The sequence below is a fragment of the Oryctolagus cuniculus genome, chromosome 11 (assembly GCF_051225735.1).
Source record: "Oryctolagus cuniculus isolate XC-2025 breed Fujian yellow rabbit chromosome 11, ASM5122573v1, whole genome shotgun sequence".
In the NCBI taxonomy this organism is placed as follows: Eukaryota; Metazoa; Chordata; class Mammalia; order Lagomorpha; family Leporidae; genus Oryctolagus; species Oryctolagus cuniculus.
Window position 1 is genome coordinate 74,298,707 of NC_142877.1, and position 72,089 is coordinate 74,370,795.

At 39.1% G+C, this 72,089-nt stretch overlaps 1 protein-coding gene and 1 pseudogene across 2 annotated transcripts; one reads left to right on the plus strand and one right to left on the minus strand.

Annotated features, from left to right (window-relative positions):
- The first annotated feature begins 944 nt into the window (after window positions 1-944).
- On the plus strand, window positions 945-39,311 carry RAB21 (RAB21, member RAS oncogene family). Of its 2 annotated transcripts, XM_002711335.6 has the most exons (7): window positions 945-1,360; window positions 16,023-16,082; window positions 17,401-17,508; window positions 21,453-21,516; window positions 28,987-29,041; window positions 29,532-29,620; window positions 35,420-39,311. In XM_002711335.6, the coding sequence occupies exons 1-7, from the start codon at window positions 1,214-1,216 to the stop codon at window positions 35,560-35,562; spliced, it is 666 nt and encodes a 221-aa protein (XP_002711381.1). In that variant the 5' UTR covers window positions 945-1,213; the 3' UTR covers window positions 35,563-39,311. The 2 variants fall into 2 exon arrangements, with proteins under 2 accessions (XP_002711381.1, XP_089164853.1); XM_089308727.1 differs by lacking the exons at window positions 21,453-21,516; window positions 28,987-29,041; window positions 29,532-29,620; window positions 35,420-39,311 and adding an exon at window positions 20,430-20,498.
- A 19,397-nt stretch (window positions 39,312-58,708) lies between these two features.
- On the minus strand, window positions 58,709-59,197 carry LOC127490922 (large ribosomal subunit protein mL42 pseudogene; annotated as a pseudogene).
- Between the last annotated feature and the right edge of the window lie 12,892 nt (window positions 59,198-72,089).

Sequence of the window (72,089 nt, forward strand, 5' to 3'; positions counted from 1 at the left end):
TTTATTTTTAACCTGTCTTGAACTGTGAACGTCTGATGAAAAAGAATGTTTGCCTGAGACCAGATTTCTAATTGCGAAATTTCAGAAATAGCAGATGGTTTCTTGTGGGGAAAGATGGTTTCTCTCCTGAAAGAAAGGAACGATAAATGAGGAGAAATAAGCAACCATCAAGCCCGTCGGGTTCACCAAAGTGGAGTCAATATGGATTGTCAGACGCTTCATATACAGGAAAAACTAGGAAGCCTGGGTCTAACTGCTTAAGATGTGTCATTCATTCCTTAATTTTAACAGAGTGCCTATTAATTTGCCTGTCAACTGAGCCTAGGAATTCAAAAATGGGCAAGTCTTAACGCTGTCCTTGCTGTTAACAAACCTACAACCTAATGAGAGACGAATACTTAGGAAAATCATTTTCATGGAGGCGGTAAGCTCTGATAAAGAAGGTATAGAACTTAGTGGGGTTGGGTGGGAGGGATCGAAGGATGGGGTGAAGCATTGGGTGGGCAAGAAAACCTATCCAGTTTACACGAGACTGTAAAGAGGTGTGAGAAACCTGACAGTCTGGGGGAACAGAGACAAGTTCAACAGCTGTGATGTGGGCTCCCACAGAGAAAGAGCTGGAAGGGCACCTTGGTAGACTTGGCCCACAATGAAGCCTGTGAGAGTCATCGGCCATTGGAACGTCGCCTGGGCAAGGCCGAGAACATTCTGCACTTCATTACACCTGGGCAGGCAGCTCTTGCTTCACGTTACTGGTACCACCTGCAGAACGGCGCCGGCCCGCACAACGCCGGGCTCTGCCCGGGACAGCTCACGGAGCTCCACTCACATCCGACCGCGCCCAGGGCGGCGGCCCCATAAGCCCCGCCCACGTCCACGCCGGTTCCGCGGGGCCCAGTCCCTAGGGCCGCCCCTGGCCTCGGCGGTCACGTGACGCGAAGTGTGACGTAGGAGGAAGGAGACGCCATTAGAGGGAGGAGGAGACCGAGTGCTCTTCGCCTTTCCTCCGGTTCCTGACGTGGTGGCTTGGGCCCTTCATTCTCGGACTTTCCTTGGGCTCCCCCAGGCCTTGCTGTGAGGAGGGAGCGGAGGGTGTGCCGGGGTTGGCGGCCCTGGGCAGAGGCGACTGCGCGGGCTGCGGCTGGGAAGGCGCTGTCGCGACTTTGGGGAGCTCTGCGCGGCTCTCGGGCTTGGGCGGCGGGCAAGCAGCGGGATGGCTGCGGCCGGCGGCGGGGCGGCGGCGGGCCGAGCCTACTCGTTCAAGGTGGTGCTGCTTGGGGAAGGCTGCGTGGGAAAGACGTCGCTGGTGCTGCGCTACTGCGAGAACAAGTTCAACGACAAGCACATCACCACTCTGCAGGTGCGGCCCCGGGGACGGGGGGTGGCGCCCGGGGCCCCCACCCTCTGCGGCTGAGGACTTGGCCGCCAGGCTCCCTGGGTCGGGGTCGGTGGAAATCAGGGGTGTCAAACCCGCCTTCGGAATTCGCCCCGGACTGCTGGAGAGAGGAGGGAGTGGAAGGGCCCTGAAAAGTCCCCAGCGTCCCCGGTGGTGGCTGCGCACGTCGCGGAGTTCCCGTCCTGGGCTAGTTTCCCCTCCCTAATGTGCTTCCGCCCGGGCCCTAGGTGTTCTCACCCTGCTGCCTCGGAGCCTGGGCCCTTTTCTTTCGGAATTGGGAATTTAACTGCCGGTTTCATTTTGCGGACTAGGCGATGATTTGTAACTTCACCCCTTACTGATGACTAAGTGTTTATGCAAGTTCCATTTTGTCCTATCTTCGAGTCACAGAAACGGCAAAGCAGCCCTGTGTGGAGGGTTTTTGAAATGACCGCTTGCCGGGGTGGGTTACGCAGTTTCATTGCAGCCTGCTTGAGTCTTGGCTTGTGGGTCACTCATTTTCTGCGAGGTCGGTCGGCCCACGTTGAAACGTCACGTGAATACTGGCCCGCAATTGGTCCCCAAAATACCAATTTAGCCGCTGGTACCATGCATTTCCTCCACCTGTAATCCGGTACAGTTACTTTGGGGAAGCGTTAAAATGTAATCATTGCTTGAGAGTGAAGCCAGCCTTTGAGGGACCTGTCTCTCCCGAAGAAATCAATTTGCATGTGTCAAAAGAAATCCTACTGATCTGACTTGATCAGTTTGGTCAGAGGCAGTGAGGGCTAGTGGACTCTGGAGCCTCACTGTCTCCTTTCATAACCCACCTCCGTTTAACTGTGTGCTCTTGGGTAAATTACTTAATCTGCCTGAGCTTAGGTTTTTTTCTGTTAAAGTGACTATAATGGTGTCTGGCTGTTAGGACCTGAGCCACTGCATGATCTGTATTATTACTGCCCCAACTTGCACAGTATATGTAAATTAGTAATTGTAGTAGTGTGCAATAACATGGATGCTATTTAATGGAATGCACAGGCTCCCCGTGGTTGTCATTTGATGTTTGGTGCTATTATTAAACTACTGAGTCTAGAATCTATAAAGATGCACTGCTTCTGATTCCATGTTCTATTTTTACTTCTCTGCTTTTACTCCTATGTAAGTCATAATATCTAAAGAAATGAATACTAGGAGATTGCACTTTTTTGCCTTAAATTCTTCAAGAGCACTTAACAAATTTTTAATAGTAAATTGTTGAGTATTGCTAGTGAGTACTTTGTGCTTTAGAGAAAGGAAATTTCATGGGGTAAATATGAATGATCATTTGAAAGTTTAGAAATTCACTTAGGTAAAGTGGTAACAATAACATTTAGTGAGTTTTTAGTGTGCTTATTTACTTTATGTCATTTAATTCTTTTAACAGATTATGGCATGGATAGGGTTGCATTTGTTTTGTTTTTTTAAGAGGCGGGGGAGAGAGCTCCCATAGACTGGTTCACTGCCCAAATGCTACTGAGGGCTGAAGCCAGGAACTCAGTCCAGGTCTCCCACATGAGACAGGAACCAGATTACTTGAGGCATCACTGGCACCTCCCAAGTCTGCATCAGTAGGAAACTGGAATCAGGAGTTAGAGCTGGGCGTATAACCCAAATACTCTGACGTGGGATGTGGGCATCTTGACTGCTAAGGCTAAACTCCTACCCTGATGTGCATCATGTTATTAGCCTGGTTTTACAGGTGAGGAAACAGGCTTTGTTGAGTAATTTGCTGGCAGTCATATTGTTGTCACAAGTATGGTCAAGTAGAGCCCAAGCTTAAATTTGAACCTCGGTCTGACTTGAGATTTTGAGAAGGCACAAACTACCCCATTCAGCACTTTGTTTTGTGCTAAGGTCTAAAAGAAAACTATTGTAGTTGAGATCTTAATTTTTTTTATCTTCAAACTTTTTTTTTAAATTTATTTGTTTGAAGGGCAGAGTTACAAAGAAGCAGAATGAGAGAGAGAGAGAGAGAGAGAGAGAGAGAGAGGTCTTCCATCTGCTGGTTCTCTCCCCAAATGGCTGCAACAGCCAGAGCTGGGCTGATCCGAAGCTAGGAGCTCCTTCCAGGTATCCCACCTGGGTGCAGGGCCCTAAGACCTGGGCCATCTGCTGCTGCTTTCCCAGGCCATAGCGGAGAGCTGGATTGGAAGTGGAGGAGCTAGGACTTGAACCGGTGCCCATATGGGATACCAGCACTGTAGGCAGCTGGTTTACCTGCAGCGCTGACTCCTCAAATTATTTTTTTTTAAACTGTAGTGGTATGCAGTTCCTATCAGTTTGTTTGACAAAGATTTAAAACAAAGTTTTCCAAAACATTGCATTTGCAGCGAAACTGATGCACACAGGCATTTCTTTTTTTGTTTTAAATTTCAGCTCCTACATTTAACAGAAAACATGTAGTATTTGTCTTTCTGTATCTGGCTTTTTTCATTTAACATGAGATCTTGATTTTTTTTTCTTCTTAAAGATTTATTTATTTATTGAAAGGCAGAGTTAGAGACAGACAGACAGACATTGATCTTCCATTTGCTGATTCATTCCCAGATGACGGCAATAGACACGGCTGGGCCAGGCAGAAGCCAGGAGCTTCTTCCAGGTCTCCCACGTGGGTACAGGGGCCCAAGCATCCGGGCCATCCTCCACTGCCCTCTCAGGCCATAGCAGAGAGCTCGATTGGAAGAGGAACAGCCAGGACACAAATCAGCACCCACAAAGGATGCCAGCACCACAGGCGGTTGCCACTGTGCCAGCCCAAAGAAAATATTCTGTAAGCTGTGGGCAGTTGTCGTATTACTGGATTTGCTGTCAAGTGAAAAACACCCTGGCTCTTAATTGCTTCAAAAAAGTTGTTTCATCCTTCAAATTCTTTTATTTGGTTTTGTAGTAAAAGTTTATTTTTCTTTTGGTTCCTAATATATTTGATCCGTTAAAGTTGGGTTTAATTTGTTCAGATGGTTAAAGCCTGTTACTGTCCTTTTGAATACTGATTCTGTAATTCATGGAATATTGGGCAGAAGCACCAGGAACTAGATTGGGTCCTGGGTGTGCAAAGAAGAGTAAGGGAGTAGAAGCTATGGTTTGGGTTACCTACTTTTTAACTTTGTCACCTGAAGATTTGATAATAATGCTTCCATGTTCTCATCAGGACATTAATAGAGACTTTGAAAGAAAAGAGAGAGAGAGAATGCCAAGTACAAAGCCATGTAGCGGGTCTTTACATAATTCAAGTAGTGCATGGCCAGAGGTAAGTTTTTCTTCAGCAGTGCAAACTCTTAGGATGGGGCTTTTTCAGACTGTGCATGGGCCACAGGCCTTCTCCTCTTTCTTCTTGAGTGAGAAACACAGGTATTAATGGAGTGGTAGGCATATTAATGATAAATGAAATGGAAAATAACTTAGGACTAACTACCTTGGGTTATTGCCTAGAGTGGACCCAAATCCTTTTATGAAATTTAGAGTTATCTAAGAACTACAATTCTGACTTTTTGCCCTGGCCACATCAGTCTTGCCCACAGGATTATCATGAGGTGCTTTGTCAAATGTATGCAGAAGACAGGACACACAGTGTTTTTGCAGTACCCAGATCTGTGAGAGGGCTATATGATGTGGTAGAAATAGAAAGGACTTTGAAGTTAAACTTGGGTTTGAATTCTGAATCCTACTTCATAACCATCATGATCTTGGTAGGTTATTCTAATGTCTGTAAGCTGTCTCCTTTTCTATAAAAATGCAAGTACCTGATTCAGATCTTTTAAGTGACTAAATAGTCATCACATTTAAAGCTACTAGCACAGTGTCTGGCACATGTTTGTTGAATAAACATTTGCTGTGGATTGAAGACATGATTATGTTTCTTTTTTCATTATAGTCAATAAAGGTAATAAGAGTAATTTGATATGAATGGTTTTGAGAACCCATGCTGTCTTTGAGGAATCACATATTTAAATTAACAGCATTATCCATCCTGAAGTTTTGACTGGGACATTTTATTTTTTTGAAAATTGTGAAGTTTACCATGCTTGGGTATTTTCATATTGGCTTTTTTCCACAGAGCTGCTTCTAAGCTACTGATAGTTACAAAGTAACCTTATAGGTATGCTTTTTGGCCTAGAAAACTTGAATATTTTGTAGGGTCTCCAAGTTCCCTTACGTGATTTCCCCACTGATTTAAGGTATTGATAAACCTGACAGAAAACAAAGACAATTAGAAGGAGAGAGTAATTGCTGCTTCTCTGAAATTTATTAAGGTGGTCTTGTTGACTCTCAGCAACTAAATTCAAGAAATGTTTATATCTGTTATGTATCAAACATTGTACTAACTGGGAAATGTAAAGATGATTAAGGAACTTTATTTTTTTTTTAAATTTATTATTTATTTGAAAGACACAGTGAAGAGAGAGATCTTCCATCTTCTGGTTCATTCCCCAAATGGCCATAAGGCAGGGCTGGTCCAGACTGAAACTAGGAGCCCAGAATTCTATCCAGGTCTCTCACATGGGTGGCAGGCATCCAAGTATTTGAGGCATCACCTGTTGCTCTCCCAGGTGCATTAGCAGGAAGTTGGATTGGCAGGGGAGCAGCCAGGACTCATACTAGCACCCCTATGTGGGATGCTAGTATTGTAGGCCATGGCCTATTCCATCAGTTAGTACTGTTAACAGATTGTGCTATTTTTGCTGTAATCATCTTTGGTCTTTAGGTGTGTCCTTTTTGTATCTGTGCTAGTGAGTGATCATTTCCATTTCTCTTACTGTGCTGCTTTGTTCATGCTACATGCAATTTCACTTTTGTCTTCTGAGGCAGTTAACTTTATTTTTTTTAATTTTATCTTTTTATTTAAGAGGTAGAATTACAGACAGTAAGAGGAGGAGACAGAGAGAAAGGTCTTCCTTCTGTTGGTTCACTCCCCAGATGGCTGCAATGGCTAGAGCTGCTCCGATCCAAAGCCAGGAGCTTCTTCCCTGTCTCCCACATGGGTGCAGGGGCCTAAGGGCTTGGGCCATTTTCTACTGCTTTCCCAGGCCATAGCAGAGAGCTGGATTGGAAGAGGAGCAGCTGAGACTAGAGTCGCACCCACATGGGATGCTGGCACCGCAGGCGGAGGATTAACCTACTGTGCCACGGCCCTGGCCCTGGCAGTTAACTTTAAAAAGTGAAAAGGTTGATTTAGCTCACAGTTTTGGGGTGTTCAAGTCCAAGATCAGGTGACTCCATTGGTCTGGTAGCTGAAGAGGGTAGCAGAACAAAGGAAGAAAGTATCACTTGGCAAGCCAGGAAGCAGAAAGAATGGCTGGGCCCAACTCAGGCTGTTAAAACCAACCGTCTCACAGGAACTATCTTCCTAGGGCATGTTCTCCATTGGACCCAAGGACCTCCCACTAGATCCACCACTTTAACACAGTGATTAGATTAAGTTTCTACCCTCATATGGGCTTTAAACATCTGCATGAGTTAAGGCATTAAATAATATTCAAATTATAGCCTTTTCTTTATTAAAAGTAACATTGTTTATAACCAGAATCAACAGTAACTTTACCTTTTTAGGGTTCTAACAGTGGAATTCTACCTATTTGCATTCTGAGTCTAGGGTAGGTGCCTGGCATTTGATTAGCAAAATAGTACTGTAAGGTTGGCTGGGCAGGCAGTATCCTGACATTTTGGCAAATGAGAACTAAGACTTGAATTATATTTCTGAGATTCCACAAATAAAAATGGCATACTGTTTTTTCTTAAGCCAAGTCTACTACAATTTTTTAATACACTTAAAACTCGTGAGCAAGACTTGGCATTCAGGTCCTAGCAGTTCTACATTTTGTGTCAAGTTTCTGATCTAGGAACCTTAGATTAATATTTTGAGTAGCTGAAATATCTTCTAAGTAACTGTGGAAGCCATATCACTATTGATTTAGCTAATTCATTATAGTTTGTTTATATAATAGTTGATGTCTTTTAAAGTCTCCTCAACTTCAATATTTTACTAGATAGATACATGTGAGCCATAGAGGCTAGTAGGGTTTTTTCTGTTTTGTTTTGTTTTTAATTTTAGAGAGATGGGGTTTGGGGAGGGAGAGTGAACATGCCTGCTCCCCCACTGACTAGTTCACTCTCTAGATCCCTAGAACTCAATCCAGATCTACATGAGAGGCAGGAACCAAACTACTTGAGCCATCAATGCTGTCTGCCAAGGTATGGGTTAATATGAAGCTGGAGTCAGAGAGCTAACCTAGGCACACCCCTATGTGAGATACAAGCATCCTAACTGATGTCTCACTATTGGCTCAAATGCCCACCCTCTCCCTTTCTTTTAAAATTTTTTTTTCTGAATTGTGGCTACAAATTCCTGAGATATAAGTATTTTATAGCTGACTGCCATTTTTCCCCTGTGCTTTAACCTGCTCATTAAAAGTGACCTTTTGGCTTCCTTTTTGAAAATTTACTTGAGGGGGCCGGTGCCGTGGCTCACTTGGTTAATCCTCCACTTGTGGCGCTGGCATCCCATATGGGTGCCGGGTTCTAGTCCCGACTGCTCCTCTTCCAGTCCAGCTCTCTGTTGTGGCCTGGGAAGGCAGTGGAGGATGGCCCAAGTGCTTGGGCCCCTGCACCCACATGGGAGACCAGGAGGAAGCACCTGGCTCCTGGTTTTGGATCGGCATAGCACTGGCCGTAGCGGCCATTTGGGGGGTGAACCAATGGAAGGAAGACCTTTTTCTATGTTTCTCTCTCACTAACTCTGTCAAATAAATAAATAAATAAATAATTTTTAAAAATCTTTACTTGGGATCTTAACTGATTATAAACCCTCTTTTTAGCAACTAAGAACAAGAAATGAAAAAAAATTCAGATACTCAGCTTAGTTTTTGATAACTAACTTGTATTGCCTTGATACAGAGGACAAATTTCCTAAGTTACCTGCCTGAATCCTGTTATGTGTTAAGTGTGGAAATAGTTATTGATACTTTAAAATTTTGTACCGGCAACAGTGTTGGTGACTAGCAAAAATAATGTAACTAGTTATGCTCCTATGCTCACACACTTATACGCACCTGTATTCATGAGAAAGTTTCTTGCCTAGTAGGTGTTAAAGACAGTAAAGTAGGCCGGTGCTGCGGCTCAATAGGCTAATCCTCAGCCTGCGGCGCCAGCACACCGGGTTCTAGTCCTGGTCGGGGCGCCGGATTCTGTCCCGGTTGTCCCTCTTCCAGGCCAGCTCTCTGCTGTGGCCCAGGAGTGCAGTGGAGGATGGCCCAAGTGCTTGGGCCCTGCACCCCATGGAAGACCAGGAGAAGCACCTGGCTCCTGCCTTCGGATCAGTGGATCATTGCGGTGCACTGGCCATTGGAGGGTGAACCAACGGCAAAGGAAGACCTTTCTCTCTCTCTCTCTCTCTCTCTCTCTCTCTGTCCACTCTGCCTATCAAAAAAAAAAAAAAAAAAAAAAGTATTTGTTCACAATTCAGTACTATTTTATTTTCAACAAATTCCTTATGGTTGTAAAATACACTGTTTGGTATTTTGTTAGTACTTAGCAAACTTAGCAAAATAGAACCACAAAATTGGTTAAATAAGTTAGGAGATTATCATTTGGCAGATATGTTTGTCCTGTTCTTTCTTTCCTATAATCCTTTTGGTTTTGCAAAAAAAATTTTTTTCTTTTCCACTATGATTGTGATTTTGGATAAGATGTTGAGTAAATAAGCCTTAGGTACAAATGACAGCATGAACTAAATACCCCTAAAATTTGGAAGATAAATGGAATTAAAAGATCTAGTGCTGGCACCGGTGCTGTGGTGCAGTGGGTTAGTCCTCTGCCTGCAGCACTGGCATCCCATATGGGCGCCGGTTCCAGTCCTGGCTGCCTCTCTTCCAATCCAGCTCTCTGCTATGGCCTGGGAAAGCAGTGGAAGGTGGTCCAAGTGTTTGGGCCCCTGCACCCGCATGGGATACCTTCTGGAAGGAGCTCCTGGCTCCTGGCTTCGGATCGGCGTAGTTCCGGCCATTGCGGCCATCTGGGGAGTGAACCAGCGGAGGGAAGACGTTTCTCTCTGTCTCTCCCTCTCACTGTCTATGAATCTACCTCTCAAATAAATATTACCCCAAAAATATTTTGGGAGGTAAATTCATGTGCAGGGGCACTTTGTAAATGTAAGTGTGCAAGATTAGGATATGTATATGTGTTCTAGAATAGCATCTTTGTGTATTGGCAAAAAGCATTATGGAGTCAGTCAGACTTCCACCCACTGTAGCATCCAGCTGAGTTGCCTGACCTTGGGTGAGTCACTGTATTTCTTTAAATCTCAGGATCACAACTGTAAAATAGGGCTAATTATCTGCTTCACAGGCTTTGTTAAAAACATTAAATGAGAAAGCTTAGGCACAGATCTTGGCACACACTGCATGTACTTTTTTCCCTTCCTATGGTCCAACAACATTTTGAGTTGCTATTGTTTTAATGTCACTTTGCTCCTTTCCTTACTATACTTGGGGTTCTTCACTGAGATGTTGCCAGGTATTTATAAATACCTTGGAACAATGTGGAAAGTGTTTTTGGTATGTGCTTATGAGCATTTTTCTTGGGAGTAAGAAGGTTCATGGCTTTCTTCAGATTCTTAAAAATGTCCATGATTACTTCTCCCCATCTTCACTACTATGTCACAGAATTAAGAATTGCTTTTCCAGATTGTATATTACTACCATAAATGGTATTTCAGTAGTATGGTCAAGTTAAGTGTTTCATAGATGTGGTTAAAAAGGAAAAGACAAATGTTAGCCTTTTGCTCATTTGTTAATATCTTCATGTTATATTAAATCTTTTAATTTGATTTCCAAATATATTTGTATTTTTCAAAAGTATTTTTTCCTTAAGAAAATAATTATAGAATATTACAAACTTTGGATGTTTATAAAATTAGATGACCTATATTACAAAAAGAATCTTTTTCATAGATTGATGATTAAGTTTTTCATTATGAAAGAAGAAAAATTTTGTAGGTATCCTATGCTAATATGCTCTGCTAGTGTATCATGTTGAGGTTAAAATAATTTGGCTTATAAGGAAACTTAGAGTGTATCATAAATAAATTGGGTAATACTTGCATTGTCTTTCTTGGGGATATTGTAGATGTGATTATCTACAATAACATATTTGAATGTATGTTGTAAGCAGAGCAGCTTGTGTGTCCTCACCCCCTTCACTAGAGAAGTGTTAATTCAGATTTCAGTCTGACCAGTCCCATAGTGTAATGGTTATGAGTCATGTCTGGAGCCAGATGACCTGGATTTTAAATTCCCTTCTTTCACTTATTCTGTGACCTTATGTCTCAGTGTGCACATCTATAATATTTGAATAATCATTATATCTCATTTACTAAGTGTTATGATCATGAATTAAATTACTTAATATTTGGAAAGCTTTTAGAACAGTGCCCATGGGCCACTGTTGTGGCATCATGGGTAAAGCTGGTGCCTGTGATGCTGGCATCCCATATGGGCACCAGTTCTTGTCCCAGTTGCTCTGCTTCCAATCCAGCTCCCTGCTAATGTGCCTTGGAAAGCAGCAGAAAATGGCTGAGTGTTTGTAGGAGAGCTGGAAGAAGCCCCTGGCTCCTGGCTTTGGTTTGGCCCAGCCCTAACCATTGCAGTCATTTTGGGAGTGAACCAGTGGATAGATGATCAGTCTCTCCCTCCTCCCGCCCCCTCACCTCCCTCTCTGTCTCTCAGTAACTCTGCTTTTTAAATAAATAAAACTTAAAAAATTTAAAAGCTGCCTATTTCCTTGTGAACACCATGAGAGAATTAAATAAAAGTATGTGTTCTAGCTAACAAATTACTTATATCACTGAAAATGTGACTTATAGTACAAGGCAGTATATACTATATGTTGCATGATTGGATTCCCTAAAATTTTTCAGGATAGAGAAATTCAGTATGGATTGTATGCATACTATAAGAAAACTTAAAAATTCAAGGAAGAAGAGTATAAATCATAAAGTAAATTTATATAGGCAGAATCCAAATAGAGAGTAAACCATAGACCCAGATTTGATGAGAATTTTATGTGCAAACAGAATTGGAGGAAATGTAAAGTCCATGTAAGTTGGAGAGTAAGAGAAATACTAGAATCTGTCTTAAGGAAGATAGACCTATACAGATTGTTACAGAGATCTTTGGATACAAAGACAATGGAAACTTTGTAGATGAAGGCTCTAACTTTTATAAAAGAGAAGTTTATAAATGATTTTTAAAGTGGTTAACAATATTTGGTGCAAGTAAACATTGAATAAATATTAGCAAGTGTTGGCAGTTGTGATAGAGATGACTTGTAGTGTTTCATTGAACAAGGGTATTTCAAAAAGTTCATCAAAAAGGGATTTAAAAGATGTTTATTTTAGTGGAAAAAATTATTGGAACTCATGCACTGTTTTTTCATAATATATATTTCCAACTTTTTGCATAGCTTCCAAAATATTTTGCACCATTAAATTTATAATTCCTTTTTCCACAAACTTTTTGAAGTACTTTTGTATGAATAGACTATATTTACATATTTTTTAAAGATTTATTTATTTATTTGGAAGTCAGAGTTACACAGAGAGAGGAGAGGCAGAGAGAGAGAGAGAGAGGTCTTCATTTCTGATGGTTCACTCCCCAATTGGCCGCAACGGCCAGAGCTGAGCCGATCTGAAGCCAGGAGCTTCCTCCAGGTCTCCCACGCGGGTGCAGGGGCCCAAGGCCTTGGGCCATCTTCTGCTGCTTTCCAAGGCCACAGCAGAGAGCTGGATGGGAAGTGGAGCAGCCGGGTCTCAAACCGGTGCCCATATGGGATGCCAATGCTTCAGGCCAGGGCATTAACCTGCTGCGATACAGCGCCAGCCCCTATATTTACATATTTTTAAGTAGTTGCCTGTTGATGAACATTTAAGTTATTTAATTGTTTTGTTTTTTTCTTCTCCCTTATAATCAATGCTGTGATGAGCATCTTTTCCACACAATTGTACAGCCATGATTTATAAAAAAAAAACTTAATACTGTCCTTTAAACTCACCATGGGTAGAGGGCCATAAGCTGCATAGGGAGTGGTAGAAAAACAGTTGTGACAGAAGGTTATTATGATATTAGTAAAATAGCAGGGATATTATTCAAGCATACTTATTAAAATTATAACTTATTAGGGAACTCTTCTATGAGTTTTTTTTTTTAAAAAGATTTATTTATTTATTTGAAAGAGTTACACAGAGAGGAGAGGCAGAGAAACAGAGAGATCTTCCATCTGCTTGCTGGTTCACTCCCCAATTGGCTGCAAAGTCCAGAGCTGTGCCTATCTGAAGCCAGGAGTTAGGAGCTTCCTCCAGGTCTTCCTATGTGGGTGCAGGTGCCCAAGGATTTGGGCCATCTTCCACTGCTTTCCCAAGCCATAGCAGAGAGCTGGATCAAAAGTGGAGTAGCCAGGAATTGAACTGGCACTCATCTGGGATGCTGGTGCTGCAGGCGGCGGCTTTACCTGCTACGCCACAGTGCTGGTCCCTCTACGAGTTATGATAAAATGCTTGTTTAAACTTGGGAGACTTAAGAAAATTTGACATGCAGTGCAAGGTATAGCAGGTATTTACATTATAACATACTGTGAGACTGGTAGACCTTGAACCCCAGAGGACGTATGATGACAAGGCTTGGTAGGTTGGAGGAATGGGGCAGATATGAACCAACAGGTGAGGGAAAAAATACTTTTAAGGTTCTAAACCTTCTTGACTTTAATGTGATCAAAATGCTAAGGTTGAGTGGGAAGCCATTTGGAAGGAAGACCAGTTCAGTTTTATGTGTTTGAAAAAAGAGAAGCATTTAAGTTGACCTACCTGTTAAATATTTGGATAGGATTCAAATTCTATAGAGAATGAAAGCTAAAACCATAATAATGATTGCATTCAAATAAATTGTATAGCTAGTAAGTGGCAAAGTTGAGATTGAAACCCAAAATTCTGCTCCAAAGTTCATATTCTTAGTTCCTGTGCTATAATGAATGGGAGAAGTCCCATTTATCATCATAACATATATTTGGTCTTCACATTTTCCTAGGTATTTATTTTATTATTTTGCCATTTAATTTATTTTTTACTTTTTTTTTTTTTTTTGCATAATCTTAGTTCCTTTAGCAAAATATCTTGTAGTATAGCTTGGGGCTTTGAAGGCAAACATTCCTGAATTTGATACACATGCTATTGTTTATATCTGTAGACTCTTTAGTTAATCACTAACTCCAGCAGCATTTTCTTTGTTCTAATTTTTCTTGGTGTGTGCATAGCAGAAAATCCTTCCTAAAATCTAAGGTTCTTCTGCTTCAGTAGTAATTCACCATCTTAGGCTTTAACCTGTTTTATATTTATTCTCATATACCTAAACGAACTGTCTTTACATAGCTCTGAACTGCTTTTTTCATCATCTCAGCTGACTCTGGTTCTGAGTGTATTTCCTGTGGGTAACTCTTGATTCTGTTCTCTTTTCTATCTTCATAGTCTTAGTTCAGACCCTTTTGATTTCTCTCTCCAACTTTGTAATAGTGTGTTTCCTGGGAGGAGACTTTCTAGTCTACCATTCCCTCCTATCCCAAAGTCATTCTCTTAAAATATAAACCTATTTCTCTACTGATTAAAATCCTTGAGTGAGTCTCCCTTTTCAGCATTACTATTGCTTAGTCGTTGTGCCTTAGGGTGAATTAGGTATTTTTCCAAGGAGAAAGATATTCAGTGCTATTCAGAAGAAACTAAGGTAAAAAAGAGATCAGATGAGTTTGGGAAATGCTTATATTAATGTAGTTATACTGCTTGCTTTTTGGCCAAATCTACAGGTGCTGATTTGCGTTGTGAATGTACAGAGAGCAACATGAGGTACTTCCCAGATATATCTGACTATACTATATTGTATTTTAAAGTTTTATTTGATTTAAAAGGCAGAGTAATAGGGGGAGAGACAGAAAGATCATCCATCTGCTGATTGATTCCCCAAATGACCACAGTGGTCAGGGCTGTGCCAGACAGAAGCCAGGACCTGGAGCTTCTTCTGAGTCTCCCACATGGGTATAGGGGTGTAAGCATTTGGGACATCTGCTTATTTCCCAGGCACATTAGCAGGGAGCTGGATCAGAAGTGGAGCACCCAGAACTTGAGCTAGCATTCCCATATTGGATTCTGCTACCGCAGGCAGCAAGGTGGCTTAATCCACTGTGTCACAACACTGGTCCCTGACCCTACTGTTAAAAAAAATACCTAGTATCTTGAGACAGGTTTTATTAAGACTCACAAGATAAAGCCCACGTATCTAAAAATGGAACTCTAGAACCTTTTTGATTCATCCTTTGCCCATCTATGTAGCCTCATCTGTGAATTGACCATACCAGGCTGGAGTTCCCCATGGGGTGGGGTCATGTATCTCAGGCTTCAGTGGCTTCGCCCATCTGTCAGGGAAAACCCCTACTACTCCTAAAGGGAAGATCTTTACCTTCTTCTTGAAACCTTCTTTGACTTAACCCAGGCAGTTATCATACTTCCTTTTTTAGCATACTTTTTTATATTATGCTGTTCAGACCCTCCATTTTAGGCATGATCACATGGAATTGTAATTCCCTTTAAAAGACTATAAGCTCTTTGAAGACTGGAACAATGGCTTTTCCTTTCTGTGACATTATATACTTAGGTTAATTATTAGATAATATGGTAAGCGATTGAACTGTATAAAATGCTTATAGAACCATTTTGAGTAATACTGGTCTTTAAGTAAATCACCAGGAAACATTTCTTATATTTTATTTTTGAAATGTCATAGACTCTTTTTTCCTTTGAGTAGGTAAGATGATATCAAATTAAATGCTGTCTGAAAAATTTTTTTCCACATATATAGGGGAAAAGCTGAAAAAAGTACATAGCATTTTCTTTATACTTTTTAAAAGTTTATTTTACTTATTTGGAAGGCAAAGTGATAGAGAAGTATTTTTTATTTACTGGTTTATCATACTATATTGTATTTTTAAGTTTTATTTAATTTAAAAGGCAAAGTAATAGAGGGAGAAACAGATCATCCATCTGTGGATTGACTCTCCAAATGGGCTGTGCCAGGCCAAAGCCATGAGCTTCTTCTGAGACTCCCGTGTGGGTGCAATGCCTACAACAGCTGGGGCTGAGTCAGGCTCAAGACATGAACCAGGATCTCCATTCAGGTTTCCCAAATGTGTGTCAAGGACCCAAACACTTGGGACATTGTCTTCTGCTTGCCCAAGTGCTGTAACAAGAAGCTGGTTTGGAAGCAGCATAGCTGGGACTTGAACCAGCACTCTGATGTGGGATGTAGGCATCCCAAGAGGTCACCTCTTGCCGCACCACAATACCTGCGTTTTCCTGTATTATTCAGAAGTTGTGCTCATAAAATCTTTTTCATACATTACAATGTGAGTAATGTTCTGACTTTAATGTTTGGTAATTAATTGAAAATTCTGATTACTTTTTTCCCAGATAACTTTTAAGTTCACATTGAGATGAGATGATTCATTCATCAATAGTTATTAGGATAAAGAACATTATTTTATACAAAACATTGCTTAATGTTTATTTCTCTTTTCTTAGGCATCTTTCTTAACAAAGAAGTTGAATATTGGTGGGAAAAGAGTAAACCTTGCCATATGGGTAAGTTAATTTTTTCAACTATATGATTATGGCCTCTACCTATTCTTGATGTTCCAATTAACTAATTGGCTCAAGGAACAGAAATTTGAATTTTGTAAATTTTATTTTAAGCTGGTCCATAAAAATTATTCATATTTATGGGGTACCATGTGATGTTTTGATACCTGCATACTTTGTGTAATGTTTAGATCAAGGTAAACTTACCTACTTAAACATTTATAATTCTGGCCAGCGCCGTGGCTCAATAGGCTAATCCTCCGCCTGCGGCGCCGGCACACCGGGTTCTAGTCCCGGTCGGGGCACTGGATTCTGTCCTGGTTGCCCCTCTTCCAGGCCAGCTCTCTGCTGTGGCCCGGGAGTGCAGTGGAGGATGGCCCAAGTGGTTGGGCCCTGCACCCGCATGGCTCCTGCCTTTGGAGCAGCGCAATGCACCGGCCGCGGCGGCCATTGGAGGGTGACCCAACGGCAAAAGGAAGACTTTTCTGTCTCTCTCTCTCTGTCCACTCTGCCTGTCAAACAAACAAACAAACAAACCACATTTATAATTCTTTATGGTGAAAATGTTCAAGGTCTTTTTTTTGTTAGAAAAATATGGAGTACATTATCATTATCTGAGTTTCTGTACTGTGCAGTAGAACACCAGAAGTGGAATTTGAATCTCTGATGTTTTTTAAATTAATTGAAGGTTAGCCAAAACTGTTTTGATAAAAAATTTCTTAAAATCTGGTTAATAATTGTGTCTTGAATACAATTTTATAATTAAATATTGCTGTCATACTTTTAAGCTGGAGAAGGATCAATTCAAAGAGAATTCCACTTTAGAGAGAGGGCAGGATGGATGGACAGCCTGCCTGGCCTGTTTTCTTCTTCACCCTGTGTTTCCGTGTTCTAGTCTTCTCAGGGAGTGACTCTTGTGTATTAGAGTGTGGTACCAGTTGGCAGGTGGTGCTGGTACATGCCTTATGCCTTGATGTATTCTCCCCAGGTGGGGAACCTAAAATTGTAGGGTGAGACTTATTCTTGGCTTTAATACAGTGTTGGCCATTTTGATCCTTCAGCCAATGAGCTGATGTTTTAGATGGGGCAGGTGGAGATTGCTGAGGAGGAAAAGGGTTGAGAATGGGAAAGTAACCTTTGTATAACAGTAAAACATTACATATTGGTTATAATTTGACTAAAATTTTTTCTTTTGTAACCTACTTTATTTCTTTTAACGATTTTGGGATTATCTATGACTTCTCAATCAAAAATTCACTGTAGTTGTAGTATCAGATGTATTTTTTCTTCTGATCTAATAAGCATTTGTTGCTTTATTTAGGATACAGCAGGTCAAGAGAGATTCCATGCATTGGGTCCAATTTACTACAGAGATTCAAACGGAGCTATTTTAGTTTATGATATAACAGATGAAGATTCTTTTCAGAAGGTATTCTGTTTACTTTATGAGTACATGACTTAATCAGATTAATACCTAGTTTTTTTCAAGTTTCCATTAGTATGCTTTTGTTTACTAATATTTGGTTTTAAATGTGTAGTATACAGTTTATTCACTAGTAGTTACAGATCATATTATTGGGGCATTTAGTTCATATTAAAGCAATTGATTGTTTATTGCATGTTTTTCTCAAATATTTGTAAAGGGAAATAATTGAAGCTAAGCTTCAGAAAAATTTATAGACGTTCTTTCTTTGATTCCATACATATTGGGCACCTGAAAATTTGATGTGGCTGCTCTCTTACTGTGAAGAGGAAAAAGGAATAGCAAAATTAAATCTATACTTTTTTTCTCACTAAATATCCAAGATGGTATAATATAAAGTACAATCTAGGTAGTGTTTATTTAAAGTTCCTCTTTTAAAAAAAACTATTCTTCAAAGGTATATCGCAAATGCAGGATTTTTAAAGTTGTTTGGAACCAGAAATGAGTTAATGTTACACTTGTCTCTGAATTCTATTCAAATCAGGATGGGTTACTTATTTGACCTTTCTTCTAAAGCTTTCCTTGGAAAATATGTGTCAACCATGCAAAGGGGGTAGTTTGCAAGGCAGAACTTTTTCTTGTCTTGCATTATAGGTTTCTGCTCACTGAAATTGCTTGCCTATTTAATTTTTTCTAAGTTTTTTCCCAGTTAAGTCTGATGGAGCAGCTATACAGTTTAGGTCTTGGATTATTAATGATGTGTTTGAAAAAAAAATCCAAGGAATGGGAAAATGAAACAATATATACCTCGCAGAATTAATTTTTATTTTGTTTTTCTAGGATTTATTTATTTCTTTGAAAGGGAAAGTGATAGAAATAGAAACAGAGAGAAAGAAATCTTCCATCTGCCTGTTTACTCCCCAGATACTCACAACAGCCAGGGCTGAGCCAGGCCAAGTAGGAGCCAAGAACTCTTTCCCACATGGGTGGTAGGAACTCAAGTACTTGGTCCATCCTCTCCTGCCTTCCTGGGCACATTAGTAGGAAGTTGGATTGGAAGTAGAGTAGCCAGGACTTGAACTGGCATTCTGACATGCGATGTGGGTGTCTCAAGTGACTGTATAGCATGCTGCCCCACAATGCCCACCCCAGATTTAATGGTTTCTAAAAGTGATTTTGGGGCTGCTATTTGGTGCTATTCATTATCCTTCCTGGCTTTTTGCATGGAAACAAATGGTCTAAATATTTAATTGAAGCTTTTATCTTAAAAATTGGCCAGTTACTCAAAATTAAATAATAATAATAACAACAATGATAATAAAAACAAACTTGGTGACTTAGAATAATGGTTTGGGGGCTGGCAATGTGGAGTAGCGGGTAAAGCCACTTGAGATGCTGATGCCAGCATCCCATTTCCTGTCCTGGCTGCTCCACTTCCCATTCAGTTCCCTACTAATGGCCTGGGAAAAGCAGCAGAAGATATCCTAAGTGCTTAGGTCCTTGCCACCCACGTGGGAGACTCAGAAGAAGCTCTTGACTCCTGTTTGCTTGACCCAGCCCCATTGTGACCATTTGAGGATTGAACAAGTAGATGGAAGATCTCTCTCTGTTTCTCCCTCTCTCTCTGTTAACTTTCAAAGACAACTAAATTTTTTTTTTTTTTTTTTAAGAAGAATGGCTTGTTATTTCTTCATACTTCTGTGGGTTGACCAGGCAGGGTCTCTGCTCTGTGTGGTGGTAGTAGAGTCACTCAGGCAGCTTCACTGAACTGGGAGTTTGGCTGGGCCTGGAATGTCCAAGAAGTGCTGGCTCTTCTTCAGATGACCTCTCCCTCTATCCGGTGGCTTATCCTCTAGTAATGTCACCATATGCTCTCTCATTCTGTAATTTTTTATTATAAACAATAGATCTGAGGAATATAAAAGGGGAGTAACTGCCAGTCCTTCTTAAGGCTTAAGTCTGGAACGGGCATGGCATTACTTCTGCCATATATTCTTGGTTAAAGTAAGTTCCAAGGCCAGCCCAAATTCAGAGGGTAGGGAATTTGACTACCACTTGATAGGAGGATTGACAATAAATCTGTGACCATCTTTAACTCACCACAAAATGTATGGAGACAAGAATTAGGATGTCAGGGCTGGTGCTGTGGTGTAGCAGGTAAAGCCGCCGCTTGCAATGCCAGCATCCCATATGGGCACTGGTTTGGGTCCTGGCTGTTCCACTTCCAATCCAGCTCTCTGCTTTGCCTGGGAAAGCAATAGAAGATGACCCGAGGGGCCAGCACAGTGGCACAGTGGGTTAAAGCCCTGGTCTGTAGCACTGGCATCCCATATGGGTGCTGGTTTGAGTCCCAGCTTCTCCACTTCCAATCCAACTCCCTGCTAATGTGCCTGGGAAAACAGTGGAGGATGGCCTAGGTCACTGGGCTCCTGCAGAGACCTGGAAGAAGCTCCTGGCTTTGGATCGGCTCAGCTCTGGCCGTTGCCGCCATTTGTGGGAGCGGGCCAGCAGATGGAAGAGCTTTCCCTCCCTCCCTCCCTCTCTCTACTTTTCTGTGCAACTCTTTCAACTAAATAAAATAAATCTTAAAAAAAATTTTGGATGTCTATAAAGGAGAATCTAATTAGAGATATATAACAAGTTTGTTTCTTTTTAATTGGCTACTTTAGTAGGTTGTCATGTGTGCATAGTAGAGTAATATGTAATTAGATTCTGGCCTGTTTATTTTGAGGTGGTGAGACTATGCATTTTAACAGTACTGTCAAATTTTCCTCAATGCTTGGAAAAATTTAGACATGAATGAAGCAAAAGATGTGGCTGTATTGAAAAAATTGTGGTTCAGTCTGTTATAAGGTAGCAATAATAATTACCTTTGCACTTATAAAGATTTTGGGTTTACTAAAGACAGTTCCTCTGCATTTTTGCAGAGAATAGGAGTGTGGAACTGTTACATTTGTACCATAGGACCAGATGCACAGTAAGTGCTTACCACGTATCTAATATAATTTTTCTAACTTATATATGTGTGTACATTTTTTAGGAAGGTGTATAAGTTCTATGTGATTTGACCATATGTAGATTAAACTCCATTATAAAAACATGAAAGCAGGTGCCAAACTGTTCTTTATCTTGTTGTTTTATAATTGTTATTGAAATATTTAAGATTATGAATTTCCAAGATTAATTTGCTTACTTGGAATTTACTGCCAGCTGTGCCTATTGCTGTGCTTCATCCACAGTAGATAATCAGTTTGTTACTGATGTTGTTGTACACCACTGGTTCTTCACCAGAGGATGACAAACTCTGGAGACATCTTTGATTGACTTAAGTGGAGAGTGCTATTGACTCTAGTGGATAGGAGTCTAGGGATTCTACTAAACATTGAACATTGCACAGGATACTCCACAACAAAGAAGTATCTGAGCCAAAATGTCTAGTACCAAGGTTGAAAAGCCTTTTTATACACTGAATAAGGAAACTTTGTTTTGCCCCCCAGTGTCCAAGTACATTTTTTAAAAAACGTGTACCACAGAGGTTCCTATGCCCCTGTTTCAGAACTGTTTAGGGTGCAGAAGAGTGTTTTAAGTCCATCTGTTCTTGAGTCCAAAGTGATTCTGTACAGTATTCTATTTATCAGAGGCTGGAGTTGACAAGCTTTTGCTCTGATGAATAGCTTTGCTTGGATCTCTGGATAGTTTATGAAAATTTGTAATTGCAGTACCTCTGTGAATACCTGTATGCAAGTATATAGTTTTTTTTCATTATATGACTGTGGTTTGCAGTCTAATCTGACAACAAATAATCTGTATGTGAATCATTGCTTGTAATAACTAAACATATGACTTATTGGGCAAAGTTCTGAGATATTTTGACAATGTTGAGGTTTTGGGTATTATAATAGTAATTTCTAACAAGATTTGTTTTAATATTTGCTCTTTTGTATACACAGGTAAAAAATTGGGTCAAAGAATTACGGAAAATGTTGGGAAATGAAATCTGTTTATGTATAGTTGGTAAGCATCATTACTTTTTTAAAACATTTTTTTCCTTTAATGTTTTATTAAAATGATTCATAAATAAGTAATTCTTGTTATAAAGTTATATAAGAAAGGAAGAAGAATTGCATTTTAGTATTTAATATTTTAGAATAATTTAGGATTTAGAAGTGATTTTTTTTCTAGAAGATTCAGGTTCTTGTCTTTAGGGAATACCTTGGGAAGGAAGTGGGAAGCTACACTTAATGCGACAGGGTTCAGTTCCCCAGCCTTGTTTCAGTTTGACTGTTACTTTTTTCTCCATAAGATTCTGTTTGAAATAAAGAGTTTAAAAACTGTTTTAAAATTGAAGCCATCGACTTAAGCCAGTATTCCCTTTCTATTCATTTAATTATATACATTTAGATTATTATCTAGGGTGGAGGAATGTTCTTAATGGGTAAAAATAGAAGAACTATAGAAATGACTCTTAGACTTCTGGAATTTCTCTTTGCCACCCTTTTCTGTGGATTATTCCGTAGAATAATTGAGCGATAAAAGTGTCCTAGAGACTGCTGTGCACTTGACAGACATTATCTTGTATAATCATTGTAACCTTGTGAGGGCTTCTGTAGTAAAGGAAGCTGAGGCCTGGAGGTACTTAATAACTTGCCCAATATCAGGCAGTTAACAGAGATGGGATTGGGATTGAAGTCATCCTGACTCTGTTCTTACCTTATTAATCCTTAAGATGTGTAGCTCCGTGCTTTTTTGCTCTTGTTTTCTACCTGACAGATAATAGTAAAAAGGACCTGGGAGAAACCAGGATAGCTTTTAGTGGAGAATGAAGATGGTGTTTGGGGGAAATGAAAGAACAAGATGGTCACAGTGGGGAAATTCTGCTTTTCGCCTTGAGTTAATATTTCTTTCATCTGATTACCATTAGGCGGGTAACTTTACAGTCCCAGATCAGGGTGCAAGTCTGGAGGAGGAAGTTTAGGAGATAATTTTCTCTGCTTTCTGATCTAGATGCTAGATGTTAGGCTAGATGGCAGGAAAGTTTCAGACTGGAACACCTAGCACACCACCTAGGAGTTTGTGGCCAAAGCTGCAGCTAGTCATTAGTGAGTTTTGTGTGGCTTGATTTGATGGTGGGTTAAACAACTGAAAATTAAATTTTTGGGATTTTGGTCATCTGTCTGAAGAGAGAAAGAAATCACTAACATTTAGGTAAGAAAATCAAAGAAATGGCCGGTGCTGTGGCGTAGCAGGTAAAGCTACCACCTGCAGTGTTGGCATCCCATATGGGCACCAGTTTGAGTCTTGGCTGCTCCACTTCTGATCCGACTCCCTGCTATTGCCTGGGAAGGCAGTGGAAAATGGCCTAAGCCCTTGGGCCCCTGCACTGTGTGGGAGACCCAGAGGAGTCTCCTTTCTCCTGGCTTCAAATCAGCCCAGTCCTGTCCATTGCGGCCATTTGGGGAGTGAGCCAGCAGATGGAAGACCACTCTTTCTGCCTCTGCCTCTCTGTAACTCTGCTTTTCAAATAAATAAATGTTTAAAAAAATCTAAGAAGCTTCAAGAAAGTTGTTACATGTCCAAGGTCACAGTAACATTTCAAAAAAATAGTTGGGTTAAATAAGCATATAAATAGTTCATTTAAATTGCATTCTCCTCATTTTCATATTTATGAGAAGGTTTAGGAATATTGGGGTCTGACAGCTTAGTGCCTCAAATAGTGTCAGTTATACCTCATTTAACATTAAGTAATGTTTAGTGACGATTAGTGAGGAATATTGAAAGCTCTCACTCTCTTCTGTTAGAAAGTATAACATGGGATTTTAGTTAGAATTCAAGTAGAAGAATTTTGAAAACCCATTTACTGTTATTTCCAAACATGGCTATCATTAGGATGACCTGGAAAACATAAAAATATATTTTAGGTTTCTCAGGCCTCATTCTAGATGCAGTAAGTCAGAATCTCTATGAATGGGACTAGGAATTAATTCTTTCTTTTCAACCCACCTTTCTTCCTTCCACAAGTACTTTTGAGTGTCTCCTTTGAGCTGGGCACTGTTGTGAGTTCTGAGTTATCCTGTGTATACGCTGGTGTTTGAAATGGCTCACCTAATCTGGCACAATACAAGGATAGATCATCGTGTCATGGGAAGACTTGTGGTGACAGTTCTTACCAGAAAGGCCGCAACTTTTTTTTTTTTTTTTTAACTAATTTGAAATTTTTCCTTCACATTTAGCTGAAATCACATTCCTTGTAACCTTGATTTTTTTGAAGTGAACTTTTTATTGAAATACGACACGTAAGAAAAAGCATACAAATTGTCAGTAACCTGATTTTCTCAACATGAAAATTATACAGAGTGTAAACAGTATCCTTGAGTCCCACCTGTACTTCTTTATTATCCCAACATTATCACCATTCCATACCCCAAAACATTATCCTGACTTTTTAGTGTATGGATTAGTTTTGTTTTGAATTTTATGTAAATGGAATCATGTAATGCAAACTCTTGTGTTTGGTGTCTTTGGTTTTACCTTGTGTTTACAAGATTCCCCTCTGCTGTTGCTTATGCTTTTAGTTCATTTTGCTCTTTTTGCCATCTAGTATTTTATCCTATGAATATTCTACACTTTATCTGTTTTGCTGTTAGTGGCCATTTGTATTATTTTTTCTACCACTTGATTTTTATTTCTGTTGTCTGTAATAGTTCAGTGTTTATTCTCTTTTATTTCATTACTAACTTTGAATAAGGATACACAGGATTGTAGTAAAGAATGTATAATGATTTGGAAAACGTGGCATAGAGATTGACTTTTCGCAGATATTCCTTTCTCTTTATGTAGACAGTCCTTCAAACATTTGAAGTCTCCTAGAATGATTTACTTCATGTGCTGTATCTCTAGATCTTCAGCAGTTTTTCATTTGGCATACCTACCAGACAGGCTGATCACACTGATTGTTTTCTCGTAGGTTTGTTCATTGTGTTTCCTAAACATGAAATAAAATACTAGAATCCAAATGTCACTGATCCAAGCCCTTTGATTTTTAAAACATCCTCACACTATTTTATTAAGAGTGCCCAACATGGCATAAACTTCATAGCAGCCATGTCAACTCAATGTCTCTTTTATATAGATTACAGAATCCTTAGCTAAGCCCCTGATTAACACATCTTAAGCAGTAATAAGTGAGCCTCATACTTCACTAGCAGAGCCTTTTCCTTGTAGGTTGTCATGAATCCATTGATTGGCACTGTTAGATGTGGTTGTTCTACTTGGTAATTTTCTGCATTTAGTCTTCCATTAATATGTGCATTTGTTAAACAAATATTTGTTAGTAATTGTAGTTGCCATCTAGTGAGTGCCAGTCACTTGTCTGAGAATGGCATATTAATTATGTCATCCAAGCATCCTGACAACATTGCAAGAAGACCGTTTCTGTTTTACAGGTGAGGAAATGGGCATGGAGGGCTTGATATTTCTCAAAGTCAATTGCTAGTTAGAGATAGAACTTGGATTTTAACTTGGGTCTGCCTACTGCATCATGCCCACATCCTTAATCAACATGCCTGTTATGTTGCTTATTGTATATCAGGCTTTGGGAATAGTTTAGTGAATGAATACATAAGATAGATATGGCCCTTGCCCTCTCAGAATTTATTGTGTAGGGAGATACAAAAAAGCAAGCTTCTGTTTTTTGGTATGATAAATACTATTAAAGGAGAAGTGTAGAAGGGATCCCGTGAAGAAAACCTTAACTAAGTTTAGGAAAGATTTTTCTAAAATAAGTTTTGGGTAAACTATATGAGCTGGATGAAGCCAGCATGATGTTGATAGTAGTTTGTTACCTTCTATGAATTTTAATTCTCTCATAACAGTAATTGATTTTTCATTTGATCATTCACTGTGATTAAGAGGGCTGATATTAGCAACTATTTTTTTATTGAGCATGTTCTGTGTACTAGGTCTTTCACATCAACCCTGAGAAGTTGTACAAAGTGAGACTAACAGAGGTTAAGTAGTTTTCTTCAAATCTTAACATCTGTGAAGTGAACCAAGATTTTAAGTTTTATTACATTTGGAAACTTTATGAAACTTTCTTTCTGCTATGCAGAAAGAAAAGGCAGTCTAACTAAAATATCTATCACTCTTAGGCCATCCACCCTTAGCATAGGCATATTTCTTCCAAGTTCTTAATTCAGATATGTATTTTTAAAGGAGCTAAAGTTTTTATTCTTAGCAGGGAGCTTTCTTCTACTTTTAATAGTGTCAACCTATTTGTTTCTTGAACCTTCATAGCACTATTCTTTAAAATAGCTTACTGTATTGGTTGTCCTTATTTTCAGGTGTTTTAAGCCTATCAGAAAGACTCATGTGTAACTGCACAGTTACACTGAAACAGATCTGAGCCTGTGAGCCTTACTCCCTTAGCCATCTTGCTTTTGAAAGAATAGGATTTAGCTTTGGTAAGCACATCAGTTTTTTGTGACATAATCTATCAGTCCATTGTGAATACTGATTGTTCAAAGTAGTAGTAATTTAGTGATGAAGGAATTTAACATTTTCTAAACTTAAAATAATTAGGTTGTTAAAAAGTTACTTTAATGATAATCTGATATGTTGAAATTAGTCAAATTTGAAATCTTAGAAAAAACAAAACAGGTCTTAATTAATGCCCTTATATTTTTATTTGAAACAGTAAATAGCATTTCTGTGCTCACCTTTTATTCCATAGATGTTGATGATTATGGTGGAATTTGGAAAATAAAGCACTAAATATCTAGAAAAAATTCATAGGGAATTAATTAGAATAAAAATCTCCCAAATATCTATAGAGGAACACCCTGTTTTTGCCTTTTTATAGGCAGAATCTTGTACCTATTTTTGGTACTGCTGGCCACCAGGTGGTGCTTTTTGCATTCTTTATGGAATGAAACAACTTGTTTTCCCTCTGGTTATTGTTAGATATATTGGAAATAATATTTAAGAATTTTTATTGATAACATACAGTGTTGGAAATAAAAATTAATAGAAAACTTCTTGCTGAGGTAGAAAGATAACTGTTCAAAGAAGGACGAGCTCATTACTAAATTTGTTAGTGCCCGCTGAGCTTTGGTATTGTCTACTTTCCTCCCTCTCCTTAGTAGGTCATAGTGGTAAATAGCTTCTTGGAGTTGTCAGCAATTAGGTGCTCAGATTATTTGAGGTCTCAGTCTGTAGCATTTCTAGACTTAGGCTTCTCAGGGCCAAACATTGATTCTTTCTTTTTTTTTTTAGATTTTTATTTATTTATTTGAGAAACAGAGTTACAAACAGAGAGAGGTCTTCCATCTACTCCCCAAGTGGACGCAAGGGCCGGAGCTGGGCCAATCCAAAGCTAGGAGCCAGGGGCTTCTTACAAATTTCCCATGCAGATGCAGGGGTAGAAGGACTTGGGCCACCTTCTATTGCTTTTCTAGGCCATAGCAGAGAGCTGGATTGGAAGAGGAGCAACTGGGACTCGAATTGGCGCCCATCTGGTATGGGATACCAGTGCTGCAGCGGAGGTTTAGCCCACTACACCGCAGTGCTGCCCCTTGAGTCTTTCATTGTGCTTACTTCAGTGCTTTATATGAAATTGTTTTCTAAATTCCATCAGGTTCCAAGAAGAGATAATCTTAATTTTTAAGGTTTCCTCTTTTTTTTTGTAATAGAAAAGATGAAAATATTTGTTTGAAGTGTCCTCCTTTGGGCTTCCCTGTTCCTATCTGATGTTTGCATTACCTTTAGCACTACATACCTGGGCAACTGACTTTAACATCTCTCTTGTACTCAATAGGGAATCCACATTTTGCAGTTTCTTTATTTTTATTCTGGTGGCTTTTTATCATAATCGCTGTTTTTTTTTTTTTTTCAATGTTTAAAGAGAGCTAAACTTAATTCAGTAATTTTTGTGTTTTTTTAATTCAGTAATTTTAAATCTGAATGATATGCATGTATTAAGTTCTTGTAGTGGGCCCAGCACCTTGATGTAGTGGGTAAAGCTGCTTTCTGCAGTGCTGGTATCCCATAAGGGCACCGAATCTCGTCCTGACTGCTCCACTTCTGGCCCAGCTCTCTGCTATGACCTGGGAAGGCAGTAGAAGATGGCACAAGTGCTTGGGCTCCTGTGGGAGACCCAGAAGAATCTCCTGGCTCCTAGCTTCTGATTGACCTAGCTCTGGCCATTGCAGCCATCTGGGGAGTGAACCAGAGAATGGAAGATCGCTCTCGCTCTCTCGCTCTCTGTCTAACTCTGCCTTTCAAATAAATAAATAAATCTTTAAAATAAAGTTCGTGTAGTGAATCACTACAATTTTTTTTTTTAATATTTGTTTTATTTATTTGAAGAGCAGAGTGACAGAGAGGGAGAGACCAAAAAAGAGATCTAACCATTGTTCATACTCGGAATGGCTGCAATAGCCAAGAGCTTCATTCAGGTCTCATGTGGGTGGCAGGGACCCAGGTACTTGGGCCATCTTCCTCTGCTTCCCAGGCTCATTAGCAGGGAGCCAGATTAGAAGTGGAGCAGCTGGGACTTGAACTGGCAGTTATATGGGATGCTGGCATTGCAGGTAGTGTCTTAACCCACCACACCACAATGCCAGCCTCTAAAATTGGTTTTTAATAAACAGAACAGCCTTCCTTCCTGTTGTGGTGGGGTATTTAACCATTTGTATGTTTTAATTCTTAACCAGTTTATGTTATCCATGAAACAAAACTATACTTGGTATCCAAGAGGCTAGCCTAATATGTTTTGGTAAACAGTAAGATAACCATACTTAATTATTTTTTAAAATATTTATTTATTTGAAAGAGTTACGGGGGGGAGGGGTGTCTTCCATCTGCTGGTTCACTCCCCAGTTGGCTGCATTGGCTGGAGCTGCGCCATTCCGAAGGCAGGAGGCAGGTGCTTCTTCCAGGTCTCCCACTTGGGCCACCTTCTGCTTTCGCAGGCCATAGCAGAGAACTGGATAGGAAGTGGAGCAGCTGGGACTCGATCTGGTGCCCATATGGGATGCCGGCACTGCAGCAGCTTTACGTGTTATGCCACAACGCCGGCCCCCATACTTAATTATTGACTGCTCTAATTTGATTGGGGAGTGTAGAAATTATTTGGCTGTTACTTTTGACCATTTATACTTGGTCATAAATTATAATCTTGGTCTCTGGTATACCTAAAGCAAAGAATAGTGCCCATTTTTTGGAGAAGTTGTGTTTTCTGAGGGAAGCTACAATTTGGGGGAGGGGTATACAGTGATCCATCTAAGGAAGGAAGAGGCGTTTACCCCGACAGTCACGATCAATTCTCAATCAGTGGGGTTAACTTTATCCTTTCAAAATATTTGCAAGTCTGATGAGGATTTATATTATTTTGTCAGGTAATTAAAATGGCAATTATATATTTAGAATTGGCTTAATTTTATAAAATGAATTGATGTTAAAGATTAGTATTTACTTTTTTCAAATTAGGTAATAAGATAGACTTGGAAAAGGAGAGACATGTTTCCATTCAAGAAGCAGAATCGTAAGTGTTGTGTCCTCTTTGCTCCACTTTCCATCCCTCTTGTCTCTACTCTAGAAGTACAGTGTGCTTTACTATTTGAGTATTACTCAAACCTCTTAATGTAGATTGTGCTATTGGATTCAGTGGAGCATGTTTATTTTGATTATTTCTGGACTTTAGGCAATAATATATTCCACTTTTGTTACCCTTTTTGATTTCAGTAAAAATGTAAAAATGATGTAAAAGAAAACTACCATGATCAAATAGGCAGTGAGTCACAAAGTTTTAAAATTACTAGGGTTCTAGATCTATAAAACATTGCAAGTTTTGTTATATTTGTTATTTAAAATTTGAATCTATGTATAGAGAGGCTAAAAAGCTATATAATTTTTATTTTACTAAACTTAAGTAAATTAATAGATACTAAAATAGCCACTGTGATAAATGTCAAATAGCAGGCATAACAAAAGCATAAAAATGTTTTAATCACCGAAGTTACTTTTTTCTTAAGGTATGCAGAATCTGTTGGAGCAAAACATTATCATACTTCAGCCAAACAGAACAAAGGAATTGAGGAACTCTTTCTTGACCTTTGTAAACGTAAGTATATTCAGATTTAGTATGTGTATTACTTTTTGTTACTACAACAAAATACCTGAGAGTATTTAACTTTTTATGTAAAGAGAAAGACTTATTTTTACTTAGGTTTAGGAGGTTCATAGTGCAAGATTGGGTGTCCCCATTGGTTGGGCATCTGGTAGGTGCGTTCTTGCTAGCAGAGATCTGAGATGGCACAGAATATCACATGTGAAGAAGGGAATGTGGCTGTATCTGTGTCTCTCTGTATAAAGCTACCCCAACAACCTAATCCAATCAGATAATTTTCGATGATTCCACCTTTATACCTCATACACTCTTAGTACGATTAACATAGGAATTTGAGGACTAAGCCACTGATGCGTGGGCATTTAGAGGACATTCATCATAAAAACCAGCATCTATGGGTGGATGTTTGGTGTAGCAGGTAACACTTTGCTTGGGATTCCTGCCTCCCATATTGCAGTGCCTGGCTTCAAGTACTGGTTTGGCTCCCAATTCGAGCTTCTTGTTAATGCCCTGGGAGGAAGCAAGTAAAGTTGCCAGTAGTTGGGTCCCTGCCATCCACTTGAAAGACCTGGATTGAGTTCATAGCTCATGTCTTTGGCCTGGCCCAGCCCTAGCTATTGCAGGCATTTGGGTCATGACCCAGCAGGTGGGAGATCTTTCTTTTTCTCTGTCTTGCCCTTCCTCTGTAACTCTGCCTTTCAAGAAAATAAATTAATCTTAAAATTTTAAATACGTGCCTTAGCTCTGTTTTAAGAAGTAACTAATGGCTATGAAAAAATATATGTAATATATCCTAAATGCATACTACAATATGTATGTGACTACTGAAAGTGAAACTGGAAGAGAAATTTATAATTCAGAAGAGATATAAGGAGCTGACATTGTGACGAGGTGGGTTATGCCACTGTCTGCAATCTGGCTTCCCATATGGGCACTGGTTCAAGTCCCAGCTGTTCCACTTCCAATCCAGCCCCCTGCTAATATGCCTGGGAAAGCAGTCGAAGACGACCGAAGTGCTTGGACCCTGCACCCATGTGTGAGTGGGAAGAAGCTCTTGGCTCTGGTCTGGTCCAGCCCCAGCTATTGCAGCCATTTGGGGAGGAAACCAGATGGGTGGTGTCCCTCTGTCTCTCCCTATTTCCCTGTAACTCTGCCTTTCAAATAAATAAATCGATCTCTTTTTTTTTTTTTTAAAGGCAACTAGATATAAGAGCTCTATCTGTTGCAGTTTAGATCTCAATTTGACAAACTGGTGAAAAAACTTTTGTGAAACAGTAATACGTGAAAACTCATTGGATATTTGACATTATTTGATGTTGTTAAGTTCTAATTGCTAAAATATTTGAAGTATGATTACGGTGTTACAGTTGGGCTTTAAGCAAGAATTTTCATCTTTTTTAGAGATGTACATTAAGATAATTTATGAATTATGTGTCTGGGATTTAATTCAGAATAATGGTAGAGATACTTAAGAGGCATGGATGAAATTGTGTGATCTCTGCTCTCCCCTTCCCATTTATGAGAATAACCTTTATTTTTGTTGTTGTTATTTTACCTAGAAACCATTTATTGAAGGTATACAAACTTCATACATTTCATAAATACAACTTTAGGAACACAGTGATAGTGATTCTCCCCACCCCCACCCTTCTTCCTCTTCCTTCTCCTATTCCCATTCTTATTTTTTATAAATATCTATTTTCAATTAGCTTGATACACATAAGATTAACCCTACACTAAGTAGAGTTCAACAACATATACATATACATATATATATATACACATATATATATATAGTTCCTCAACAGTTGAGACAAGGGCTGTTCAAAGTCATCGTATCTCAAAGTGTCAATTTCACTTCTATAGATTACCTTTTAGGTACTCTGTTAGTTACCACAGATCAGGGAGAACATGTGGTATTTGTCTTTTTGGGACTGGCTTATTTCACTAAGTATGTTTTGCAATTGCATCCATTTTATTGCAAATGACAGGATTTCATTTTTTTTTTTTTACCGTTATGTAGTATTCCATGGTGTACAAATACCATAATTTCTTTATCCAGTCTTTAGTTGACAGATTTTTTATTCTTTCTACTTGTATGCTTGTAAATTTCCATATTAAAAAGTTTTTTGAAAAGAGAAAAATAAGTTTGTTTATATACTACCTGAAAGTAATTTCTTATCACCAATAAAATGCTGCCATTTTGGGGAAACTGTCAAATTCTAATCCTTACATTTATGAACCATTGAGCATTTGAAGACACTATAGTTTTTCTCCTTAGAAAAATATATGTTCTTATAAACTTTGGAGTGAAGTTTAGTTTTTTGATACCCTTAAGTCATTTATAATTCTTCTAGCACATCACTTGAGAACGTGTTAGAAATGCAAATTTGTGGACCCTACCCCAAACCTACTGAATCAAAATCTGGAGAATGGTACCTAGAGTCTGTCAGTATTTTAACAATAGAAAAATAGGAAAATGTGAGAACCACTGCTGAACTTGTGGATCTTATTAAAATGCATATCTTGATTTAGTAGATCCATTAAATGATTTAATCTTATTTCTGCAAGCATCCAATTACTTTGAGTTGCAAAGCTACAGACCAGTGACTTAGAAATGTTAAAAATCTCATGTCTTCAAAAACTTTTTCAGTATTCCCCAAGTTTAGTCTTTTCTTCTCTCATCCTGTAAGATATGTATTTTGCAAATATTTTCTTCCAGGCTGTGTTGTCTTTTTTTCTTAAGATACATTTTTATGTACTTGAAAGGCACAGTTAGAGACAAAGACAGAGGTCTTCCATCCACTGGTTCACTTCCCAAATGGCTACAATGACCAGGGCTGGGCGAGGCCAAAGCTTCTTCTGAATGTTCATGTTGGTGGAGGGGCTCTAGTACGTGGGCCATCTTTTACTGCTTTCCCAGGCACTTTAGCAGGGAGCTGGATCAGAAGTGGAGCAGTCAGGACTTGAATCAGCTCCCATATGGGATGCCAGCATTGCAGACAGCATCTTTACCTGCTACACCACAACACCTGCCCAGCTGTGTTGTCCTAAATGAGAAACCTTTGTCTAAACCAAAGACAGAAAATTTTTCTCCAATAAAAGTTTTTCTCCTATATTTTGTTCTAGAAGTTTTATTGTTTTATATTAAAATCTGTAGTTTTACTTTTTGTTTATTTTTTACAAATGATGTTGGAGTATGTTAAGGTTTACTTTTTACATATGGAAAGATGTCCAGTTCTAGTACTATTGAATTTACTCTTTCTTCATTGAATAATCTTGGCAAAAATCAGGTGACCATTTACATGGGAATCTATGAGAGAATTTCAAGAAGTTTATGAAAAATGTATATTATGAAAAGGCTGTGTGTGGATTTCAAATTTTTTTGACCTTTTCCATGAATTTTTGAAGTATCCTCATGTTTGTGGACTCTGTTCTGTTCTAGTGATCTCCATGTTTTTCCTTTTGTCAGTATCTCACCATCTTGTTAATGTAGCTGTATAATGTGTTTTAAGTTAGATGATATGAGTCCTCCAGCTGTTCTTTTTTTTTTTTTAATTATTTATTTCATTCTTTTGAGAGGTAGAAAGACAGATAAATAGAATTTTTCTGTTCTCTGGTTTGTTTCCCAAAAGCCCACAACAGCCAGGGCTGAGGTAGGCATCCAAAACTCAGTTGACATCTCCCACATGAGTGGCAGGAACCCAACTACTTGAACTATCACCACAGCTCCCAGGTGCGTGTTTGTAGGAAACTGGACTCTAAAGAGGAGCTGGGACTCAAACCTAGGCACTCTGGTATAGGATGCAGGCATCCCAAATGGTAACTTGATCTCTCCACCAAGCATCTACCGCCAAGCTGTTCTTTGAAGCTCTTTCATCTTTAGCTCTTTCTGGTCTTTCACTTGTACTTGGAACAATTTAAACTTCTTTGGCTTATTTTCAAGTATGTTTGGAAAAATCTTAAGGCTTATGTTTATATACATTCATACATTCAGAGCAGAAAAAAATTCTTTATAATGTTACTATTGCCTTTATACCACTGGGTAAATGCCTACTACTTGGTGATAGTTTTTTTCTTTTTTTTTTCTTTTTTTTTTTTTTTAAGATCATTTGTTTTTGGCTGGCGCCGCAGCTCAATAGGCTAATCCTCTGCCTGTGGCGCCAGCACACCGGGTTCTAGTCCCGGTCGGGGTGCCAGATTCTGTCACAGTTGCCCCTCTTCCAGGCCAGCTCTCTGCTGTGGCCCGGGAGTGTAGTGGAGGATAGCCCAAGTGCTTGGGCCCTGCACCCACATGGGAGACCAGGAGAAACACCTGGCTCCTGCCTTCGGATCAGTGCGGCACTGCCGCAGCGCGCCGGCCGCGGCAGCCATTGGAGGGTGAACCAACGGTAAAAGGAAGACCTTTCTCTCTGTCTCTGTCTCTCTCTCACTGTCCACTCTGCCTGTCAAAAAAAAAATCATTTGTTTTTATTGACACACAATAATTGTACATATTTTGGGGTACAGTGTAATATTTTGATACATGCATGCATTGTAGTAACCTACATGAAGGACCTCTGTGGGTGAGACCCCAGTAGAAAAAAGTGGTCCTCAGCAGGATACACAGCAGACTCATAGAATGGCAGATGTCCTAAACAGCACTCTGGCCTCAGAATCAGCCCTTAAGGCATTCGGATCTGGCTGAAGAGCCCATCAGAGTATTTTAGGCATGGAAAGCCAAGACACTCTGGCAAAAAATTAAAAAAAAAAAAGGACCTAAATGAAAGATCTTTGCGAGTGAGATCCCAGTAGAAAGAATGGGCCATCAAAGAAGGAGGTACCTTTCTCTGAAGGGAGGAGAGAACTTCCACTTTGACTATGACTTTGTCTAAATATGATCAGAGTTGGCGAACTCAAAAGGCCTCCATAGCCTTGGTAACTCATGACAAGAGCCTAGGGTGATTACCGATGCCGTAAACAAGAGTGTCAATTTGCTAAGTCAACAACAGGAGTCACAGTGCACTTACTCCTCATGTAGGATCTCTGTCCTTAATGTGCTGTACATTATGATTTAATGCTATAACTAGTACTTAAACAGTATTTTTCACTTTGTGTTTCTGTGTGGGTGCAAACTGTTGAAATCTTTACTTAATATATGCTAAATTGATCTTCTGTATATAAGATAATTGAAAATGAATCTTGATGTGAATGGAAGGGGAGAGGGAGCGGGAAAGGGGAGGGTTGCGGGTGGGAGGGAAGTTATGGGGGGGGGTAAAGCCATTGTAATCCATAAGCTATACTTTGGAAATTTATATTCATTAAATAAAAGTTAAAAAAAAAAAAAAAGTGGTCCTCAAGGGAGGAGGTACTTTTCTCTGAGGGGAGGAGAGAACTTCCACTTTGACTATGACTTTGTCTAAATACTGTTGGAATTTGTGGATTCCAAAGGCTTCCATAGCCTAGGCAGCTCATGTCAAGAGCCTTGGGTTGATCACTGATGTCATGCACTAACTTCCCATGCAGGACCTCTGTCCTCAAAGAGTTGCATTAGAAGAGTTAATAGAAAAACTTGTTCTCAAAGATTGACTTTGTTTTAGTGTATTAAGTGGAGGATATTCATTTGTCTCATAAGCTATAGTTATGTTGATAATAGTTTTTAAACTTGATCGTAAAGCTATTTAAGAGAGCTATGCGGTGTTAGTTTCTTGTAAGTTGAAAATTAGAAATAGTTGTCATAGTGGTATACAGCTATTATAGAAAGAGAAAACTAAAAGATTTGTGGTATTAATAATTTTGACTTTCTCCTTTTAGGAATGATAGAAACAGCACAAGTTGATGAGAGGGCAAAAGGCAATGGCTCCAGTCAACCAGGAGCTGCAAGACGAGGTGTACAAATAATTGACGATGAACCTCAAGCTCAGAGCAGTGGTGGAGGGTGCTGTTCTTCTGGATAGCTGTTCACACTGAAGAAACTGAAAAACAAAACAAAACTGTGGATCATTGCCCTCAACATGAAGACTGCCATATTCCAAGTCACATTATTTTACCAATGGAGTTATAGAATTAACAGTATTTTAAATTACGTTTATAACACTGCAGAGACCTTAAGTGCTAAACTTAGTGGAGTTTGTGACCAGAGAATTGGCATTTTCTACAGAAGTTAACAAAGCAATTACCAATGGCCTTTTTACATACTTTTTCTTTAATGAGGAATAATATGCATGTAGAAAAGACCTACTTAAAGGCTTCATTTATATTCTTTTAAATCAAATCTTTATTTAATAACTTATATATGTTGTTGGAATGGTATACATTTTTCAGCCCTTTGTATTTTGTGGTAGTTTGAATTGTATCACTTCTAAACAGCAAATTGTTTTTGTTTTTGTTTTTGTTTTTTTTTTTTTTTTTAATTAGCAGATACCTGAAGTACTATTTTTGCAGGGTTTGCACAGACCCCTAACTGTCTACTACTTTGATATAATCTATATACATCCTGTATGCTCAGCTCATAATATACATTGTAAAGTACATATTAAATATTTTATCTGCTTTTTCAAGCGCAAGGTGCAAAAATATATACAATATTCTTGTTGATGACTGTAAAGTGAATTAACATTTGGTGATAATGCCTAAGCTTTTTGACTCTGATATAAAGATCATAGGTCCCCTTCACTTTGTCTTAACTTGAAAGTGACGTGTTAAATTTTCACACATACTTTACTTGAATTATTGCTGTTGTCACACTTTTTTGCCTCTGAAGTCCACCTAATGATTGAGCAGCAGCATTTGCCTTCTGGTTTGGATTGGGATTTTTTTTTTTTTTTTTTTTTGGTTTCTTTTCTTCTTCTTCTTCTCTCTCTCTCTCTCTCTTTTTTTTTTTTTTTTTTTTTTTTTTTTTTTTTTTTTTGCTTTTGGAATGGCTACCTTAGACAATTATGAGTGGAGCATGCTGAGTTTCACTTCTGCCATCTCTTTGGTTTTCTCTTGGGTTTTCTGTGAGATGGATTCACTGATATTAGAAGAGAGGAAGAGGTTCCCAGTAGTAGCCACTTCCAAGACGACTCCATACAGCATGTTAATGGTAGCTTATGCTCCTGAGGCAGAACTCTTAGATCCTTTGAGAGTAAGTTGTATTTGTTCATTGCTTGCCAGAGATTAACATGGAAAAGTTCTGCTTCATTTTGTAAGAACTCTCACTCCCAGTTTCTGTGGAGGAAAATATTTCATGTAATGCAGTTATAGCGAACACTGGAAAGATGTATTATAAAATTATATTCTTGTATACTTTGTAAATTAGTCCTTCTTACAATTTTTTTCCTAAGCATAGGACTGAACTTAAATTTGTTAATTTTAATAAGAATCAGGCGCTGCTCACAGAAGGAAACAGATTGTGGAAATTAACATAAATTGTTCTTGTTCTAATATATATATTTTTCCATTTCTGTCATGCTTGGAAACTAGTAAATGTTATGTCTAAGATAAAATGGAATGTTCCCTGGATTTACTTCTTACCAGAAGCAGTAGTTTGCAATAAATCTGTTAACATGAGCAATTAAAAACATAAAGAGGTTATAGTTACTGAAGAAGTACTACTATATTTTTACATTGATAGCTTAAACCTCCCCATGTGATTTACAAGTTGGAATAATTGACACCCTGATGTTATATAATTTTAACTTAGTGTTAAGTGGTGTGTGAGCCCTCAGTCGATCTTCTTTACCTTGCCAGACTCAACATACTGAGCTCTATGTGAGGTGTTTTTGAGGAGGGCAAGAGTGGGAAGAGTCAGGGAGATCAGCTGAAGTTGTCTTCTTTTATGAGATGATTGTACTCTGTAGTCTCTTAGTATTCTGTGAAATTAGTATTTGTGCAGGGGTGGGGGAGAAAGTAGGAATCATGAGTATCAGGGAAATTTGTATTTGTACTCCTTGCTTTTTTAGAGGGAGTAAAAAAGTTTTGCCATTCCTTTTGTTGTAGGTGTTGGTAGGAAATAAGCTGTTCATATTGGAGTGAAGTGTGGTTTTTCAACTATTCAGAGATGAAATTGAGTTTTATTCAAAAAATGTTAGAAAACCTGATGACTGGAGATCTGTCCTTTGATTTTTGACCCTATTTTAATGGTACAAATTCTAGGTAGGAACCTTTGCTCAAACTTGTTTAATAATTATTGGTGGGGTGTGACTATTCTCCAGCTTTTGTTCTTTACCATCTCTTGGTTACTGTGCATCTTTGTTAACCTCAGCTATTTCTTTTTTTCTTCCTTTCCTGTAATTCAGGCTAATTCAGTGGCAAGAATAGAAAATATAGTGTAACTGTTGTTGCTTTATAGCTCCCAAAGGTCTTCAGGTGGGATTACAGTGAGGGTAAGGAAAAAGGCTGTCTCGTGCAGTATGCATATATTGGGAAGACAGATGATAAAGCAAAGTTAGGAAACTTTTCTGAAACTGTCTTCATTTTTAAGATCTTTTGTCTCCCTATCCTAATAATTATGCTAGTAGGAAGGCACAAGTTACTGTGTTATGTATTAAATTCAGTAGGTAGGTAGAATCAATGTTTTTTCAGCTACTAAATATATTCACTTAACAAATATAATTAAAAATTGGTTAACGTAGTCTTTAAAATTTCCTGAATACTTTATTATAATGTTAAAAGTATACAGTTGTTTCTGTAATGAAGGTGGGATTCCACTTTTTGTTTTTGTTTTGTTTTGTGATAAGAGGGAAAGATTATTGTCTTTAACATATATATTGCAATGACTGGGTAAATAGTAATTGAAAAGAAACAAAGCATCATATTACATGAAATATGAGAATTCTAATTTGTTTTATTTGGGTTGTCTCCTGAGAATACCCTAAAGCTATTGCTTTTAACTGCATTGAAATCTTTTTTTAAAATAGTATTTATATGTTATTAGTGTAGTAGTTTTTGTTTAGCATTAAAGTCAGGAAGAATACTTTGTTTTTAGATTTTTAGTAATAAAAGATAAAATTGGGAAAATAGAGGAGGATAATGAAGAATAGAAGGAAGTCAAGTAGATCTAAAACTCTACAATCTGACAATCTTTAAAATCACTTTGAAAAACGCATGACTTTTACCAAGTTTTTTTTTTGTTGTTTTGTTTTGTTTTGTTTTTGTTTTTTTGGCAGAGGTAGTGAGAGAGACAGAGAGAAAGGTCTTCCTTTTGTTGGTTTACCCCCAAAATGGCCGCTACGGCCAGAGGTACGCCGATCCGAAGCCAGGAGCCAGGTGCCTCCTTCTGGTTTCCAGTTAAGGCAAGCTAATTACATTGTGCCAAATATTTAGAACATTTTGAAAAAGTAATTGTGATTCTGTTTATTTTAATATGTAATTTCTAATTTTCTCTATTACTAGTGCTATCAGGAATTGAGATAATTGATCTGACATCTCCAATAATTACCACTTATGCTATCTCTAGAAGGAACTAGATTAGTACCCTCCTTTAACTTTGGAAATATATCTTTTGACCTCTCTTGGCCATGTAGAATTTTCAGTTTTTTTTTTTTTGTAGTTACAGATTGACATAAGTCGTGACCATTTAAGATGTTGAGATCTTCTAGAAAAGGGTGTAGATGGTACTGACCAGGTCAAAAGACACAAGAATGAATAGTTCCTTAAATACTCTTTTCTAAATTATAAAATGTGTTACCTGTATTTGAAAAATTAAAAGCTGGGATTCATTGAACTATATTTACTTGATTTCATAATAGGCATTGATTCTAGTATGTTTCCGCTCTATTTTTTGTTTAGTCAACTATAACACCAAAATTCATTCTACATTTCTGTCTGACTTTGATGGCCTTTCTCTCTTCAAGAAAACAGTTACAACTTTTTGTTTTGTTTTTTATTAGACAGGCGGAGTTAGACAGTGAGAGAGAGAGAGAGAGAGAGAGAGAGAGAAAGGTCTTCCTTCCGTTGGTTCACCCCCCAAATGGCTGCGCCGATCCGAAGCCAGGAGCCAGGTGCTTCCTCCTGGTCTCCCATGCGGGTGCAGGGCCCAAGGACTTGAGCCATCCTCCACTACACTCCCGGGCCACAGCAGAGAGCTGGACTGGAAGAGGAGCAACCAGGACAGAATCCGGCACCCGTATGGGATGCTGGCGCGACACAGGTGGAGGATTAACCAAATGAGCTACGGAGCCGGCAGTGGAGGATGGCCCAGGTGCTTGGGCCCCAGCACCTGCATGGCAGACCAGGAAGAAGCACCTGGCTCCTGGCTTAGGATCAGTGCAGTGCCGGTCATAGCGGCCATTTGGGGAGTGAATCAACGGAAGGAAGACCTTTCTTTCTGTCTCTCATTGTCTATAACTCTGCCTGTCAAATTAAAAAAAATATATATTTAAGGTTAAAAACAGCTACAACTTTCAGCAAAATATTTCTAATTGTAAGTATTTAGAAAAAATTTAGAAACACTTCCAGTTTCTTGCAAAAATGCTTCTCTTCTAAAAAAATATTACTTTACACTGCTTGCTCTATCCAGGATTTCTTTTTATATATTTTTTTAAGAATTATTTTATTTATTTGAAAGTCAGAGTTAGAGTCTTTCATTCCACTGGTTCACTCCCCAAATGATTGCAATGGCCAAAGCTGAGCTGATCTGAAGCCATGAGCCAGGAGCTTCTTCCGGATCTCCCATGTGGGTGCAGGGTCCAAGGAGTTGGGTCATCTTCTACTGCTTTCCCAGGCTGTAGCAGAGAGCTGGATAAGAAGAGGAGCAGCTGGGGCTTTAACCCGCTGCGCCACAGAGCCAGCCCCTCTTTTTTTTTTTTATTTCAAAGTCAGAGTTACATAGAAGGAGAGAAGTTGTGACCATTTAAGATGTTGAGATCTTCTAGAAAAGGGTGTAGAGAGAGAGGTCTTCCATCTGCTGGTTCACTCCCCAATTGGCTGCAATGGCCATAGCTGAGCTGATCTGAAGCCAGGAGCTAGGAGCTTCTTTCGGGTCTCCTACACAGGTGCAGGGACCCAAGGACTTGAGCCTTCTTCCACTGCTTTCCTAGGATGTAGCAGAGAGCTGGATCTCAAACCCACGTCCTTGTGGGATGCTGGTGCTTCAGGCCAGGGCGTTAACCTGCTGCGCCGCAGCACCGGCCCCTTAGATATCTTTTCTGACAAGCTGTATGGTTTTGAGTGTTAACCTTTCTACTTCAACATTTTTTCTAAAGTAAATGAGTAAATGTGGCAAGTTAATGTTACACAGCACATTAAGACTTTTATTCCTGAAGCATCTTGCTTGCTTTGGAAATCTGCACATATTTCAAAATGCATTACATTAAAGCCACAAGCCAAGAAATGAGGCTGCATACTTAAATTGCCTTTATTGCCACAATACCAGCTCTCACTGTTGATTTTGATACTTCCTAGCAACTGTATCTCTTATTTTGAAGTACTTAAAAAAACTAGAATGATTTCCTTATATTTGAATAATGGGTAGAGCAATGAGAAAAAGATAAGGGGATACCAAGGATAAAGTGTGATAATGTAAAAAACAGGGATATGTGCTAACCTATCTTTGGTAGCAAGCTGTTGTAAGGAAGGCATTGTACTTAGTGTAGTACTTTCTAGGAGATACTTTAAGAGTGCCCCTCTGAAATGGTGACCGTTGCTATCTAGTATGTATGCTTCTGTTACCTTTTTGGTATGCAATTATATACACATATATTCACAGAAAAATGTAGTCTTGTGGATTTTAAATTTTTCCTAAGTTGTGTCTTATCATGCAAATGTTTTGCAGCTTTTTTAAAAAAAACATCTAGGAGCTTTTTTTTTTTTTTTTTTTGACAGTTAGTGAGAGAGAGAGACAGAAAGGTCTTCCTTCCGTTGGTTCACCCCCAAATGGCCAGAAGTACGCCAATCCGAAGCCAGGAACCAGGTGCCTCCTCCTGGTCTCCCATGCGAGTGCCATCCTCCACTGCTTTCCCAGGCCACAGCAGAGAGCTGGACTGGAAGAGGAACAACTGGGACTAGAACCCGGTGCCCATATGCCGGTGCTGCGCCACAGGCGGAGGATTAGCCCAGTGAGCCACGGCGCTCAGTTTCCCATTGTTTTCACTTTTTCTTTTTTAAGAACATTGAATTGATGACATTTTTTAAAAAAGATTTATTTATTTGAAAGAGTTACACAGAGAGGAGAGGCAGAGAGAGAGAGAGGTCTTCCATCTGCTGGTTTACTCCCCAATTGGCCGCAAAGGCTAGAGCTGCACCGATCTGGAGCCAGGAGCCAGGAGCTTCTTCTGGGCCTCCCACGCAGGTGCAGGGGCCTGAGGACTTGGGCCATCTTCCACTGCTGTCCCAGGTCATAGCAGAGAGCTGGATTGGAAGTGGAGCAGCCAGGTCTCGAACCGTGCCCATGTGGGAAGCCGGTGCCTCAGGCCAGGGTGTCAACCTGCTTCGACACAGCACTGGCTCCTGATGACAGTTCTGAAACTAAAGGTTAACTGCTTACCTTACTCTTAAGATGTCTTATGTTTATTATAAATAAAACTTAGATTAACCATATAGCATTCTGGGAAGGTCAGACACTTGGCTTCTGCCCCTGTGGAAATAGTGTTGATAAAGAGGAGTGTGTACGTCCAAGCCCCTTAAAAGTTTGGTAATCCTGAATTGGATGCATTCCCTTGACATTGTTTCCTTCTTGGGGAACATTGCAGTGTACAGCAGTTACTTTGTAGGTACATCTCTGCACCATCAAGGCTAGAGCTTTACATCTGAGAGCTGTGACAAAAGGTTAAATGTGTGTGCCTGAAACAAAACAGATTTATTAACATTTGACTAATAGTGAAAATTCAGAGAATGAGTTCAGTACAAGTTTAACTGAGTTTTTTAAAAAATTTTTTAAGTTCTAAATGTTTTGTATCATAAACAGAATAGCTGTTGGGTCAGTGTGTACTGCATGTTTTAAGCATTTTATGCAATTCATTTATTAAATTCTCTCAATAACTCTAGAAGTTACAGGATTTGTACAGATAGGGAGAGGGAAGAGATAGTAATTGTTCCAAAACATGTCAAAGGAGAGGCCAAACTCAAAGTTTGGTTCCAGAGCTGCACTCTTGACCAATTTATCTTATTCTTGAATAAATAATCCTTGTGGAAAGAAAAGGCTGACAATTTAGAAATTAAGTGGAGCAAGCCAAACCGTAATGTGATTTTTGATTCACAAATGCTCCTAAAGGAACATGGGGAAGTTCTGATAGACAATCCAGCATACGAGAGTAATCCATGTAGCTCATCAACCAATACTAAGGGAAGCTGAGCCTCCACGAGTCTCATAGGAATGCTCAGAACTTGACTCTCTGCATCTTGAACTTTCAGGTATCTGAAGATGAAAACTTTAACATTGTGTTGTCTGATATTATTGTGTGCTTTGCAGTGCAGGGTTGATATCTTCCCAACACCACAGCTGGCTTGTAGCAAGGTTTCTAAGTTGGATAGTTGTTGACTGAATAAATGAAAGAGCTCTATAGAGGAAGCTACTCATGCTGTTTGAGTAACCCACTGAATGCCACTGTGTCCTCTTCACAGTTAGTTGGTAGAGGATCAAGAGTCAAAAATAATCTCTTAAGTGCTCCACTGGGAAGGTAAGACCCCCTCCCAAAAAATGTTTTCCTCTTCCTCTGTTGTTAAAAGAACAAGGAAAGCAAGGGGGTTTGTACTGTCTGTCCCCAGCTCCTGCTTTGAGCTGTCAGAAGTGTCAACACACCCGAGCAGTTTTCCATTGTCTATTTCATGTCCTGGAACATTTATGATTGATTATGATTATTAGCAAGCACTCCAAAGAAAAGGTGAAGAGACCCCTGCACACACTGCCAGTTCTGAGATCTGCTGCTCACATCCTAGACCACAGCAGCAGAGGAGCCAGGTAAATGAAATGTTTTCCTTTTTAGCTGGAATTTTGAGATAGAGAGCTGATGACTGTTGGCCACAGTCTGAGATAGTTAATTTCTCTGTAGATTTGACGTCAAGTGTACACACATGTTCACGTTTTGTGTTTGATCAAATGTATGCTTGCCAGACTTTTGGGGGGAAATAAATAGAATGACAGTTGAATTTGACAATGAAATTTGAGCTAGAGCTGGACAGAATGTTTTTAAGTCTTGCAAATACATTTTAAAGCCAGATTAAAATAGAATTTTCTAGCTTGAAGGGATATGTGATCCTCCAGGCCACACTTTTTCACATTTTTTGGTAGCAGTAAAGAAACAGATGTTTCTGTTGACTTTGCTTAGTGCTTTGTCACTACAGAGGAACCCAGACATGATCCATTCCAGAATCATAGTAGGCCTTTTTGGAGACTGTAACAGAATAGTTTGTGTATTTCTAAATACACTCTCCACTTTGGGAATGTGGGTCCCTTTTTCTTACCTGAAATTGAAGTTACAGGCCTGAAGTATAGCTTAATATCTGAATTTCCTGATTATCTTTTCAATGCCTTTTAAGGATTTTTTTTTATATTACTGTATAAAGAAGTTAATGTGTATAAGTCCCCTCTTGTCTCTTTGGGGAGAAAATAGAGTGAAATCATCGTATTCTAAGAAAAGTCCATAGGTCAGATACTGAGAAGAAACTTGCTCATCTGCATTCTTACTGATTCACAAAATGGGAATAGATTTAATGATCTATTGATAGTTCCTCAAATTATAAAGTTGTGTAGAGGAAAAACTAGGAAGAGTACGACAATTTGAGGACTTTAGGCTGTTTCTTTCCTACCCCCCTAGTTTCCCCCACCCCCACTGAACCTGTATTGATTCTTTTAAAAATTTTGAGATGGTTTGTTTGGCCTAGCAGTTAAGATACCACTTGTGACACTCTATCTTACATCAGTGTGCTTGGGTTTAATTCCAGCTTAAGATTTAATTCCTGCTAACGCACATCCTGGGATGCAGTGGTGATGGCTCAAGTGGTTGGGTTCTTGCTGCCCATAAATATGGGGAGACCAGGTTCACTTCTTTGCTCCCAGGTTCAGCCTGGCCCTGCCCTGGCTGCTGTGTACATTTGTGTAATGAACAAGCAAAAGGAGGTTTCTCATTCATATTCGTTCATAGTTTCTCTAAAAGGAAAAGAAATGTTACTTTACTTTATTTGTGAGACAGACAGAACCTCTGTTTGCAGTTTGAGTCTCTGAATTCTTACAGTGGCCAGGACTGCAGCTTGGAGCTGGGAATATAATCCAGGTCTCTCATGTGGGTGGCAGGAGTCCAATGGAGTCATCACTGCTGTCTCCCAGGGTCTGCTCTAGCGGCAAGCTGGAACCATGTGCCAGAGTTGAGCATCAAACCCAGATATTCCAATGTGGGATCGAGGTGCTGGGCTGTGTTCTGGAAATACTCTTTAACTGAAGAAGTAACATGACTAATAGCCCCCATCAAAAGATTTTAGCCAGTAGTAATGGCACAAGAAATTTATGAAGAACATAATTTTGGGTGAACTTCATTGAAGATGATCAGATATGGCATTGGTAAGGGAGAGAGATAGATAGTACCAGATGGATTCTAGGTTCTAGGCTAATTAATTGTGTTTAAGGCTAATGTTTTAATCCTGATTTGTTTGCTCCTCTTCCAGGACTTCAAAGTTCACTGCTAGCTTTTTCCAGTCAAAAATGTGAATCATTGTTATCTAGATGTAGGATTATTTGCTAAGTAATCACCATGGTAAGCAATCCTTATCTGCAAAATGGTTAATAGGGAAGAGGTTATAAAACCTTGCAGAGTAGGGGAGCCTTCATTGCAGAACTAAGAGCTAAAAGCTACAGCTTGAGACTGCAGTGTTGCTGGAGAGCTCCAGTCAGATTGATAAGTGACTTTTATTTGTCCTTTTCCATTGGTAATGAATCAAAGGAATATGGGTTGGTTTTGAGAAATAAAGATGGGTAAAATTTGGGATCCAGAATATTAAAAGCTAAGAGACCAGAATAGCCACTTAAAAATATGCTGCCAAAGGATCACAGTATTTTGTAGTGGTGCTAAAAGAAGCAGCCGCTAAGCCAAGTGCTGCTTTGAAAAAAAAGTCTTGGGACAGCCATTTGACACAGCAGTTTAGGACACCTCTTGGAACAATTTGGGGTTCCTGCATTACCTCTAGGAGTACCTGGGTTTGAGTCCCACCTCCAGGGGGGCCGCAGTGACAGCTGAAATGGTTGAGTCCCTTCCATCTTTGTGAGAGACTTGGACTGAGTTCCTGGCGCCCTACTTAAGCCTGGCCAACAGGAAGCCAGGAGCCAGGTGCTTCCTTCCAGTCTCCCATGCGGGTGCAGGAGCCCATACACTTGGGCCATCCTCCACTGCCCTCCTGGGCCACAGCAGAGAGCTAGACTGGAAGAGGAGCAACTGGGACTAGAACCTGGTGCCCATATGAGATGCTGGCACCGCAGGCAGAGGATTAACCAAGTGAGCCAAGGCGCCGGCCCCTCCTTCTGCTTTTTAAGTAAAACTAAATAAATTTTTAAAAATATATCTTCTTTTTAATGAAAATGGAGATGTCCCCAGCCTGATAATTACTTACATTGACAGTAAAGTCGGCTTAAACCTTGTTAGGGAAGGTTAACATAACCTCTAGTCACATAAGGATAACTAGTACCTCTTTCAGAGTCAGCCCTCTCCCCCCTGCAAAAAAGTAAAAAATGAAACCCTTTCTCTGATTAGTTAATTACATGGAAGCTGCCTGGCGTTTGTATGAAGAATTGAAAACTTTTGAAGTGCCACACTTTTTGCAAATGCTATCCTAATTCCCTTACTATTTGCATTTTTTTGAATCTGATTATGGTAATGCCTGTTATCTTTTGAAAACACTGGGACTGGAGAACTGGAGCTGTCACAACTATTTTTGCCATGGTGTTGAAAACATTAAGAATTAGTGTCCAAAAATTCTTAATCTCTTACAGAAATTTTTTGTTGTATCTTCAGTTTTTCAAGATAATTTTGAGGGTTTTTTTTGTTGCTATTTTTGGTTTTCTGATTGCTTTGTAATTATAAATTACACAGGCCAGTTGATTAGAATTAGTTCAGTACACTTAATGGGATATTCAAAGCAAATCATTACACTTACATATAAACTCAAATGAATTTTCATGACATCTTAATGAACAAACTAGCAAAGAAACACTAAAAGGAACCTCTGCAAGTGCCTCATGTGCACCCTGAGAATTAAACAGTAAGAGACAACGCTCAAAATAACCTTGAATCTCACTGATAAGCCTTGTAGAGGGACATTTATATACTCAAATAATTAAAGTTAATTCTTTGGTAAGGATTCACTTTCTGGTGGTGTTATGAGCTCATTGGTTAGATCAACAAGTCTCAGTTACCTGCCTCTGAAGGACTTTAATACTGGCACATTTTGGAAATTTATGCTTCACTTTTTTAAGAGTTGGGAATCTTTTTTTTTTTTTTTTTTGAAAGAGTTACAGAGAGGGAGAGAGAGAGATCGTCCATTGGATGGTTCACTCCCCAAATGGCCACAATGGCCAGGGCTGGGCCAAGCCGGAGAAGCCAGGAGCTTCTTGCAGGTCTCTCACATGGCTAGCAGGGGCCCAAGCACTTGGGCCATCTTTGCTTTTCCCAGGCCATTAAGACGGAGCTGGATTGGAAGTGGAGCAGCTGGGACACAAACAGGTGCTGTTATGTTATGCCAGTGTTGCAGGTGGCAGCTTGACCCACTACAACACAACCTTGTCCCACAGTCATGATGTTTGAGGAAGACTTACTTTCAGGCATAGTGTCTCATGTTGTGGGGGAAACCTACAAAGACTCATTTTGCTGGGAAGTTTTAAAAGCTGCTTTTTGTCTCTTTTTGAAGTTTCATCTTATTTCTAGCTTTTACTTTACCTTTTGAATGGTTCATTTAGAGGTTAGACTGTTTACATTTGAAAATGTTGTGGGGGAGAAACACATACTTTACCAAAGTGAAACTGCTGATTTTATGTAGCTTTTTAAAGATGGATACGTGACTATTTACCCTTCCTATCTAGATAATTGGTATAGTTTAACCTCTAAATATAATGTAAGAATACTTATTTTCTCACTTATAGCATTTAATCTTCTACTTTAAGGTTTGGTTTGACCTATTTGTTTTATTTTAAAGATTTTATTTATTTATTTGAGTGGCAGAGTTACAGACAGTGAGAGGGAGAGACAGAGAGAAAGGTCTTCCATCGGTTCGCTCCCCAAACTCCCCAAATGGCCGCAACGGCCGGAGCTGCGCCAATCCCAAGCCAGGAGCCAGGAGCTTCTTCTGGGTCTCCCATTTGCATGCAGGGGCCCAAGGACTTGGGCCATCTTCCACTGCTTTCCCAGGCCGCAGCAGAGAGCTGGACTGGAAGAGGAGCAGCTGGGACTAGAACCAATGCCCGTATGGGATGCTGGCGCCGCAGGCGAAGGATTAACCTGTGCCATGGCCCTGGCCCCTGACTATTTGGTTTTAAGCTTTACTGATTATCCCCTGTCACACCCAACATTATGTCTAATGTGAGTAGTTGGTTTGGTTTGGTTTTTGAGAGGCCAGAAGAGAACGAGCTCCCACTTACTCACTGTCCAAATGCCCACAATATCTGAGGTTGGGCCAAAGCTAAGGGTCAGAAACTCAACCCAGGTCTCCCACATGGTTGGCAGGAGGCCAATTACTTGAAACATCATATTTGCCTTCCACGATTTGCATTAGCAAGAAGCTGGAGCCAGTAGTAAAGTCAGGTACTCTGACATGGGATACAAAGTGTCTTCATTCTTAGACCAAATACCTGCCCCTAGTGCGTGTAGTTTTTAAATTAAATAATTTATAACTTCGAGGAAACTGTTGTGGACAGTGTATGTATGTCACCAAAAAAGTTTAAACAGAGCTGAACACTAAAATGTTTTAGGTTTTTCCTAAATGTAAATCCAAGAAAAAAAAAGCCTAGTTTGCTGAAAAAAATATTTATGTGACACTTGAAGTTACTTTGTTAGGAAAGGAAAAGTAGATATTATGAAGGGACAGAATCAATCTCCTTTTAGAAAGAAATCTATTTTGGTTGCATTTGTGGTAGGACAGACAACAATGGTATAAATAATCAGGCAGGTTCAAACTTTAGCAGGCATTTCGTGTTTCCATAATCATAGTACTAATTAGTTGTATACCATTCTAGGCGAGCCATTCTGGTGGTCTGAAAGGTATATAAAATAAACTACTATAATTCATGTCTCCATGGAACTTAAATCTAGGGCAGAATTATTTAACAGATGTGAGAATTTTTTTAAAAGATTTTATTTATTTGAGAGGTAGAGTTATAGAGAGAGGGAAGCGGGGGGGGGCGGGGGAGGGGAGTGTTTCCATCCACTGGTTCACTCCCCAGATGGCTGCAACTGCCGGAGCTGGGCTGATCCAAAGCCTGGATCCAGGATCCAGGAGCTTTCTTTAGGTTTCCCACATGGGTGCAGGCACCCAAGCACTTGGGCCATCTTCTACTGCTTTCCCAGGCTGTAGCAGAGAGCTGGATCAGAAGAGGAGCAGACAGGACTAGAAACAGTGTCCATATGGAATTCCAGTGCTGCAGGTGGTGTCTTAGCCCACTAAGCCACAGTGCCAGCCTCCAGATGTGAGAGATTTCAAGACATTAAAGTGGAAAATTTGGGGCCGGCGCTGTGGCACAGCGAGTTAATGCCCTGGCCTGAAGTGCCAGCATCGCATATGGACTCTGGTTCTAATCGGGGCTGCTCCTCTTCCAATCCAGCTTCCTGCTATGGCCTGGGATAGCAGAAGATGGCCCAAGTCCTTGGGCCCCTGAACCCATGTGGGAGACCCAGAAGAAGCTCCTGGCTCCTGGTTTCTTGCTTGGGATCAGCGCAACTCCAGCCGTTGCGGCCATCTGGGGAGTGAACCAGTGGATGGAAGACCTCTCTCTCTGTCTCTCTGTCTTTCAAATAAATAAATATTTAAAAAAAATAAATTGGAAAATTCATATTTGTAGACAATGCGAAGTTTGAGAGCCAACTGAAAGTTTTAAAAGAAACTCTCTAGGTATAAAATTAATCATGCAAATCCAAACTTTGCATTTCACTGAAATAAGTCAAACACGTGGAAAGGCTCTTTGATAGGACAGCAACATCATACATATTCTGGTCCTACACACTTAATGTTATCTCATTAGGAACATCAGGATCTTAAGAAACTTGGTAGCTGGTTCCAAAGTTTCTATATAAAAGAAGCAAAACCAGCTATGAAAACTCTGAAAGAAAAAAAAAAAACAGTAAGGGCAGGCAGGCCTTGTGAAATATCTAAATAGACTATTCTGATAATTTAAAGTTTGATATTGGCATATGACTAGACAAATTGTTTCAAACACAATAAAAAGGCCAAAATAGACCCACATATGGGAATTTAGGATAAATATGACCTTTTTTTAAGGATTTATTTATTTATTTGAAAGGCAGAGTTAAAGAGAGGCAAAGGCAGAGAAAGAGAGAGTTTTCCCATCTGCTGGTTCACCCCCCAGATGGCCTCAATGGTCAGAGCTGTGCCGATCTGAAGCCAGGAGCCAGGAGCCTCTTCCAGGTCTCCCATGAGGGTGCAGGGGCCCAAGGATTTGGGCTATCTTTTACTACTTTCCCAGGCCATAGCAGAGAGCTGGATCAGAAGTCGAGCAGCTGGGACCCTTATGGGATGCTGGCACTGCAGGCGGCGGCTTCACCTGCTATGTTACAGTGCCAGCCCCTAAAGACATTTGACACTAGTGTTGTGGCACAGTGGGTTAAGCCACCACTTGCAATACAGGTATCCCATATCAGAGTGCTAGTTTAAGTCCCAGCTACTCTGCTTCCAATCCAGCTTCCTGCTAATGCAAAATTACCCAAGAACTTGGGCCCCTGCCACCTGGGCTTTTGGGAAAACAGATGTAGTTCCTGGGTACTGGCCCAGCCCTTGCTGTTGTGGCTATTTGGGAAGAGAACCAGCAGTTGGAAGATTCCCACCCCAACACCAACCCCCTACCTCTTTCTTGCTCTGCCTTTCAAATAAATAAATCTTTTAAAAAGACGACATTTCCTAAACAGCACTCTGGCCTCAGAATCAGCCCTTAAGGCATTCGGATCTGGCTGAAGAGCCCATGAGAGTATTTTAGGCATGGAAAGCCAAGACACTGGCAAAAACAAAACAAAACCTAAATGAAAGATCTCTGTGAGTGAGATCCTAGAGGAAAGAATGGGCCATCAAAGAAGGAGGTACCTTTTTCTGAAGGGAGGAGAGAACTTCCACTTTGACTCTGATCTTGTCTAAATAAGATTGTAGTTGGTGAACTTAAAAGGCTTCCATAGCCTTGGCAACCCATGACAAGAGCCTCAGGTGATTACTGATGCCATAAACAAGAGTGTCAATTGATAAGTCAACAACAGGAGTCACTGTGCACCTACTCCCCATGTAGGATCTCTGTCCTTAATGTGTTGTACAATGTAAATTAATGCTATAACTAGTACTCAAACAGTATTTTTCACTTTGTGTTTCTGTGTGGGTGCAAACTGTTGAAATCTTTACTTAATATATATTAAATTGATCTTCTATATATAAAGATAATTGAAAATGAATCTTGCGGAGCCAAGATGGTGGAATAGTGAGGGTGCGCACTGATAGTCCAGGAAAAGTTAGTTTAATAAAAGTGGAGTTACTGTAGCCACAGGAAAAGGCTCAGGAAAAAATTGCAGAGGAAACTCTTCCGGATCTAGTGGATGTGACATGGAGGACCTACGGGGAGAGCAAGTTCGCCCCCCGTGTGGAAGCCGAGCCACGGGAGCCGCACCGCCACAAAAGCCCAACAAATAAAAACGAACAAATAAGGGGAACCGGCATGGACATTAGCCTCTCTCTCCACTGACCTTACAAAGCCGAGCAAGAAAAAGAGCTGGCGCCATTTTACGTATGTAAAGAGGTGCCGGCCATTAGCCAAGCAGAAAAACCTGACTCTGGTGGGGAGAAATAACAGGAGGTTAAGACTTAGTTAGTGAAAGTGAGGAGCTAATGAACTGAGACTGTGAAAATCTGAGGGGAGGGCGAGAGAACTCACCGAGTACACAAACTCGGTAACTTGGGCAAACTGCTGAGACTGCTGAGAAATTTGAGACCACACTGAGGGCCGCATAAACTCTTTGTGTGGTCCCAGGGGTAGAGCAGAAGAATACCCACAGGGGCCAGATTTCATACATCAACTACCCACAATTCCACTCAGCTGTGTGGAATTACTTCCCAACTGAGTCAGAAAAGAGAGAGAGAGAGAGAGAGAGAGAGAGAGAGCGCGCAAGCGGGAGAACAATCTGGGTGAGTCACCTTTGGCACACCCTTAACCCTGAAGAACCAAACAGAGCTCTCTGGCCACACCCATCACAGCCTCTAAGGATCCATCAAAAGCAGACAGTCCACTTAATCTAGAGTCACAGTATAACAAGAAGAAACCAAAGAATATCTCCAATATGCCAAACAACAAACGCAGAAACCGAGGTAACAAGAACAAGGAAGACACTATGATGCCCCCAAATGAAAAAGACACCCCAATTCAAGATTATGAAGATGATGAGATAGAAGAAATGCAAGAAGCAGATCTCAAAAAATTGATAAAAACATTAAAAAGTTCTCAAAAACAAATTCTTGAACTACAGAAATCCTTAATGGACAAGACAGAAAATCTCTCTTGCAAAAATGAAATATTAAGGAGGAATCAAAATGAAATGAAACAACTAGTAGAACATGAAACTCTGATAGTGACAAGAAATCATAATGAAATGAAGAATTCAATTGATCAAATGACAAACACATTAGAGAGCCTTAAAAACAGAATGAGTTAAGCAAAAGAGAGAATATCGGACTTAGAAGACAGAGCACAGGAAAGTATACGGTCAAACCAAAGAAAAGAAGAGGAAATTAGAAATCTAAAAAATATTGTCGGGAATCTTCAGGATACTATTACAAAACACAACATTCGGGTTCTAGGAGTTCCTGAAGGCATGGAGAGGGAGAAAGGATTAGAAGGCCTTTTTAGTGAGATACTAGCAGAAAATTTCCCAGGTTTGGAGAAGGACAGAGACATCCTAGTACAGGAAGCTCATAGAACCCCTAATAAACATGACCAAAAGAGATCCTCACCACGACACGTTGTAATTAAACTCACTGCAGTGAAACATAAAGAAAAGATCCTAAAATGTGCAAGAGAGAAACGTCAGATTACTCTCAGAGGATCTCCAATCAGACTCACAGCTGACTTCTCATCAGAAACCCTACAAGCTAGGAGGGAATGGTGAGATATAGCCCAGGTACTAAGAGAGAAAAACTGCCAGCCCAGAATATTATATCCTGCCAAGCTCTCATTTGTGAATGAAGGTGAAATAAAGACCTTTCACAGCAAACAGAAATTGAAAGAATTTGTTGCCACTCGTCCAGCCTTGCAAAAGATGCTTAAAGATGTGTTACACACAGAAACACAGAAACACGGTCATCAATATGAAAGAAGGTAAACGAAGGAAACCTCACAGAAAAAGATCACAGGAAGTTCAAAACATATATTAGAAAATATCTTTGGCAAATGGCAGGGCAAAGTTACTACTTATCAATAGTCACATTGAACGTTAATTGCCTGAACTGTCCAGTTAAAAGACACCGATTGGCTGACTGGGTTAAGGAACAAAACCCATCTATTTGCTGCTTACAAAAAATACATCTTTCCAGCAAAGATGCATACAGACTGAAAGTGAAAGGCTGGAAAAAGATATACCATGCCAATAGAAATGAATAAAGAGCAGGCGTAGCCTTCTTAATATCAGACAACATAAACTTTGCCACAAAAACTGTTAGGAGAGACAAAGAGGGGCACTATATAATGATCAAGGGATCAATTCAACAGGAAGATATAACGATTATCAATGTATATATGCACCTAATTACAGGGCACCGGTTTATTTAAAAGATCTGTTAAGGGACTTAAAGGGAGACTTAGACCCTAATACAATAGTACTGGGGGACTTCAATACTCCACTCTCAGAAATAGACAGATCAACAGGACAGAAGATCAACAAGGAGACAATAGATTTAAATGACACTATAGCCCAAATGGATCTAACACATATCTACAGAACTTTTCATCCTACACAGAAAGCATTTACATTCTCTCAGCAGTACATGGAACCTTCTCTAGGATTGATCACATACTAGGCCATAAAGCAAGTCTCAGCAAAATCAAAAGAATTAAAATCATACCATGCAGCTTCTCAGACCATAGTGGAATGAAGTTGGAAATTAGCAATTCAGGAATCCCTAGAGCATATGCAAATGCATGGAGACTGAACAACATGCTCCTGAATGAACAATGGGTCATAGAAGAAATTAAAAGAGAAATCAAAAATTTTCTGGAAGTAAATGAGGATAACAGCACAACATATCAAAACTTATGGGACGCAGCAAAAGCAGTGTTAAGAGGAAAGTTTATATCAATAGGTGTTACATCAAGAAATTAGAAAGGCACCAAATAGATGAGCTTTCACTGCATCTCAAGGATCTAGAAAAACTGCAGCAAACCAGACCCAAATCTAGTAGGAGAAGAGAAATAATTAAAATCAGAGAAGAAATCAACAGGATTGAATCCAAAAAAAAATTACAAAAAATCAGCCAAACGAGGAGCTGGTTTTTTGAAAAAATAAACAAAAATTGACACCCCATTGGCCCAACTAACTAAAAAAAGAAGAGAAAAGACTCAATAAAATCAGAGATGAAAAAGGAAATGTAACAACAGACACCACAGAAATAAAAAGAATCATCAGAAATTACTACAAGGACCTGTATGCCAGCAAACAGGGAAACCTATCAGAAATGGATAGATTCCTGGACACATGCAACCTACCTAAATTGAACCAGGAAGACATAGAAAACCTAAACAGACCCATAACTGAGATAGAAATTGAAACAGTAATAAAAGCCCTCCCAACAAAGAAAAGCCCAGGTCCAGATGGATTCACTGCTGAATTCTACCAGACATTTAAAAGAAGAACTGACTCCAATTCTTCTCAAACTATTCAGAACAATTGAAAAAGAGGGAATCCTCCCAAATTCTTTTTATGAAGCCAGCATCACCTTAATCCTAAGCCGGAAAAAGATGCAGCATGGAAAGAGAATTACAGACCAATATCCCTGATGAACATAGATGCAAAAATCCTCAATAAAATTCTGGCCAATAGAATGCAACAACACATCAGAAAGATCATCCACCCAGACCAAGTGGGATTTATCCCTGGTATGCAGGGATGGTTCAATGTGCCCAAAACAATCAACGTGATACACCACATTAACAAACTGCAGAAGAAAAACCATATGATTATCTCAATAGACACCGAGAAGGCATTTGATAAAATACAACACCCTTTCACGATGAAAACTCTAAGCAAGCAGGATATGGAAGGAACATTCCTCAATACAATCAAAGCAATATATGAAAAACCCACAGCCAACATCCTATTGAATGGGGAAAAGTTGGAAGCATTTCCACTGAGATCTGGTACCAGACAGGGATGCCCACTCTCACCACTGCTATTCAATATAGTTCTGGAAGTTTTAGCCAGAGCTATGAGGCAAGAAAAAGAAATTAAAGGGATACAAATTGGGAAGGAAGAACTCAAACTATCCCTTTTTGCAGATGATATGATTCTTTATTTAGGGGACCCAAAGAACTCTACTAAGAGACTATTGGAACTCATAGAAGAGTTAGGCAAAGTAGCAGGATATAAAATCAATGCACAAAAATCAACAGCCTTTGTATACACAGGCAATGCCATGGCTGAGGAAGAACTTCTAAGATCAATCCCATTCACAATAGCTACAAAAACAATCAAATACCTTGGAATAAACTTAACCAAGGACGTTAAGGATCTCTACAATGAAAATTACAAAACCTTAAAGAAAGAAATAGAAGAGGATACCAAAAAATGGAAAAATCTTCCATGCTCATGGATTGGAAGAATCAATATCATCAAAATGTCCATTCTCCCAAAAGCAATTTATACATTCAATGCAATACCAATCAAGATACCAAAGACCTTCTTCTCAGATCTGGAAAAAATGATGCTGAAATTCATATGGAGACACAGGAGACCTTGAATAGCTAAAGCAATCTTGTACAACAAAAACAAAGCCGGAGGCATCACAATACCAGATTTCAGGACATACTACAGGGCAGTTGTTATCAAAACAGCATGGTACTTGTACAGAAACAGATGGATAGACCAATGGAACAGAATAGAAACACCAGAAATCAATCCAAACATCTAGAGCCAACTCATATTTGATCAAGGATCTAAAACCAATCCCTGGAGTAAGGACAGTCTATTCAATAAATGGTGCTGGGAAAATTGGATTTGCAGAATCATGAAGCAAGACCCCTACCTTTCACCTTTCACAAAAATTCACTCAACATGGATTAAAGACTTAAATCTATGACCTGACACCATCAAATTATTAGAGAGCATTGGAGAAACCCTGCAAGATATAGGTACTGGCAAAGACTTCTTGGAAAATACCCCAGAAACACAGGCAGTCAAAGCCAAATTAACATTTGGGATTGCATCAAATTGAGAAGTTTCTGTACTTCAAAAGAAACAGTCAGGAAAGTGAAGAGGCAACCAACAGAATGGGAAAAAATATTTGCAAACTATGCAACAGATAAAGGGTTGATAACCAGAATCTACAAAGAAATCAAGAAACTCCACAACATCAAAACAAACAACCCACTTAAGAGATGGGCCAAGGACCTCAATAGACATTTTTCCAAAGAGGAAATCCAAATGGCCAACAGATACATGAAAACATGTTCAAGATCACTAGCAATCAGGGAAATGCAAATCAAAACCACAATGAGGTTTCACCTCACCCCGGTTAGAATGGCTCACATTCAGAAATCTACCAACAATAGATGCTGGAGAGGATGTGGGGAAAAAGGGACACTAACCCACTGTTGGTGGGAATGCAAACTGGTTAAGTCACTATGGAAGTCAACCTGGAGATTCCTCAGAAACCTGAAGATAACCCTACCATACAACCCAGCCATCCCACTCCTTGGAATTTACCCAAATGAAATGAAATTGGCAAAGTACAAGCTGTCTGCACATTAATGTTTATTGCAGCTCAATTCACAATAGCTAAGACCTGGAACCAACGCAAATGCCCATCAACAGTAGACTGGATAAAGAAATTATGGGACATGTACTCTATAGAGCACTATACAGCAGTCAAAAACAATGAAACCCAGTCATTTGCAACAAGATGGAGGAGTCTGGAAAACATTATGCTGAGTAAAATAAGCCAATCCCAAAGGGACAAATACCACTTGTTCTCCTTGATCAGTGACAACTAACTAAGCACCAAAAAGGAAACCTGTTAAAGTGAAATGAACACTATGAGAAACGGTGACTTGATCAGCCCTTGCCCTGACTGTTGATGAACAACTTAATACGTTATCCCTCTTAGTATTTTTTTTGTTTGTTTTACTTAATGCTTTTGGTTGAATACTGTAATCAATACACAGTTATTCTTATGTGTTGAAACTTAACTGAAAAGTGATTGCTGGTAAATATAAGAGTGGGAATAAGAGAGGGAAGAGATGTGCAATTTGGGACATGCTCAAGCTGACTTGCCCCAAACGGTAGAGTTAGAAACATACCAGGGGATTCCAATTCAATCCCATCAAGGTGGCATGTACCAATGCCATCTCACTAGTCTAAGTGATCAATTTCTGTTCACAATTGATCATAACGATAGGACTAAGAGCCAAAGGGATCACATAAACAAGACTAGTGTCTGCAAATATTAACTGATCGAATAAAAAAGGGAGAGAACGATCCAACATGGGAAGCGAGATACACAGCAGACTCATAGAATGGCAGATGTCCTTAACAGCACTCTGGCCTCAGAATCAGCCCTTAAGGCATGTGGATCCGGCTGAAAGCCCATGAGAGTATTTTAGGCATGGAAAGCCAAGACACTCTGGCAAAAAAAAAAAAATGACCTAAATGAAAGATCTCCACGGGTGAGATCCCAGTGGAAAGAACAGGTCATCAAAGAAGGAGGTACCTTTCTCTGAAGGGAGGAGAGAACTTCCATTCTGACTATGACCTTGCCTAAATATGATCAGAGTCTGTGAACTCAAAAAGCTTCCATAGCCTTGGCAACTCATGACAAGAGCCTAGGGTGATTACTGATGCCATAAACAAGAGTGTCAAAATGTTAAGTCAACAACAGGAGTCACTGTGTACTTACTCCTCATGTAGGATCTCTGTCCTTAATGTGCTGTACATTATGATTTAATGCTATAAATAGTACTCAAACAGTATTTTTCACTTTGTGTTTCTGTGTGGGTGCAAACTGTTGAAATCTTTACTTAATATATGCTAAACTGATCTTCTGTATATAAAGAGAATTGAAAATGAATCTTGATGTGAATGGAAGGGGAGAGGGAGCGGGAAAGAGGAGGGTTGCGGGTGGGAGGGAAGTTATTGGGGGGGAAGCCATTGTAATCCAAAATCTGTACTTTGGAAATTTATATTCATTAAATAAAAGTTAAAAAAAAAGAAAAGAAAAGAAATCTTGATGTGAATGGAATGGGAGACGGAACAGGAGATGGGAGGGTTGTTGGTGGGAGGGAAGTTATAGGGGGGAAATAGCCACTGTAATCCAAAAGTTGTACTTTGGAAATTTATATTTATTAAATAAAAGTTAAAAAATTTTAAAAAATTGAAAGATGACATTTAACTCAATGGAAGTTAAAATAGATTATTCATTGAAAGGTAGTAAGGTACATAGGTAACTATTAAAAAAAAACTTGGGTTCATACCATTTTTATATGAAAATTCAGTTTTAAATGTGAAAACTGAAGTGTTTAGAGTAGCTTTTTTTACATGAAAGAACATTTAATGATTATTTTACTATATAATATATAGGGTGAAGATACCAGATTGCATTTTCTGAGGTGGAAAATGAGGCATAGAATAATATTCTTCTTTCACTCCTAGAGCCTCAGAATCATCTGTCCTTTGGAGAATCCAGTTTTTTTTTTTAAATTTAAGTTATGCAAGTTTTATGTATTATGTATATGCAGATTTAGGAACATAGTGACTCTTCCCTTCCTACCCTCCCTCCTGCCCACACTCCAACCCTTCCTCCTCCACCAGGATGGAGTTTCTTATCTCTGTGATAATGTAAATGAGGATACCAATGGTGCTTAGTACTAAAGAATGTTTTTCTAAGTTGTTCTACCATGGGTCCTTGCTCAAGATGTTTACTTTTTTCTTCAAATCTGTTTTTCAGTGCTTGATCATGTGTTTCTTCATTATTAAGCACGGGATCTGGTAGAGGGATAGGTTTTGTGTGTATGTCCTCAGAAGGGTGTCCACAGAAGGGTGGTAGCATGGTATTATCCTGCCATTTGATGGCAAAGCAAGCTCTAATTTGCATCAGAGTTATCTGGAAGAGGAACATATGTAGAATTATGGCAAAACAATAAAAAGCTCCATTTTGGATTAGAGATAAATGTTTCAAGATAGTTCTCTTTGATAGCACTAATTTCACTGCTGCTGCTGTAATGATGTATCAAGATGCTGCCTAATCATTTCCTCTCAGATCTGGAACAAGACAAGGATGTGGACTTCTGCCACTCTTATTCAAGTACAGGAATTTTTAGGAAGAGCAATTAGGGAGGAGAAAGAAAGAACATCAGAATTGGAACAGAGGAAGTCAAATTATCCATGTTTTCAGATGATGTGATGTTGAACATGGAAAAACTAAAACACTCCATCAAAAAGACTTTAGAATTGGTAAAATAATTCAGTAAAGTTGCAGATTGCAAAACAAACATACAAAAAAACAGTAGCTTTTTGTATGCTAATGATGAACTCAGAGAAAAACAAATCAACAAAGAAATCTCATTCACAATCACAGAAAAATATTTAGGAATAAATTTAATCAAGGAAGTGAAAGTTCTCTACAATGGAAAATATCAAACATTGATGAAGGAAATCATTGGGGACACAAAAAAATGGAAAGATATTCCTTGTTCATGGATTGGAAGAATCAATATCATTAAAATGTCTATACTACCTAAAACAATTTACAGACTCACTGCCATCCCTAGCAAAATACCAATGGCATTCTTTACAGAGTCAGAAAAAGCAGCCCTAAAGTTCATATGGAATCACAATCACAGAAGACCTGAATAGCCAAAGTGATACTGAGCAAGAGAAATCATTCTGGAGGCATCACAATAGCTGATTTCAAAGCATACTATAAAGCTATAGTAATTAAAGCACCTTGATACTGGCATGAAAACCGATACATATTTCAGTGAAACAGAGAGGCCAGAAATTAATACATGTACATACAGCTGACTGATTTTTGGCAACAGTTCTCAGACCATTCTATGGAGTAAGGATAATCTCTTCAACAAATGGTGCTGGCTAAAATGGACATGTGTATGTAGTGGAATGACATTAGATTCATACCTCTCACCAAATACCAAAATCACTCAAAATAGATCAAAGACCTAACTTTAATACCTGAGAATATGAAGTTGCTAGAAGAAAACATATGGGAAACACTACAAAACATGGGCATAGGGGGATAACTTCTTGGACAAGACTCTCAAAGCACTGGCAACAAAATCAAAACTAAACAAATGGTACTAAATCAGACTTGGAAGATTTTGAATAGCAAAGGGCACCATCAATAGAATGAAGGGACATCCAACAGAATGGGAAATAATGTTTGCAAACCACCTCTTTGGCAAAGGGTTAATATCACAAATTTATCAGCAACTTAACAAGAAAAATAATCAGTCCAGTAGAAAAATGGGCAAGGGACTTCAATAGACAGTTTTCCAAAGAAAAATATGAATGGCCAACAAATATAAGAACAAATGTTCAGCATCAGTAGCCATCAGGGAAATGCAAATCAAAACCACAATGAGACATCACCTTACCCCATCAGAATGGCGAAAATACAAAATATAGAGAGTGACAAATTCTGGCAAGGATGTGGCCAAAGGGAAACACTTTTACACTGTTGGTAGGGATGTAAATTAGTGCAACCACTAAGGAAAACAGTGTGGAGATTTCTTAGAAATAGACTTGCCATATGATCCAGCAATTACACTAGTGAGGATATACCTGAAAGACTTGAACACAATGTATCAAAGGATAACCACACCACCATGTTCATAGCAGCACTGTTCACAGTAGCCAAAATTTGGAACCAACCAAGGTGTCCATCATCAGATGAACTGATAAAGAAAATGTGGTATATTTACACAATGGAATATTATTCAGATATAAAAAGAATGAAATTCTACCATTTCCAGCAAAATGAATGCAACTGGAAGACATGATGTTGAGTGAAATAAGCCAGATCCAGAAAGACAGTATTGCATGTTCTCCCTTATATGAAGCCAGGAACCAGAAATTCTTCACTGTTCAACCTACTGAAATCTTTGTTGTGACACCATCATTCCACTAGATTGCTTTTAACCCAACCACTACTTTTTAGAGATGTTTCTCCCATCATATCCATGGCAAAAGCACAGTTATTCTTAAGTGTTGAAAATTAACTGAAATGTGATCCCTGTTGAACATGGTGGTGGGAATGGGAGAGGGAAGAGATGTATAATTTGGGACATGCTCAGGCTGACTTGCCCCAAGTGGTGGAGTTGGAAGCATACCAGGGGATTCCAATTCAATCCCATCGAGGTGGCATGTACCAATGCTATCTCACTGTTCCAGGTGATCAGTTTCAGTTCACAGTTGGTCATGGTGAAGGAACTGGGAGTCAAAGGGAGCACATAGACAAGTCTAGTACCTGCTAACGCTAACTGATGGAGTAAATAAAGGGGAGAGTGATCCAACATGGGAAGTGAGATACTCAGCAGACTCATAGAATGGCAGATGTCCTAAATAGCACTCTGGCCTCAGAATCAGCCCTAAAGGCATTCGGAGCTGGCTGAAAAGCTCATGAGAGTATTTCAGGCATGGAAAGCCAAGACACTCTGGCAAAAGATCTCTGCGAGTGAGATCCCAGTGGAAAGAACAGGCCATCAAAGAAGGAGGTACCTTTCTCTGAAGGGAGGAGAGAACCTCCACTTTGACTATGAGCTTGTCTAAACAAGATAAGAATCGGAGAACTCAGAGGGCTTCCATAGCCTTGGAAACTCATGACTGGAGCATAGGGAGATTACTGATGCCATAGACAGGAGTGTCAATTGGTAAAGTCAACAACAGGAGTCACTGTGCACTTACTCCTCATGTAGGATCTCTATCCTTAATGTGCTGTACATTGAGATTTAATGCTATAACGAGTACTCAAACAATATATTTCACTTTGTGTTTCTATGGGGGTGCAAACTGTTGAAATCCTTACTTAATGCATACTAAACTGATCCTCTGTAAAAAAAAAAAAAAAAAAAAAAAAAAAGAAATTATCAATTCCCAACTTGACTCTCACTGGGATTAAACATGACAATAGGTCTGCTCTGATTTCATCATCATTTTAAAAAATCATCTATTATTTTTCACTTTATGTTTCTGTGTGGGAGCAAACTGTTGAAATCCATACTTAATGTATACTAAGCTGATCTTCTGTATATTAAGATAATCGAAAATGAATCTTGATGTGAATGGAAGGGGAGAGGGAGTGGGAAAGGGGAGGGTTGTGGGTGGGAGGGACGGTATGGGGGGAAAGCCATTGTAATCCATAAGTCGTACTTTGGAAATTTATATGCATTAAATAAAAGTTTAAAAAAAAATAAATAATTCAAATCTAAAAAAAAAAAAAGAAAAAAAAATTATAATCTTTTTAAAAAGATTTATTTATTGAAAAGTAGTTACACACAGAGAGAAAAGATCAGGATCTTCCATCTGCAAATGTCTTGTTCCAGATCTGAGGTGAAATGCTTTCAATTTTTCCTCATTCAGTATGATATTGGCTATTGGTTTGTGATATACAGTCTTTAAAATTGTAAGGAATATAGGCCAGCGCTACGGCGCACTAGGCTAATCCTCCACCTGTGGCGCCGGCGCACCTGGTTCTAGTCCCGGTGGGGGTGCCGAATTCTGTCCTGGTTGCCCCTCTTCCAGGCCAGCTCTCTGCTGTGGCCAGGGAGTGCAGTGGAGGATGGCCCAAGTGCTTGGGCTCTGCACCCCATGGGAGACCAGGAGAAGCACCTGGCTCCTGGCTTCGGATTAGTGCGGTATGCCGGCCGCAGCGCGCCGGCCTGCGGCAGCAATTGGAGGGTGAACCAACGACAAAAGGAAGATCTTTCTCTCTGTCTCTCTCTCTCTCACTGTCCGCTCTGCCTGTCAAAAAAATTTTTTTTAAGAAATATTCCTTCTATACCTAATTTGTGAAGATGTTTTTTATCATGAGGAGATGTTGAATCTTATCAAATGCTGTCTCTGCATCTATTGAGATGACCATATGGTTTTTGTTCTTCATTCTATTGATGTGACTTATGATGTTTAGTGGTTTCTGAATGTTGAACCACCCTTGCATTTCTGGGATAAATCCCAGTTGTCTGTGATGTATGATATTTTTGAGATGGTCTTAGATTCAATTTCCCAGTATTTTGTTGAGTATCTTTGCATCTAGATTTATTAAGGATATAGGTCTGTAGTTTAATTTTTGTGTCACATATTTATTTGGTTTTGGTACAAAATTAATACTAGCCTCATAAAAAGAGTTTGGCAGAATTCCATCCTATTCTATATTTTGGAATAGTTTAAAGAATATTGGAGTTACTTCCTCTTTGAATGTTCTGTAGAATTCAGTAGTAAAGCCATCAGGTCCTGGACTTTTCTATGATGGGAGACTTGATTACTGCTTCAATCTCATTGTTTGTTATGGGTCTGTTTAGATTGTCGATAGCTTCTTGATTTAATCTTGATAGGGTATATAAAACTTGTTGAAATGAAATGGACACTATGAGAAACAGTGACTTGATCAGCTCTTGTCCTCACGGTTGATGTACAATGTAATACTTTATCCATTTTAGTATTTTTTTTGTTCTAGTACCATTGGTTGACCTCTGTAATTAACACACAATTATTCTTAGGTGTTTAAATTTTAACTGAAATGTGATCCCTGTTAGGAATTTGGAAAACATTATGCTGAGTGAAATAAGCCAATCCCAAAGGGACAAATACCACTTGTTCTCCTTGATAGGTGACAACTAACTGAACACCAAAAAGGAAACCTGTTAAAGTGAAATGAACACTATGAAAAATGGTGACTTGATCAGCCCTCACCCTGACTGTTGATGAGCAACTTGATATGTTATCCCTCTTAGTATTTTTTGTTTGTTTGTTCTACTAAATACTTTTGGTTGAATACTGTAATCAATACACAATTCTTCTTAAGTGCAGAATCCAAAAATGTATCCATTTCTTTGAGGTTTTCCAGTTCATTAGCAGATAGCTTTTCATAGTAGTTTCTTATGATCCTTTGTATTTCAGTTGTATGTCAGTTGTAATGTCTCCTTTTTCATTTCTAATAGTGTTTATTTGAATTTTCTCTCTGTTTTCCTTTGTTACTCTGGCTAAAGGTTTATCTATTTTATCTTCTGAAAAAGCCAGGTTTTGGTTTTGTTAATCTTTTGCATTTTTCAGTTTCAATTACATTTATTTCTGCTTTGATCCTTATTATTTCTTGCCTCCTGCTACTTTAAGCACCTAATACTATAAACCTCTCTCTTAATACTGCTTTTACTCTGTCCCACAGGTTTTGATATGTTGGGTTTTCATTTTCATTTATTTCAAGAAAGTTTTTGGTTTCTCTTTTAATTTCTTCAATGACCCATTGATCATTAAATAGCATGTTTAAGCTGGTACTGCGGCTCACTTGGCTAATCCTCTGCCTGCAGCACCGGCACTCCGGGTTCTAGTCCCAGTTGGGGCGCCAGATTCTGTCCCAGTTGCTCCTCTTCCAGTCCAGCTCTCTGCTGTGGCCCAGGAAGGCAGTGGAGGATGGCCCAAGTGCTTGGGCCCTGCACCCGCATGGGAGACCAGGAGAAGCACCTGGCTCCTGGCTTTAGATCGGCGCAGCACACCGGCTGTGGCGGCCATTTGGGGGGTGAACCAACGGAAGGAAGACCATTCTCTCTGTCTCTCTCTCTCTCACTGTCTAACTCTGCCTGTCAAAAAAAAAATAGCATGTTTAATTTCCAAGTATTTATTAATATTCTGTTGTTCTTGTTGATTTCTAGTTTAATTCCTTTATGGTCTGAGAAGATACATGGTATGATCGCAATCTTTTTAAATTCATTGAGAGTTGATTTATGGTATCATATGTGGTCTATTCTAGAAAATGTTTCATGTACTGATGAAAAGAATGTGTATTCTGTAGGCACTGGGTGAAATGTCCTGTAATGTCTGTTAGGTCCATTTGCTTGATAGTATGTTTCAACTCCAGTGTATCCTTACTGATTTTTTTTTTTTTTGGACTGGATCATCTGTCCATTGATGAGAATAGGGTGTTGAAGTCACCCACTATTATTGTATCAGTCTGTTACTCCCTTTAGGTCTAGTAGTATTTTCTGTATATATCTAGGTAGTCTTGTATGGGGTGCATATATATTTATAATTGTTATGTCTTCTTGCTGAACTGAACTTTTTATCAAAATATAATGTCCTTCTTGATCTCTTTTCACAGTTTTTGATTTAAAGTCTGTTTTATCTGATACCAGAATAGCTATGCTTGCTTGCTTTTGATTTCCGTTTGACTAGCATATCTTTTTCCAACCCTTCACTTTCAGTCTGCGTGTTTGTGAAGTGAGTTTCTTACAGGCAATGTATAGTGGGGTCATGGCTTTTTATCCATTCAACCAGCCCAAGTCTTGTGGTTGGTGATTTTGCTCATGAACATTTCATGTGGTCATTAATTTTCTTCATAATAATTCGAGGTGTCTATATCATTGTGTTTTTTTTTTTTTTTTTGACAGGCAGAGTTAGACAGTGAGAGAGAGAGACAGAGAGAGAAAGATCTTCCTTTTTGCCGTTGGTTCACCCTCCAATGGTCGCTGCAGCCGACGCACCGCGCTGATCCGATGGCAGGAGCCAGGATCCAGGTGCTTTTCCTGGTCTCCCATGGGGTGCAGGGCCCAAGCACCTGGGCCATCCTCCACTGCACTCCCTGGCCATAGCAGAGAGCTGGCCTGGAAGAGGGGCAACCGGGACAGAATCCGGCGCCCCAACCGGGACTAGAACCCGGTGTGCCGGCGCTGCAAGGTGGAGGATTAGCCTATTGAGCCACGGCGCCGGCTCTCATTGTGGTTTTAATTGATGTTTCTCTAAAGATAACATGTTGAGAATGTTTTCATATTCTTTTTTAACTTCTGTACGTCTTCAGAGTTGACATATATGCTAAAATCTTTTGCCCATTTTATATTGGATTGTTTTAAAAATTATTTAGTTTTTTGAAATCTAGAAGAAATGGATAGATTTCTGGACAATACAACCTACCAAATTTGAGTCATGAAGACATAAAAAAACTAAATAGACCAATAACAAAGGCAGAGATTGAATCAGTAATAAAGACCCTCCGAACAAAGAAATGCCCAGAACCGAATGGCTTCACTGCTGAATTCTACCAGACTTTTTTTTTTTTTAGAGATAGAGTTACAGAAAGAGGGACAGAGAGAAAGGTCTTCCATACACTGGTTCACTCCCCCAGATGGCTGCAATGGCCACAGCTGAGCCAGGAGTTTATTCTGGGTCTCCCATATAGGTGCAGGTTTCCAAGCACTTGGACCATCTTCCACTGCTTTCCCAGTGCATTTGCAGGGAGCTGGATGGGAAGTAGAGCAGCCGGGCCTTGAACTGGCACTCATATGAGATGCTGGTGTCACAGGCTGTGGCTTAACTCTCCATGCCACATTGCCAGTCCATAGTCAAATTTATTGAGAGTTCTCATTGGCACCTCTGTATTTTGCTATTCTCTTCACTACTCAATCCACTGAAATCTTTGATCTGATCCTATCACTCCACTAGATGGATTCTACCTAATCACTAGGTTTTTAAAGCATGTTTCTCACATTGTATCCCTGATGCCCTCTCTACCTTTTTAAAAATTATAAAGGGATCACATAAACAAGAATAGTGTCTGCAAATACTAGCTGATAGAATCAAAAAGGGAGAGAATGATCCAACATGGGAAGTGAGATACACAGCAGACCCATAGAATGGCAAATGTCCTAACAGCACTCTGGCCTCATAATCAGCCCTTAAGGCATTCGGATCTGGCTGAAATGCCCATGAGAGTATTTCAGGCATGGAAAGCCAAGACACTCTGGGGGAAAAAAATGACCTAAATGAAAGATCTCCATGAGTGAGATCCCAGTGGAAAGAATGGGTCATCAAAGAAGGAGGTGCCTTTCTCTGAAGGGAGGAGAGAACTTCCACTTTGACCATGGCCTTGTCTAAAAATTATCAGAGTCAGTGAACTCAGGGGGCTTCCATAGCCTTGGCAGCTCATGACAAGAGCCTAGGGTGATTACTGAGGCCATAAACAAGAGTGTCAATTTGTTAAGTCAACAACAGCATCACTGTGTACTTACTCCTCATGTAGGATCTTTGTCCTTAATGTGCTGTACATTGAGATTTAATGCTATAACTAGTACTCAAACAGTATTTTACACTTTATGTTTCTGTGTGGGAGCAAACTGTTGAAATCTTTACTTAATGTATGCTAAACTGATCTTCTGTATATAAAGAGAATCGAAAATGAATCTTGATGTGAATGGAAGGGGAAAGGGAGTGGATAAGGGGATGGTCGCGGGTTGGAGGGATGTTATGGGGGGCAGCCATTGTAATCCATATACTGTACTTTGGAAATTTATATTCATTAAATAAAAGTTAAAAAAATTATAACCTTCTTAAAAAAGATTTGTTTAACTGAAAGGCAGTTACAGAGAGAGAGGGAGGGAAGAAGGGAGAGAGAGAGACAGACAGACAGACAAAAGATCAGATATTCATTCTACTGGTTCACTCTACAAATGACCACAATGGCCAGAGTTGGATTAGGCTGAAACCAGGAGCCAGAAATCCATCTGGGTCTTCCATGCATGTGCCAGGTAGCACTTGGGCTATCTTCTGCTTTCTCAGGCACATTAGCAGCCAGTAATAGGACCAGTGCTCATATGGAATGCTGACATTGCACGTGGCAGTTTATCCTGCTGCACTGCAATGCAGACCACTAAAATTAGAACTTCTTCAAAATTTCATATTCCCTCCAACATCATGTAATTTTGGGTTATTTTTATTGTTCCTATATGTTTTCCCTGGCTAAAATAGACAATCAAAGAGGACTGGAGTTTCATTCGTCGTTGTGTTTTAAGTATCTAGAATAATGCTTGGCATATCATAGGCATTCTCTAAATATTGGTGGAATGAGTGAACAATGAATTACAATTATCTAGTAATACTTTTCTGTCTTTTAGATCATGAACTCCTTTACAGACTGGAACTGTTGTTCTTACCTCTTTGTTAGCCCTGTTGGATCAGAATCCTAGGTGAATGTGAGCTATGGTACAAGAAGTTTTGTTTCTAAGGCTTCTAAATGCTACTTAAATTCTGTTGTATAACTTAGAGCTCAAAAGAGCCCAATACTAGGATTTTACAAACAATGGAGATTTCATTTGCCTAGAGAAACTACTTATCCCTTTAAATTCTGTTGTTTATTGGGATGCCTTCAAAATTGTTTTTATTGCTAATAACAACCAAAAAAGGAAAGAAAAATCCTTCATTCCTGAAGCTTTCTAAAAGGTTAATTATCAGCCAGTTCTTTCATCTCTTAAATTACTTTCTGAGAGTGAATTAGAGTAGCATGAATTCTATTAGGAGATTGTGGTACCACTATAGATTAACTCTTCTTATTAAATGTTACCCTGTTATTCATTTTTCACCCCAACGATGTTAACTTAATCCTTGTTCTGAGCTTGTATATTGAGCAATTCTGGATAATTGCACATAGAGTGATACCTTTGTTTATAGAAGGCACAGTCCAATACTGAAAGAATTTGTTCTTGAAATGCAATTTTGAATTAATAAAGTGAAACTTAGTATCTTAGAATGAGAGTATATGAGTTTCATGAGGGAATGTCCAACATTCTGTGATTCAATATAGACACAGAATAAATATGTGGTACTAGCACCACCTGAGGCATGAAAACAATTTACCCACATTTGGCCTGTTTAAAGGTAGGTATGGTTGATCAATGGTATGTAATTTTGCTCACAAGTACATAGTTGGTATTAATGCTCTCTTTATGAAGAATTCATTTCAATTCCAAAATCTCTCCATGTAAACAAAGACATGTGATAATACAGTTCTTTGTAAAGAGTTAAGCTATTTTCATAGGATACATTGAAAGTATTTTTCCCTTCAAATTAAATGATTCTTGTGAATAGATTTGATGAAATACTTTTAGCACAAAAATTGCCTTTTAGATTCCAAAAGAAAACCATTAAATGAAAGTTGATTTTAACAGAAGTGGATGTTGCATTATTTCTTTCACAAGTGCCTGCACTTTTCATTTTGTAATGATTTATGTTTCTTGCTATGCTTTATCTCGTGCTTCACTGACTGCATGTGAAGGGGGGTTAAATGTGTTTGCTGTTGGCAATTTAGCATTAATTGTAATACGCTGTAATCCAAATTACAATCTGTCATTTCCAGTGAAATTGTGAAGCACTGTAATTGTATTTCAGAGTTCAACTGCCATTGATTATAACCACCTCATTTGTGTTTTAATATACCATGACGAATTTGTGAATGGAAATATAATCTTGTAACAACCCAGGAAACAAGTATTGTTCTTCCTATTATAACAGCAAGAAAATTATTTCTTAATAAATGAAAGGAGAAGGAAATGGTAAGGCAGTAAAGAAGATTCATTTAATGATGAAAAGGACATGGAATGTGCTCACTTCAGCAGCGCATATACTAAAATTGGAGCGAAAAGGACACAAAAAGGCTTCAATTTTCTACCAGTGCATAAAAATAATTGAACAATGGATTTTTTGAAACATGTTAAAGCAAAACTTTACAAAAATATTTTTGAATTAACATTATTGAAAAAAATCTGTGTATACTCATACAAATTAATTTATTCATTGGATTAGTGTATAATAGTCTGCCATGTATTATATGCCATATAATGTAATATTTCTCCATTTTTTCCCTGTTGGTCATTCAGGTTCTTGTTTATAGGTTTTCACTATGACAAACAATGCTTCACTGAACATGTTGTCCATGACTCTTCATAGATACAGAAGAATCACTACAGAATATACTTAGAATGGGATTTCTGAGATGTAGAGCATGCACATCCCCTGTTCTACTTGATATTGTCTATTTGCTCCTCAAAGTGATTATACCAGTATCTGTTCCCATCAGATGTTTAATTCATTTCTCTATATCCTTGATTTAGTCAGACTTAACATTTTTGCCTATTTAATGGATGTGAAATGGCATATCTTTTGGGTTTAATTTTCCTTTGCCTGGTAACTAATGGGTTTAAACACATTTCATACATTTATTGATCACTTGGGTCTCCTGAGTTGTGAATTGCCTACTTGTATTCTTTTACCATTTTTCTATTAAATTATGTGTCCATCTTTTTAATTAGTTAGAATCCAGTATAAATTCTGGTTACTAAACCTTTGTTGGTTATATATATTTCAATTATATATCTGTTCATTCAAATAATTTATTGTGCTTCTAATATCTGCCAGGAATTGGTTTAGGTACTGAGGACAAACAATTAATGCAAAACAACAGAAAAAATCCCTGCCTGTATGCAGTCCTCAACCTAGCTGGAGTGGCAAGCTGTAAGCAAATAAAAATATGATACATTAACTAAAGATATGAAGAAAAGTCAACCAAGTTAAAGGCAATTGCAAGTGATGGAGTAAGCAGGGCGGTTCCCTCTGACGAAATGACATCTGTGTAGAGAACTGGATACAGTGAGAGAGTTATCTACCCTATCTGAGGAAAGAGGCACCTAGGGAGTGGGAACAGCAAGGCAAGAATTGGGATCATATTTGATATATCTGAGGAGCAGCAAGAAGGTTGTGTGGCTCTCGACCAGTGCACCAGAAAGACAGTAATAGGAGATGAATTTGGAGACAGAGATTATTTAAAGGCATGGTAACTTTATTTAAAGTGTGATAGAGAGTCCTTGGGGGATTTTTTAGCAAAGGAATGATGAGTTTGCCATATATTTTAAGAAGACCTGGTCATGTGTGGAAAATAGACTTTGGGGAGGCAAGCCTGAAAACAAGGCAGGAATGGCATTTGTACAGGTGGGAGATCATGGTATCTTGGATTAAGATGTGATAGAGTGGTGAGTACTGGTTCGGACTGTGTTTTGTGATATAAACAAGAGTTTCTGATCAGCTGATTAGGATTTGGGTGTAAGAGAAACAAACCCTAGAATGACTATAAGGTTTTTGGCTTGAAAAATTGAATGCTGGCTCTAGAAATATACCTCTATTTTCACCAATTCAAAGACACACATATTCTCTGAAATTAGGAGACATTTATGAAGATGTGGTTTACAGTGGCTGTCAGTCACATAATAATGCAATTTCAGTGATTATGTATGCATAAATGTATTCCTAATTGCTATTCCAAGTGAAGTATGTACGTCGTTTGTTGTCGTTGTCATTAAATGGTTTTTAAAATTATACCAAGATTCATCATTGAAACTGAAATTCCTTTGTTATCTAGAAAAGCTCAATCAATCTAATTGTTGAATTAGATATTCACTCTGGGAAGATTGAGTGCACTCATATGTTTTAAAATTTCACTTATTTTAATTGAAACATAATTATTTCAGACAATCTGAAAAAAATGTCTACTACTTGATTTGTTCTAATGTCTCAGATATATTCACAGATACTATTGGTGCGTAAAAGGAAATAACAAGTAAATAAAAACAGTATATCTAAAAGATGCCTTCACATTCTAGGTATATAAAATGTATGGATGAAAACAGAGGAACCCATCGTTCAGAGTGAAACTAAGGATGATATTTCAAAATCTATTTTTGTCTTTTCTTCTTTTTAACATAGTCAAAATGAAGGTAAGGTGGTTTTAATATGTTGGGAGTTTGTCATCATGTCCTAGTTATTGTCTTAGTCATTTTCATCAAGAGAACAATAAGAAGCTGCATTATGACACTGGAATATTATGTTTAGAACACAGGAAAACTGTTGCCAAGGAACAGAAGAAAATATAATACTTGAAGTGGCATAGTATCTGAATGACAGAACTCTTTTTTGGTAGATGAATGACATACAAAATTAATGTCAAACCAAGGTTGTTACCCTCTAACTCAGTATGTAAAAGCTCCAGTTTATTTATCATCATTATGAAGATATGAAAACATTCAGATCATGCTTTATTTAACCACAGTTTTAATTAGTCGTGTGAAAAGTTTTAA

Excerpts from the sequence above, each read along its gene's own strand:
- RAB21 (XM_002711335.6), top strand. The coding sequence starts at position 1,214 with ATGGCTGCGGCCGGCGGCGGGGCGGCGGCGGGCCGAGCCTACTCGTTC. Across the intron at positions 1,361-16,022 it reads AGCACATCACCACTCTGCAG|GCATCTTTCTTAACAAAGAA; the intron begins GTGCGGCCCCGG and ends CTCTTTTCTTAG. Across the intron at positions 29,621-35,419 it reads CTTTCTTGACCTTTGTAAAC|GAATGATAGAAACAGCACAA; the intron begins GTAAGTATATTC and ends TTCTCCTTTTAG.